Source organism: Crocodylus porosus, unplaced genomic scaffold (assembly GCF_001723895.1).
Source record: "Crocodylus porosus isolate Cpor-Errol unplaced genomic scaffold, CroPor_comp1, whole genome shotgun sequence".
In the NCBI taxonomy this organism is placed as follows: Eukaryota; Metazoa; Chordata; order Crocodylia; family Crocodylidae; genus Crocodylus; species Crocodylus porosus.
In genome coordinates, this window is record NW_017728906.1 from 87,852,832 (window position 1) to 87,924,920 (window position 72,089).

Consider the following 72,089-nt stretch of genomic DNA (forward strand, 5'->3'; position numbering starts at 1 on the left):
GCACTCTCTGGTGTCCGTCTACCCTGTGTTGATCCATCTAGCCCCCCTTTTTTTACCTCTAGTGCCCAACGTTGTTTGCAGACATTATCTCAGACTTGATGCAGTCATTTTAGTGTAAGCACATGATCAGAGCTGTTCACAGGGTGTTTTGGGAATCTCTCTTGGTTTGCACTGAGGACCACTCCAAATTGGTTACATTGCTAAATGTCTGGTCTTTGATACGTATTGAGGGAGAACAAGGGGGCAGAGCATGCTTCTTGGCAGTGGTCATGGGCTCATTATGGTGGCCCTGCAACATCTTAGGGACCAAGATCCCACAGTGCTAGGTACTAAACAAATCCAGAACAATGAATAAAAAACCTGTTGCAAACAATCTGCTTATGACACCAAAGCACCAGTGCAGTTTATTACAACTCAGCATAGTAACTTGCCTGTTTATGTAAAGCCTAAGAACGGCCTAGCAAAACAGATTCAGTTCAGAAGCTAGGCACATCATTTGATAGATGTATGTGAAAAAATGATGTCTAAATAGCTATAATCACAAAATGCCTAGTTCTAGGCAATGTTATTACTCCCTGACTTTCATGAACAACTGAGATAGTTTATTAATTAAAAACAGAAACCATCTGATTTATGAAAGCTAAACTAGAGTGTTTTAAAATATTGCTCCAGGCATATTTCACCCCATGTAAATCTGATTTGTTGACATCCTATATAACATACCAAACTCATGTCTCCCCAGCCCAGTGTTTTGTAGCATGCTAATATAATTGATTTGCAGTAGCATGTGTGCATCCTAGCAAAAAGGAGAGAAGGATCAAAACAAACAGAAGGGTTTTTTTTTGAATATATAGAACTCAGGCAGCCTCTGACAGTAAATTTGAGAAAACCATGCTTCCCCACCACCGTGAGTTCATGAAGGTTAGTAGATTTAGAAGAGGTTAATTAACAGCAAGGGAAACTTTAAAGAGAGGAGAAAGAAACTGACTAGCAAAAACCTTTGTTTCTTAATTATGCTTTGGAATTTCTCTCCCCTGGATTCTCTTTGCCTGCTGACGGACAAACCTTATGCAGTTCAGAGTTTATGTTGTGTTCAAATAAGCTGCCAAGTGTGCAGAAACTTGTTTGAAACTTACCCAAAGTGTCCAAAAGTTCTTATTTGCCTAAAAAGACGCCAGTTTTCCAGTATTTCCAGCTTTTCTTTGGGACAGAAGTTCATAGTTTGGGGGTAACTCAAAATGAAAAATTTTGCAACAAAAAATGTAGTCGAGTGTCAAGCACGAGCCTTCATGCAAGCACACCAGAGAAGACCAACAGTAGCGGTCATGCCTGCATGTCAGGGAAGACCGGCACGAGCTTGGAAGCCAAAATGAGGGAAGTGGCTAGCTGAGAGAGTAAGATTGGCCTGGCATAGGCAGTCTACTCCAGAGAGGGGATAGATGCCAAGCAGTTTAAGTCCAGTCACTTAGAGGAGTGACTGGCCAAAGGGACACCAGAGTGAGACCCAGACTGTGGTTTTCCTGAAAAAGGTCTACGACAAGGAACAGAGATATGGTACTGGACAACATATAATCAATAATCATAAGTCTATTAATAATATAGTTTCCTTTCTAAATTACGATAAGACATTATTGAGCTAACTGAATGATTATAATGATTGACATTAAATCCATGTAAAAGGACTTTAAGCTTTTCCAATTGGTTGGTGAATGGACAGGGTAAATGGGGAGGTAGGAGCCCCGAGGAAGCAGCCATTAATCTTGTGTGAAGACCTTAACTTGAGTGAAGCTTTCCAGTCTAAAAAATAAAATCCAAGTTGTGGTGGGTCAGAACGGAGGCCTAGCACACAGGTGTAGATATTAAAATAAGCATTGGCTGTTGAACCAGGCCCCAGAGGGTGAGAACTAGATTCTGGCATACCTGGTTGCATGCTGCCAAGTGAGCATTGGTTACAATGTTTTATCCCTACTCAAAACTTACCACAGATAAAACCTCTGGGCTACACTTAACTGAGGCATAACAACACCACCTCTGGCCCATGCTGCTAGTGGTGGTTGTCTATCATTATCAAAGATAATAGACTGCAATATCTTTTTCACATTAATTTTGACTATGAGTTCTCATATGGCAGCAGTATCCAATATTCATAAGGACTATTATCTCCTATGTCACAACCTGATTCCGTTGTGAGGGTTTGTGGGGTGTCATGAATGTTTTCTTGTGTTTATTTCAGTGATATGGTATATGTGGTCTTGTTATGCTGCACCCATCGATGTTGCTTTTCTCATTGTATAGTGTATGTTACGCTGCCTGCATATAGCTTTATGATTTTGGACTTGGTTTAGATAAGGAACTTAGGGGTGCATACTCAAGGAAAGAGAGGACATGTAACTCCTGAATACCTCTAGCTACTGTGATTTTAGGGCAAGGACAATTGCTACTCCGAATCACAAACATAAGGGGCGCTGGTGGGATGGCTGCCCAAGTTGTTGCCTGTTTATAATGGGAGAAAAACAGCTGCACAATAGCAAAGACTTTCGAGAGAAATGGCCCATTAGCCAGAGGAATGCCAGGTGTCCAAGGAGAAAAATTTCTGAAGGATTTGGGAGACTTATGAGGAATTGGAACATTACTGTTAAGGTGGGAATGTCTTGGAGATATTATAAGGTCTCATAAGTGGCCAAGGACTTATGGATTTTTCTCAGGCTGGAGAAGGATTCAAGACCCCAACAGCTGGGGCTGGTAGAATCAGCAGGAAGGCTTATCTCTAGAAACACTGACAGGACTCTCAAGGGGCTAAGTGGTAGCTAGAGGAGAGGGTAAGAATTTCTGTCTTTTTTGTTCTGTTTCTAAACCTATGATCAATCTTTCTTGTGTATTTTTCCCCCCTTATATATGAAATCCTTTTGTTGTTTTGTCTACTTATTAGTTGCCTGTCACAGAGTTATCTCTGTGCAAGTGATACTTGAGGCTTGCCCATTCAATAGTAAGAAGGACCTAAAATTTCTTCCACAGCCCAAAGAAGAGGTCACCTGGGCTGGCAGAGATTCCTTTGCTTCATCTGTGAGATCTACTCTAAGGGCAGTAGAGCTTGTTGGGGTTAGGTGTTATCTCAGGGTAAGCTTTGGTCTGTTCCTTGGGACAAGTGGCAGCCCAGTGGGGAAAAAATCAGGACTCTGCTGGTACCCTGTGGATGAGTTTGTGACGTGCCACACAGAACAGTAAATGTCAGAATGACCCAAAGGAGATAGTGCAATGAAGTCTGATATTCTCAGTCCATGCACATTGAACCTAAAATGGATGCAAGTTGGCTGTTTCAGAGCCACTGCATATATAATAGCTATGTGTGTTCATAGGTGTTTCCTTTTATACTTGCTAGCAAACCCAGAAAAGGAAAGGTGGGAGGGTGAATCACCTAGAACTGAGAGAGAGAGAGAGAGAGAGAGAGAGTAATAGTTGCATGTGACCCTAATAACCCTTCTCCACAACAGGCTCAGATTCTGAGCCAAAGCAAAATCCCTGCAGCTCTAATATCATGCTGTTCTTCAGAAAGTGTTAATTTGCTGGACAGTTCCCAAGTGACACTGGACATGGCAGCAACAACAGCAGGAAGAGCAGTAGCAGTTTGCTCCGCACTGCTGATGTTATAGATCCAGCAGAGCCTTGTTGAGAAGATCTATAAAGGAGACTGTGCCCAGCATTTTCCTTTGTGATACCCCTTTTAAATGATCAGTGTCCAAACTGAGTTTCAACATCAAGACACTCCTTTTTGCTTTTTACCTTTTTGAACGTACGGAAACATGCTGAAATCAAGCAAGATATCTCCAAGATTAAAACAAAACATCTAGTGTGTTTCAGATATGTGCTCACCTCAGTCTCTAAACATACACTCACACCATTACATGCATCTCAGATAATAAAAGAACCCAGTCCCAGTCACTGGGATGTACAGTCAGTTCAGTCCTGCAAGGTACAATGTACTCTGGCCCCAAGCCAGCCAAGCATACGCTTCACCTTCAGCATATGATTAGTATCAATGAAACTTTCAAATGCAGCCTATGGGCTTGTCTTCATCCTTCCTGAAGCTAATTCCTGTGGCTTGCTGAAGGCTCCTGGACAAACAATGGAGCAAGGAGGAAGCAACTGGTTCAAAGAGAATCTGTAGGCTAAAATCTGTTTCAAGACAAACAATACTGAATAGTTAACAAATACATAAAAACAACAGGCATCGTGTTGTGAAAAATGGAAAGGGATCTTTGTTGAATAAAACTGTGCATTTGTAAATTATTTACTCACTCATAGTAATGAGGTATGAATGGGATTTTGGGGCTGCCTGCACCCTAGTAAATGCATAGAAAATAAATCCAGATCTACCTGTCTGGTACCTTGAGTCTCAATAGTCTAGAGGTATTCATGTGCTACTTAATAAATGTTCTTGTATTATAGTCACTTATTTGTTTTAGAGATGACTGATTAGTTTTTAGGAAAAAAATATCACTTTGTAGAATGTGTTTTAGCACTGATTTTTTTAAAGGCAGTCCCTATAAAATCTTGATGCCATATTATTTCTCAATGAAATATAATGTTTGAAGTATTTAGTGGATTTTACAGCTGTCTTAAGTTCCTAGGTATCCAAACTGCCATCCTCATGTTGCTGCTTCCTGGGAGGGAGGTAGAAGTTATCTTTGGCTTAGCACCTTAATTAAACATCGTCAATGCTTTCAGGAAAGCAGAACCAAGAAGGCAGCAGAGGTGGGTAGGGAGTTCTGGATTAAAACAGCCCCCACACTTAATTAACAGGATCTGCCAAAGCACCAAGCCCCCATGTCTTACTGCAATGGAATAACAGCATCAGTAGTTTAGGGACCAGGTTAAAATAAGGGAATAGCTAATTCAATATTTAAAACATGTAAAAATGTATTAATTACATTAAAAATAGTTTGAAACAGCTACCTAATGCTATTGTAGACCTCTGAATTGAATGACTGTGGGTTCAGCTATTAGCCCTTCTCTGTTGGGTGCTTTTAACCTAGGAAGACATGTTATTTTTAATATCACTTGCAAATTCCCTGGTGAGCCTGCAGGTGGAGACGGAGGGAAGAAACTCCCCATTAGATGTGCTGGAACCTTCCTTTTTATGCATTTATCTGAGCCTAAAGGAAGAAAAAATAGTTCAAACAAACTCTTCTGCGGCTACTTTATTTCAGCACATATGTGACCTAGATAAGATCATTATCTAACAGCTTGGAGTTAAGTTGAAGTTATATAGTTGTTTTTAATAGGAAAAAATAGTTATAATTTAATGTAATCTGTGTTTGTGAAATTGCTGTGGTATATTTCTCAGGCTGGGAGCTTGAAGGCGTAAAGGGCAGATTCAAACAAATTTTCCAATGGGGTCAGATAAAATGTCTGTTTTAAATTACAAAGCTTAGGGAGTGGTATTGCCAAGAAGTGGCTTTATACTTCCATAAAATGTTTATTTTTAATAGTGAGAGTAATTACCATTGGACCATTTTACTTACCGATGTGGTAGGCTTTCAGCCAACTGAAGTTTTAAAATCAAAGGTGGATGTTTGTTTTGTCACCACCATACTAGAAGATATTCCATAAAGCTGAAGTAAAAGAAAGATTCAGTCATCACTAATAAAAAATGTGAAAATTTTATGTGGGTCAGACTTAATGATCACAGTGGTTCTTTCTGCCATTAAAATCCATTAATCTATGATTTATTAGGAAACGATTCCACGTGCTGAAAGCTTCTTCAGCCAATAGTCACAGATTTCATCCATGAGATAGAATGTCACTCATATCTGCTTACAGAGGAGGACCCAATACTATACTCCTATATGCTGCAAAGTCAGAAATTCTTTCAGCCCGTGCATCACCCAGAGCACCTTCTGCTAGTTATGGTGTCCACAAAAAAGTAGATGGTGGGTAGATCTGAATGTCCCTATTTTTCCCCCTGCCATAGAAAACTTCCTTCATGTAAGATCCTAGCAGAAATATGATTTAATTGGAGTCATGCTTCCCTGAAGCTAGAGGGAGAGCCTGATGGAGCCTGTGTGTGAAAGCAATGGCCTCCCAAGCTCGTGGCCTTCAAGTCAGCTGTTTAAACTCTCTGAGTCGTGGAGTCTAAGCTACGTCTCTTTCCCTCTCTCTGTTTTAGAGGATGGGTTTCACAATCAATCAACTAATAGAATACACGGTATAACTGGTTAAGAAATCTTTGCTTTCCTCACCTATGTACCTCCTGTTTTTATTTTTTTTCTTCACAAAAGAAGGTGTTATGGCCATTGAATATTAGGCCCATGTAGACATTTTTTGGTTTGTTTGTGGGTTTGGTACTTTTGGCCTGTACCACGGGAATCCTACTCCATACAGGGTGCAGGTATAATTAGAATTATATTTGGCAGGGTCCTTATTTCAGGGTTTCCCCTTCCAAACTCCAGTTCTGGAAGAAAGTGCTGCGTGCCCCCTGCTGCCTTTTGGTATGTTCAAATTATTTTCTTCACACTAAAAAATTTAAGAACCAGAGCACTCTCCTTGTCCCTTAATCTGGGCAGGTGCAAAAGAAGGGGATACATCAAGGGATACTGAGTATCAAGGGTGATCAAGTTTACTACTGTAACAGGGCAGTTTGGCTCCTTAAGGGAGGCAGCCAGCCCTAGGGTAGGAACTGAACCGTGCGGCATTAACTACCATTTTAAAGCCCAAGCAGGGAATCTGAGCTGGGAGAAGGAGCAGTTTGTGGGGAGGAAGCAAAGTGAAACCCAGAAGAATTCACCTCTAGGAAAGGTAGGGGGTAAATGGCCCTCACTTGCCACCTAGAGAAAGGCTGAAAGTTTGCTTTGCTCCTTTAGTTGTTTGTTTGGACCCAGGATTATTATTTTATGTTGTAAAGATGGGCTTAGGGGCTCCAAGGGAGCAAAGCCAAACAACGAGGTTGCAAGCACCCAAGCCTGCTTGTGAACTATTATTTGGACTATCCAAAAAATTCATAAGAGGACAAAGCCCACCTACATGGCAGCAACCTGCTTCCAGCTACCCTCAAATCAGCTAGTTCCTAGGGTGGAGGTTCTTCCTTTGTGACGGCCACATGGGGCTTGATTCCTTCCTTCCTTGCATACCTAAATTAGAATTAGTGGAGAAGAGAGAGGTTGGTAAAGTCTTTGGCTCACAAGAAAGTTCACTGAAGTTATTCTGAGTCAGCATGATTACCAGGGATATTTATGGAGCTAGCTAAATGTACAATCTGGCCCTCTTAATTTCAGATGAAGTTAATGAAGTGAGAGTGGTGTAAGACAAGTGCAAGTCAAATCCAGGACATACACTTCATCTGAGCCTTCAAGAGGCCAAGAAGCGGCCTTTGCATCTGGCTAGGAGATGTCCTATCCTGTCTTTTTCATCTGTCTAGGACATAAGGCACCCTTGGAACAACTATTTGTAACAGAAACTAACATGAACACATGGGTAAGCCCAAACCTATGCTAAACCCCACACAAATATCAGCCCACTGCCATGTATTCAGGAGAATCTTTTTACACCGAATCAATGCATTTTTCTCTCCAGGCAAAGGATCAGGAAGGAAATTAAAAAAGAAAAGAAAAAGAAATATGCACATACACCCAATAAAACAAAGCAGGATAAACCCCTAAGTCTGTAGCAGGCACTGTAATACCGAACTGGTGTGTAACTATTTCCCAGCAATATATACTGAACGACCATCACAAATATGAGGACTTAGTCAGTACCAAAAAAAAAAAAGAAAAGAAAAGAAAGAAGAATTTATACAAAAACAGACATAACAAGCCGAAGTTAATTCATCACAACTTTCACATAAGCCTTTGTTGGGCAGTTGGCCAGGCCCATCACATTATCTGTTTGACTCACTGAGTCACTCTAGCTAATAGAATTTTGCCCCATGTTTGTTGTTGCCATGGCGATGGAATATTATCAGGCATGTCATGTTCACAGATCAGTAGCAGCAGCACTGCTGCAGACACACAACAGCTTTCAGCCTTTGACCATAAACAGGAATTCACTCCACAGTCAGTCTGTCAAAAAGGAAGTCGGCTGTGGTGAAGAAGCACTAGTGCCAGAACTACTAGCCTTTTCCTTTTTCCTTTGTCAGGGCATTGCTATTATCATTAAAATAACCTTGAATCGTCATGAATTCATTCATTCACAAACGTTGTCAAAGAAGGTGCAATAGTTCAAGAGAATCCAGAGGGTCAAAGAGAGGACTAGTTTTAAATATGTGCCTATTGAACCTGGAAATGACATAGTCTGTTAGATATAATCTTATTCTTACCATAGCAAATCAAGCTGTGTTGACTGGCACCAATGTCCAAGTCAATTCAGCACCATGAAAGGTTACTAGGAGTAAAGAGGTCATATCCTTTGTGGCATTGCTTTGAGAAATAAACTTAGGCATGTGTGGGAATATTTTACAAAGAATAGCTTTTTTACCAAAAGTGAAAAACAAATCCTGTCAGGAATCTATAGAGACTGCAGGTATTTTCTGCTATAGTTATATTCAATTTTTAAATGAAATGTTTAATTACTTAGCTTTTTCAATATTTAAAATGTTTAATCAAGGCATAGATATTACACGGGACATTATAATTGCTTTCCCAGGAAAATAGTTAAATACATTTTCCAAAAGAAATCAGTTTGAAATTAAGAAGATGCTTGGGCTTGAGATTTGTAAGGATTTTTCATGTGTTTCCAAAGCATATACATCAGAGACACAGGGAATTTTTATGGCCTGTGAGTTTGATTGATTTAAGTTTCTTCATATTTACATGAATTTTACTCCAATATAATTCTCTGGGTTCAAATGAGTTGTTCCTGATTTACACTCCTGTGAACACAGAATAAAAACCTAGAGTTTTAAAATAGAGAATTGGGGAAAAAAAATCTCCATACTTTCCGATTGTATATGGTGTGGAAAGATCTGTTTAAACTTTTGTCAAGACAGATGTTCCAAAATATCGCAGAATAGTTTTATTGGCAGACTAAGGACCTTGTTACATGGTAATTATGGGTGGCTCCTGAAACTCTTAACCCCTGGTTTGGGTTTGTCCACCACTAATACCTTAAAGTGGTTTTAACTACTTGCTATGGAGCCCAAAGTTAAGGTGTGGCCACTCCCCAAAGATGTGCCGCCCAAGTTGAAATCCTCCAGTAGTCCAGGATCTCTCACACCCCCACCCTTAGAGCGGAGATATAAGCTTGTCCTGGCTCACCAGCCTTCTAGTGGCAGGTCACAGCTACCGCTCTCCTGCCCCTACTCCCCAGGCTGCTAGTGGTGAGTCACAGCTGTGCAGGCAGGGGACACTCAGAGAAGGTTTCTAGACTAAGGGTATGACTGCTCTAAAGTCCAAGCTAGCACTGACATCCATCAACATTTGTGCAGCACACGGTGTAAGGTGGGACAAGGTCCTAAAGCCTTTACTATATCTAGAAAAACCATTTACAAAATGTTGCAGCGTAGACATATGGGGTCTGATTCTGCATTAATTGATGCCATTTTTACACTAGGCTATCTCTGCTGATTTTACAGTTACTCTTTTTGTGCAAGAAAAACCAGGCTCATTCTGTTAAACTCTGATTCTCTTTACTCCACTGAAACCTACGAAGTTACTTCACATTCACAGTGCTGTACCTGAGAGAAGCTGTGGATGTTTATACATATACTCTAGGGCTCAGATTCTGAGATGTGGCCATACATTTAGCTTGTGTAAATCAGTTAAGTTACATTAATGTCAGTGGAACTGAGAAGTTGTGTACCAGCTATGAATTTGTCATATGGCTCCATAGTGTAACCTGGACTATCTGCACAAGGAGGCTGTAACTCCCAAAAGGAAATCTGAGGCCTGGCTAGACATTAGACTATGTGACCAGAGTGTTGCTGAGCTGCTAGGCATAGACTGTAGAGGGCCATTACAGCTAAGTTAGAGCAGCCCTAAGGGTGCTTTAATTTATGCTGGGAGTTTACATTAGTCTTTTTAATAAGGGAAGAGCAAAGGTGCTCTAGCTATAGACTTATCACTATGAAGTCCACCCCTTTTCAGATATCTTTGTCAAGCACAGTGCAGGCAAGACTCAAGTATTGGAACCTACATCATTTTTACACTAATTTAAATTTATTTGCTTTGAAGGCATTGAACCTTATCTACTTGAATCTAACTAAGCTCAAAAGCAGGACCTTTATATGTAAAGAGTTCTGAGGAAGAATTTTCATACTAGGGCAGAAAACAATGCTGCTTTTTTATTAATTAATGTGGAGATTTTCAGTGGCACAAATGGAGCTGCCCTTTGTGCATTTCAAAAAGTCCTTCCATATAGCATTTGATGTGAGAGAAAAGGAAAGAGACCAAATGGAAATTTTCTTAATTTATATACTACATTGTAGCAAGCTTACTAAATCAGTTTCCAAACAGATGTAGTTAAATCACTGCACTTCTTTTGTAGAGACACGATTCATTCAATCAAAGGTGCTCAATAACATTTTAGCTTTCAAATTGCTTCTCTTCTGGTTTAAGATAGCTCAAATGGGGGTCTTGATTGACCACAAGATGAACATGAGCTACCAATGTGATGCTGTGGCTGGCAAAGCAAACCAAACTCTGCCATGCGTCCACTGATGGGGGTGCATCAGGATCTTGGAGAACAGTTGTTCACCACGGCCCCCCATGAGATAACTAGTTCTAATGGCCACAAACTTCTAGAAGGCTGATTCAGACTTGGTATAAGGAAAAACTTCTTCACAGTTCAAGTGTCCAAGGTCTGAGACAGACTCCCCACTAGAGGTGGTGCAAGCACCTACTCTAAACTCATTAAAAAGGCATCTGGAAATTTATCTTTCCGGGATTGCTTGATCCCAGCTGACTTCCTGCCTCTGGCGGGGGGGGTGGACTCGATGATCTCAGGAGATCCATTCCAGCTCCTGATGTCTATTAAAACTATGAAATGTATGAAATTTAGACAGCAAAAGGTGGCAACAATTTAATGACATCAGTTTCTAAAGCAACTTAGTTAAATGCTTCAACTTTAATGTGTAGTCAAGGAGAGACAAAAAGGAACTCCACTCTGGAGAAGTCATGGAAAAAGTGGCAGTGGCCTACCTAACTTAACTCTATAGCAGAGGTTGTTTTACCCCACCAGGGGCACAGCAAAGTTGTATCTTGTAGTGGAATTCTCCAGTTGCAGTGTAGCTAGCTACATCAATCCAGAGCTGACTCAACAATTGATTGATTAATCCATCAAATCTACTGGAGTATGGGAATTACTGCACTCCAGCAGCCTCCTGCACCTTGCGTATCAGCATCCCCATGCTTCAAAATGGTGGCAGGGGTGCTTGAATTAAAGTTCATTTAATGAACTTTGGGTCAAGCACCCCCACCACCATTTGGAAGTGTGGGGACACTGATATATGGCATGTTGCAGAGCTTTAATTAAAGCAGCTCTTGGAGCCATTCTAATTAAAGGGCTGCCTGCCCAGCCCCTGGACCACATGTAAAAGTGTCCTCTGTCTCTAGTATACTTGAAAGCTTCAATTAAAAGAGCCCAAAACATTGCTTTAGTGCTTCATTTCTGGGTGTAGTATGTGCAAATTTGGAGCAGGTAGGGGGAGGAGTACTTGAGAGTAAGGCCCCGAGGGATTGAGGGAAGTAGTATGTACCGTAATAAATGTTTTTTATTAACAAAACAAATTTGCAGGAAATTCTTTGTTTTGGTTTATGACAAAGTAGGCTAATGACATTGGATCAGAAATTAGTGTTGAAGAATGGGAGATCATTTGGAACAATGGTCCTTACACATCTATCTTCACCATAGTAAAGGAAAAATATTTTGAAATCCTATATTGATAGTATCTCACCTCACTTAAAATTAATTTATGGTATAGGAACAGGCAAATGTTAGAGGGAACATGGCCAATTGGAAGGATTCTACTACATGTGGTGGATGTATCTCAGTATTAAACTATTTGGAAGAAGGTTGGAGACATAGTGAGGGAAATAACAGGATGCCAATTATCAGACAACTCTTTAGCATAAAGGAATTGTCAGAGACTGAAAGGGAAAAAAAAGCCTCATTTTGACACAAAGTGGAGCTGAGTAGTTCTGTTCTATTTGTGGATATATATTCCCTGGAAAGGGAACTCTTTTGTGTAAGCATTATGTGAAACTTTCGTGAATAGAACCTTAAAGGAAAGAATATGTAATATTGTCTGTATTCTAGAATCTGAAGGTAGCAATTAAATAATGGAGTTAAATAAGTATGATGTATCTGTACTGTATGGAGAATGAGGTACAGTTTGGTTTGGTTTGAAGGTGAATAACTTAGGAACTTCTGGTATTTCTAAATGAAACATTTTTCACTCCTTATTTGAGAAGAACAGTTTAATTTTGGAATTTGCCTATATTTAACTATAACAAGTTTAAAAGCCAGAATGTTTCATTTTGGTTTGAACAAAATATTTCAGTATGTTAAAAGAGTGATTTTTTTTCCCCTAGTTTTTTATTTCACTGGAAAAATTTTGTTTCAGGTCAACCTTAAACTTTTTTTTATTTTATTTTTTTCAGTTGAGCCAGTGAACTGAAAAATCAATTATTCACACAGCTCGAGTTGTATGCTACACTTTCTATCCTGCCCCTCAATTTCCTTTTTGCTTCATCTTGACAGAAAATTATTTTGCAGTCCCTAAAGACTGAAAACTGTGAAATATATTTTAGTTCTTGCCACAGAATCTGATCTTTTGCATAATATCTTGTGTTAACAAAGGAAAAACAGATTGATAAAAGTTGCCTTAAAGCAAGTGAACATTTTTGTGTTTTTGCTATTAAGCTTATTACTAATATTTTATATAAATTACTGGAAACTGTAAAATGTAAGGAGCCTTCTATAACTGAAATTGTAACAAAGTATTATTTATTTATAGGCTTTCCCATGGCACTCAACACTGTGTGTGTTTGAGTACTGTCAGTAAGGTCACCTCTTAATTAGCGACTTAAATTTAAAAACCAGGGAGTGAAACCCTCACAACATTCTTAGGTAAATCCAGGAAACTTCAGATCCAATTACTTTAAAAAGGGAAAGCAATATTTAAGGAATCGTTAGTTAAATATAAAAGTTCACCTCTAAAGCTTACTTAAAGTTAAATAATGAAACACTTACCTGATTAACTGTTACTTTGAATCATTTCCCCCCTATCTCTTGAGGTAGAGGTCATTATGAAAGTATCCTGGAGAGGGAGAACAGAAATCTGAGGTTAGCTGCACTTTCATTCCTAGAAATCTGATTATACTTTGATATTCAAGTGGCTGGCATTAAGAATTATCACCTAATATAACAGAAAATGGTTGGGTATGACCCAAACTGCATGGGCAAGCAAGGTCAAACTAATTAGTGCATGGGGTAAAATCCTGCCACTTGAAATCAGTGACACAGCTCGGGTTCACTCCAGTAGGACCAGCTTCCCGTCTATGGTGTGCAACTGAAAGAGTCAGTACAGTGCCACCTCATGCCGTAAGCATAGACACATGTTCCTCAGTCATCCAGGTGAGCAGTTTGTCTTGTCAAACAGAAACACTACAAGTTTCCATTAGATAGAAAGGAGAAACTTTTTATGAGGGAAAGAGAGCAGAGGAAAGCATGAAAATGTTTAGAAGCCAAGGACTTTGGAAAAAGTATATGATGTTAGGAACTGGAGGCAGATAAAGAAATGAAGAAGAAGAAAAGTGAGACTCATAGAAAAATATAGCTGGTATGAACCTCAAGAGGTCATCTAAATCAACCCACTGCTTCAAACAGGATTATCCCCATCTAAACCATCCAAAACCAGTATTTGTACATCCTGCTCTTAAAGCTTACAAGGATGGAAATTCTAAATCCTAGCTTGGTAATATCTTCCATTGCTTAACTGTCTTCATAGTTAAAAATATTTCCTAATATCCACTTTGATTTCTTTTTTTGCAATTTAAGATCATTACTTTGAGTCCTGTCCCCTGCAGTCACAGAGAATAATTCTATCACCATCTTCTTTATAACAACCTTCAGGTTTTTGAAAACTGTTATCAAATCCCTCCCTCAATCATTTCTTCTCTAGAATAAATATATTTTAAGATTAGTGGTCTCCAATTTTGACCAAAAATTAAAATAATTATTTTAGAAAGCATTTATTCTAAATATTGGAATGAAAATATAATAGTCTCAACCTTTTAAAATGCTAACAAGAGAGATCCTGCAGCATATCATCCCATTAGTTGTATGTGTATTCCAGCCAGAATATTTGGGAGAGACTTTTTCATCTACAAACATGTATCACTGAAAACAATGTTCTCTGACAAGAGCAGGCTGGTTTCAGAGAAGACATTTCTCATTTGGACCACTGCTTATTATCTGGCATCAAATATGTGAAAAGGCAAAATCATTTATATGTAGCTTTTGTAGATTTTAAGGGAGCCTTTGATTCCACAGAACTATTAAAATTGTGGAAGGAACTGGCAGTAACTTCAATGAACAAAGCTCTTCTACAGCTAATCATTGCTTATTATCAAATAGTGTTCAAATAGTAGCTTCACTACCTTCTCTAATGATCTAAAACATGGGCTAGCAGGATATCAATTCCATGAAATCACAATTGTTTCTGATTCTATCCATGCCTTGCTTTATGCAGATGATTCACTATTAACGTCACTAAATAATTCCAGTTCTTCCAACTTTTTCTCATAGGTGATGTTTACTAAACCTCTAAACTTTCTTACTCTTCCTCTGAACTTTTTCCAGTGGATCTATGTCTTTCCTAATGTGTGGTGCCCAAACTGGATAGTGATCTCACTACTGCTGAACAGAGCGGAGGAATCACTTTCCCTGGCCTGCTATTGGCATTTTTTTGCGATAAGAGCACACTGATAGTTTATGTGCACCTTGCAATCCACTACACCCCCCAATCCTTTTCTGTAGTACTGTAACCTAGCTGTCCATTTGCAAATCTGTATTTGTTTATGGGATTGTTCTAAGTGTAAGGTTTGCACTCCTCTTTAATTAATCTCGTTAGATTGAGTTTTGGACAATTTGTCCAGTATGTCAAGTTCTGAAACTTTCTGAAACCTGTGGAAAGACAAAGGAATATAAGAGAGGCTTGTTATCATTCTAGGTGTAAGTTTACTGTTGGAAATGTCAAGCACTTTATCAGGTGCATAATCAAATGCTTTAGTAAAGTTTTTGCTGAACTGTTGTGAACTGTTTTTTTTAACATTTGCAGTGGCACATCTAAACAAATCATCAGACTTCTAATGGAAATTACCATCATGTCAATCTATGCTTTGTTTTGAATGTTCACATTAGTTCCTCAATCAATAAACAAGGACAATGTTTTCAAACGCATTGTTAGGAATAGGATCCAACAAATTTCTATCCAAATTCTCTAAACGGGTCAATACAGTGACATTTTAAAAACCAGATGTATCAATGTTAATATTAAGGAGTATCTCTACTCTGTGCATAGTATTTTCATGCAAATACAGTATACAGTTTAGAGTTCAAACTGATCATGAGGACTGTGGTTTCTGTACACAACTGCTGCTGAAGGTTGGAAATAGCCATCCCACATCAAGTCCCTACACAACTACAGTTTTATATGGAAACAGACATCAAACTGGAATGATTTGGCTAAAGAAGATTTTGAGTATCAACTATGAGAAACTAGAACAAAGAACTAGCCCACCTTGGAAGCTATTTGAAATCACTTATTTTGTGCTTAATTCACCTCTGAGATAGGTTCCTAAAATATGTACCCAAACTATGCTTATGAGGGAAAAGACATAACAAGATGGGAAGCACACATTTGCAAAAACATTCCCAATCACAGTGGAGGCTTCACCATAAAATGCCAAGCATTTTCAATGAAAATGAAAGCTGATTGCTAGGGAAATCATGCTTTTAAACTTATTTGAGGTTTGGTGCAACCTGAGGCTTCCATAAAAAAAACAGTTGTCATAATTCTTATATTTCATTCCTTGGCATCTATTTCATGCCTTCCATGGACTCATTTTAGGGAGGGGATTTAGGAATGCCTGAAATGGTGACCTCTTGGTCAGACAGAAGAAAATGGGTATAGGTAGTCTCCAGCTTGGAGGAAGGGCAGACAGTAGCAGAGTCCTCATTTCAATTCTCATATCACTTTCAGCGTACCAGTTGTACAGCATACTCTAAGGAAAGCCTTGTCTATCTTATAAGTCCTCAATGCCCCTTGGCTATCAGCCAGAACTACACTTTGCACAAGCAGGAAGGAATGAAATTTCAGAAGCATTAGGTTCCCGATGGGTGCCTTGTGATGCATAGTAGTAGGAGCAACAGTGGCTAACAATGGATACTATCTTTGCTAAAGGTAGAAGTAGCTTGAGGAAGGGTGGCCTGTTTGCATTCCCAGTTCATTAATATGTAGCTATATCCACAGTTAGTAGAGCATCATACTCCAGTCAATAGAAGTCCCAGATAAACATCATCATCTCTTGGTGTAATACAGACCTGCATCACAACCAGCCTGGCCTATATTTGGACTAGTGACCAAGAGGTGAAAAGCCATTTATTCCATTACTATTCTCTTGAGTCATCCAGTCTCCAACCAAAACATGCATTCAAAAACAGTACTTACTCAACTTCTTTTTACCTTCATAAATGCTCTGACCTTTTTCTATTTTGTAAAATATCCCCAAGTGTAACTTACTGTACATTGATTTTAATAAGCATTCTCTACAGACCAATATGTATAATGTTGGAAATTGTAATACAATTTTCCACTACTAAAATGCTATAGAAAATTGCACATTTTATACTGACATGTGCCACATCAATAATACAGTTTTTATATCTTATTTGTAGATATTGATTTCAACAACATAATGAAAAATTGATTGCAATGAAGTTCACCACTTCTTAAGTGTAAATTTCAGTGTCAAATTATTTTTATCTATGCTTCCCAATTATGGATGAAACTTATGCATTTATATATGTTTGCTTTTACAAAACTCTGCTTCAGTAAATTAGATATGACAAGAATCCAGTGGGTCAATAGAAACCTTGTTGCTTTTGCTAAAATATGATTCCAAAATTAAATACACTAGTTCCACTTCTTCATTATAAAGAGAATTAAAGTCCCTATATGTGGTATCACCTTCCTGGGCAATTTAACAATTTGAAATAGGGTCTTAAATCTTAAGGGGATATGGGCACACAAAGTATTTTATTGTACAGGAAACCACTGAAATTCATACACTCATTCTGGAACCTACATGACAATGTAAACAAGGAACAGCCTATTCTTTGTTATCTCTTGAGACCTTATTATTTTAGTAGGAAAAAAATCTCTGCTGGGGAAAACCTGTTATTAGAACCGACAAAGTATGAGAATGGCTTCCATATTTACTCAGCAATGGGTTGCGTCAAGCCCAGTTTTTCCTATTCCTATAAGTAAAGATGAGCTGACTAAATTTCTGTATCTCCTATACTGCCTGGCTAGCCACCTACATACAGTGTTTGGCAGTTCAGATGACTTTCCCACAGATGAAATATAAGACATGGAGACTGCATGAGGGGAGACAGAGCCCCCCTCATTATATTTTATTTTTGGTAAGCTATGAACATGGAAATGCTTGCTTTTGAACTACTTATGAAGCTTATGTTAAAAAAATGAAGAGAAATACTGAGGACCTAACCAATCCATGGATTTAATAATCAACGCAAAAATGTGTACTTCCCACCACTTCTCAGTAAAGATCAATGGGTGAAATCTCATTAAAGTGATAGGCACTTTGCCATTATTTTCATTCAGGCCAGAATTTCACTTCATATTACTAAAGCTTCATTACTGGTACAAACTATGTTACATGAACTTGATTAACACAATGTGACATGTTACTTTAATAATTAAACTTGACCCTAACTGTTCACATACACATGGCTAAAATATAACTCAGTGCCATTTGACTCCCAGCTGCTCATTTGCAAAATCTGTAATTTGTCCCACTGTCATTAGTGTGAATTTTGCAAACTTCTGCTAAATGTAACAGATGTATGTGTGCTTATTGAGATGACTGTGAAGTAGGTGGTTTCGTTTGTGGATGTTCTATACAATCCACTTGGATATTTGACAACTAAATCCCCTATCCTCAGTTTCTGGACAGAAAAAGAAAATTACGATCTTCTCTGAGCCCTTTGGCAAGTCATTTATCTTGTCTCTCAGTCTTCATCTGTAAAACAATAATAATAATATTAATCTACTACGTAGAAGTGTTGCAAGGGTTATTTCACTAGATTGTTACTTTCCTCTGTGCAGGTATGGGAAGAGAAGAATGAACAAACAATGGCATGAACACCAACAGGCAGGCACAGGTATACTTATGGAGTACAACTACAGCTTATTGTTCAGAGTGGGGGCCGGCTTATCTGCTGATATTCAAGTAGGGATCAGGCTCTCCCTTGGTTGTATCAGCAAAGATGGGCAGGTGCCTAGGGAAGCACACACTGAATGTTGTAATGAGATTGCTGTAACTAACAAGTTTTGCACCTGGGGCAAAACCCTGCCAGAAAGCAAGGTGGGGGCAAGGGCACAGATTCCCTAGGGGACAGCCATTCTGAAGCCCCCTTTAAGTTAGCTAGTGCCACAGTCACCTACCCTTTGTTACATTACTTCTAAGGGTTCAAATCTGCCTCTAAGGTAATAACTACTTGGGAACATGGTGAAAGGGCATCACCCTTACCCCTTCCAAAGCAGCTACTCCAGAAAACCTAAGTATAATACTTCTTTTCATTCTGTTCATGTCATCTTGTTACAACATTCAGCATGTGCTCCCCAGGCATATATCTGTATCTATAGAGAGAGATATAGATATATCTACATATTAGTGGCATTTCATTTTAATCACGGAAAAATGTGGATTTGAAGCCACTTTTTTAACCCCCAAAATTGGGGATTTTTAAATCAGAGAAAACCAGGATCCCTGATTACTATTTTTTGTAGAAATCAGTAAGGGTCAGCACATGCACTGAGCTGCCTGGACACAAAGCAGATAAATAGGATTGCTTCCCCAAACACTGACTAGATCTAGATGCAGAGGAATAAACAAGCACAGTGTACCTAGGGCTCTTTTTTTCCCCAGGCCGCCTTGAACTGAATGCTGTTTAACTTTGCTTCTACTAACTCTCATGCCAAGTAAAAGAGCTAAGCCAGTGTAAAGGTGAAAAGTAAAACCGAACCCTCAATGACTAAGCAGTGAAATACAAAATTATTTCTTTGTGCATCTTTGAAACCAAAGCGCATTTCATTAAGACCATGGCTGAATTACTCTTTGGCCACCCCAATTTGTTTATTAAGGTGTTGAAGCCATGAATGCTTCAACACAAATCTATGGTGAGATGTGCATAAATGAATTGTATGATGAAATGTAAAATATTAAAAGCAAGGAATGCTAGGTGGACACTGAAATGCTAGAGAAGATGCATATCAGAAAACTAGCAAATTTGAATGGATAAGTATTATTTGCAACATGTTTCTATTGACAGATGGAGGTCCAGAAGGTAACTCAAAGTAAAAATGGAACACAAAGCACTGAAATAACTGCTGAAATAATAGATGTGATGAAATTATGTTTTTAAAAAGGTAATTACTGAAATAGATGCCCCTCAATTAAGGAAGGTTAAGAACAGCAATTGCATTTAACAATATGGTTAACTTGTACACTAAGCTTTGAGAGAGAGACAGTGTCAATGTTCTCAACGTTAGTAGTCCAGCTGAGAACAACAAAAACAACCATAGTAGCATGAAACTGTTCCTGAGAATGATTGTCTATTATGTGAAAGGTGAGAAGATGAAGAGGAGGTAATTATTGACATCCTGGAGCCGTTGAACTTATAGGGTGCAGAGTACATTGTCAGAACCCGCAAATACTGGGATTGGATTATAATCAGTTAGAGAAAGGAACTACAGATTTGTGCTTCTAGGAGAAAAAGGCATTTCTTTGATTCTCTTCTAACAGAAGACAGTATTCCCCTGGCTCTTACAATGTAACTGCTTATCACATGTCTCTTACTATAACCCCAAAACTTCTGGTTTATGCTAACAGTTTTCACAGAGCTGTCAGAAGCAGGTGGGGAAACTTTAACCAGCTCATCTCCAACTTATATAAAATATATTGGTGCATTTATTCTCTTTTCATTGATTGTTAACACCAAAAGTATGTCATAAAACTACCAATGGGCAAAATACAACAGTTTCAGGGGGCTGTGACATGCATTAGGGTGGCAAGTATAATATTTGAAAAGTTTGCAGCATAATTTGTTGAATTGTGACAAAGGCAAAGTGTGTAAATTTAGGGGCTGGCAAAAGAGAAGTAGTAGGCTAACATTTTCACATCAGGACCTAGTTCAAAAAGGTTTCTGGGTTGTAGTGTTTATCTGCATTTTTCTACAAGATTTCTACTATTCCATAAGGAAAATTCTATCATTTCCATTTAAAATTATAAGATTAAGCATTAGTATCATAGAAGTACCACAGAATTTATCATCAGGTCAGACTACAAGCAGGTCAACTACTAGACTACAGGTTTGAATACTGTAATGTTATGTTGGACATTGTTAATTTCTGTCCTAAAGGCAATTTTTGATTTGTGAACGATCACAGATATTGGTATGTAAACACCCTTCATTCTGGATAAATGGCAGGAGTAATTAAGTATTTTGTGGAATTATAAAGTTGGAGCTATAGAAACAATTACCTGAAGCACTGGGTCACAGGGTAGGACCAATATAAGGTCATTCCTATGGACTGAGGGGTTTCCTTATGAAATGATTACAGGTGCAGAGGCCTGGGGATTGATTAGTTACTCTGTGGCTGCGTCTATGCATGCAGTTAATATGACTGAACAATCTCTGGTGCAGTATGTATCAGAGTACACTAATCCGAGTGTTACTGTCTACACGTCCATTTAATTGCACTAGTCTACTCTGCCATCAAATTGTACTTGTGTCTGATAGGAATATCCTATGGTGGAGTAAATTAGTCTACTGTGGCCTAATGGTGGTGCAGACAGTGGCCATGTCTACACAAGATGCTGATTATGCAGTCGTTATCGCACAGTCATTTAATACATGTATAAACAAGAAATAAATGGCTTTTTCATGATGCTGACTGTGCAATAGTCTGAGAATACTGTGCAATAGCATCCTGTGATGGTTTCTGCTATGCAGTGCTACTGGGCAGTAGTCACAGGCTATTGTGCAGTCAATGTCTTGTGTAGACATGGTCAGTGATGCTTTCCTGCACAAAAAATTAGTCTACTCCACAGTAAAACACATGTAGACGTGCCCTGTGTGTGTGTTTGTGTGTGGGCATGTGTGGGTATATGTGAGAGAGAGAGTGTGTGTGTGGGCGGGAGAGAGAGAGAGAGAGAGAGAGAGAGAGAGTCCTCAGCTCTAGGAAGAAGCTGAGAGATGGAGCTGCAGTACAGAGCACAGTACTCCATGTAAAAGCAGACTTGGATATTTGATCAAACAAACTTCTAGTTTTGTGTTTCTGCTTTGTTTAAGGAAATAGGACTTTCTGTCCTAATTTTTTTTATAAATCTTAATGAGAACACCAAAGAAACACCTGACTAATAACAATTTCTCCAAATGATAGTAGTAGAAAGTCATGCCTGATCAAGCTGATTTCTTTCTATGACAAGGTGACAGGCCCTGAGGACAGGGAGAGAGAAGTGGATATGATATAAGTGGAATTTAGCAAGACTTTTGACACTGTTTCCCATGATCTTTTCATTAATAAGCAAAGGAAATACAGATTTGATGAAAGTACTATGAGGTGAATAAATAACTGGTTGGATCATTGTGTTTAATGGGCTAATGCCTGGTTGGGAGGAGGCATCAAGCTGGGTTCCCCAGGGGTCTGTCTTGGGTCTGATATCATTCATCATCTTTGTTAAGGTTTTGGATGGTAGGATTGAGTGCATGCTGAACAAATATGTGGATGACACTGAGTTAGGTGGAGTTGCAGGAATGCACACATTTCAAATATTGTACTTGTCACCCTAATACATCTGGGTAAGGGGAGGATCCAGAATGACCTGGGTAGTCTGAAAAATGATCCACAATCAACCAGATGAACAATGGTCTTAAAATGCAGCATAAGAAATTTAGGTTGAAAATTAGGAGGAATTTCTGACTATAAGGCTGGTCAAGTATTGGAACAGGTTACCAACAGAAGTTGTGGGAATCTCCATCCCTGGAAATTTTGAAGGTCAGGTTGAACAGACAGTTGACTGGGATGGTTTAATTATGGATGATCCTGCCTTGAGCATGAGGCTGGACTAGAAGACCTTTGGAGATCCCTTCCGGCCCTACTTTTTTGTGGTCTTAGGATAGAAACAACATAGTAAGGCAATAAATATGGGCAAAATACTTGCATCTGAGAGGGAAGAATAGCTTGTTCCTTCTGGCCTGTGTTGTAGCTGGTCATAACCACCTTCAATTGAAAGTATGGAGAAAGCACTGAACAATACTGAACCCATCGTTTAGTGGTTAGAGTATTCTGCTGGGAAGCTAAATTCAAGAATACACTAGATGAAGATCATAGGACTTAGTACCCTAACCACTCAGGTAGTGGACCTAAATTAAGAGGGGCTGGGGCTGCTCTGAGTTCTTGCCAGCCAGAATTGTGTGAGTTATGTACAACCTGGCATGAACCACATACCTGCCTGGCCAGTGCATAGCCTACCCAGAAGCCACATGGATACTTACACAACTACATTACATGAGTAATAGAATCATGAACTGTGTGCAGGTGCCAAAAATGCTTCTTACATGACAAGAAGCCTGCTACTTCTGCTCATACAATGAATTAGAATTCTGTTGCATGTATGGTCTCTTGCCTAAAGAGGCCATAGAATTTTACTTAGCAAAATTTGCTTTGAGCCATTATTTTTGTGTAAATTGTATCTTCCTGTAAAACATTCACCTTGATTTGAAGAAATGAAGAGATGGGGAATCCAGCATTTCCCTTGGCAGTTTGAATTCTTACTGCATCTACTCCTGGAAGAAGAGGGCCAGCCTCTATTGTGCTGGGGCGATGGAGTGAAAAAGCCAAAAAAGAGAGTGGCCCAATTGTGTAAGGACAATAGAATCTTAAGGAAAAAACCCTCCTACCCTGTTCCTTTTCTGGAAGTATGTTCTAAGAAAAGCTACTTGTTCATGTAACACCACTCATCTCTCCTTAAACAAGTAAAAGTATCACTCCGCTGACATTGTGGAATAGAACAGAACTCAGAATTAGCCCTGATCAAGATTTAAGAAAACAGTTTTCAGGCAACTCTGCATTGTAATTTCATTCAATTTGTTTTGCATGTCATACAAACCCTTATAACTATTCTTCATGGGATATTTGAACCATCTGAACAAAATGTGAAAATCCATTCCTTTTCCCCACTTTAAATAAAAAGATGTGGCTTGACAAAATGGCAGCAACACGCTCCTTCAGGCTCCATACACAATGAAACTACTCCAAGATCTTTCCCGGTGAATGTTCTTAAGTAGGCCAAAACTGAGATCTCAAGAATGGCTCTAGAGGGACACCACAGAGATGCCTCACTGGCACACTTTGGAGTTTGGATGATGCGGGCAAGCTGTAGTGGGAATGTCCTGACCAGAACACCCTGCTGTTATAGAGCAGACATGCCAAGAAAGGATGCCCTCTTGCTGGTTTTCATCCTTTGTTTTAGTGCAACGTAGGATCAATGCTATCTTAATCCCCATTATAATAACAGGACATCTCAGGATGCCACCTCCATCTCAGCAGCATAAAGACTTAACCGTGACATGGCATTCCTAGATTGTTAAATGGGAAATGTGCCATTGCATACACTGACCTTGCATTACCACTTGCTTCTGCTCTATTGTAAATTAGTAAATGTTGACTGTACTGCCTGATACATCACTGGTGCCTAGTTAAAACTTCTGCTGGCTGTTGTAATGCTGAAGAACTTTGTTTTATGCTGACTTTTTATTTAAATCAGGCAGCAGTGACTCAAAGATATATACCTGTATCTCTGCTGCATTATCTTCCCACATCCCCAAAGATAGCAAGTTGGCAGGTTTGGGAAAATATATAATCTAGTGATCTGAGATCAGACTGCGGAGGCTGGACCTCCTGAGTTCTTGCATTAACTTGCAGTGTTGCTTTTTACCAATCTCTTAGCCTTTTTTGCCGTATTTTCTTCAATTGTAAAATGGGAGATGATAATATTACATTTCTTAAAGTCTTGTTATGAAGATTAATTCATATTTTACAGTGCTTTTTGCCAAAGTCTTAGTTTCACTACTACAACTATCATATAATTAGCTGTATATTATTATCTTTGTCTTGTAGAACAAATATATGGCCAAAACCAACAGCACTTTACAAGCTGTGTTGCTGCAGAATGTTTTAGGTCTCTTTTAACTTAAGAGTCTCATGTATTTCAATGTAGTAAGTCTCATGTAAATAACAGAAAATGTGCCTTTCATGCAGATTATCCAAGGGTATGATTGGCTACTTACTGGAGCCGCACCTGGGATTTTCAAAAACCTCCAGGAACTCAAAACCCACTTTTCTCCCTTTGGGAATCCTCTTTAGCACCATTTTGTTTAATTTGTATAAGTTTAAGTTCCATCAAAGTACTATTTATTTATGTAAAACTATACACCAGATGTTCACAACCATGAAGTCTATACACTTTTTTCTTGCCAATGTGACCCTGGTGGTTTCAACAATTATAAACTGAAAGCAGGGCTGTTTATGTAAGGCTTTAATGTTAAACTGTATGCAAACATGAGTATATGGACTCATGGGTCCAAAAGATAGACACATTCAATTTCACAAATATCCCAGCAATAGAAATTTTAGAACTTGTAAATTGCTAAGTATAGTACAAAGAACATGAAAAACACAATGCAATAGTACTTAGCACTTATATATATAGCATTTTACATCTTCAAAGCACTGTGCTAACAATATCTAATTAATCCTCCTTAACTAATTAATCTTTTTCAGATCAGGAAGCTGAGCCACATTAATCACTATTATTATTTATGTACTTATGTAGCACCATAGGTGTTCATGGCACTTTACAGACTTACAGACTGGTCTCTCCTCATTATAATCAGTTGAAATTTGTCATTATCTTCAATAAGATCAGGCTCCATAATATGTGAAGAAACGGTACCTGCACTGAAGAATTTACAACTGAGCCCCAGATTCTGCTTTGTCTGTATGTAAATGCATGGGAGGGGTAAGGGAGTTTCCCTTTTTCATATATATAAACAATAGATTCATTATGTGTAGCTGTACACTGTTTTGCTTCAGTGTTTGGCCTGGACCATCGGAACAAGCCTCTAAGCACATGGGCTAAGGGAGCAACACTACTACAAGATGGTGGGCATAGGCTGATCCCTCCTGTGAATCAGACACTGGGGAAAAAGCAAAATAAACTGAAGTAATAAGTAGCACCATCCTGCAGCTGGCATAGACAGGGGGTTATTTTTGGCAGATTCTTTCTGACACAGTGTTGCTAGGTAGCTGCTTTAGGTCTGTTTTATTAGAGACCTTCCTTCTTCTCCCAATGTGTCCCGCTGAATATGAGCTCTTTTCACTTCCCCCATAACATACATGACATGTTTTGGGTTCAGGCTTCAAGGCTGTACTTAACCCTTCTTTCTGAAGATCCTCACATCAGGAACATGGGATACAATTCTGTTGTCCTAACTCTTTTTTTTTCTGGTTTCTGGAAGGCTGGAAAGGGTAAATGACAATGAGGGAAAAAAATTATAGGAAAGGCATAATTTTAAAAATGTGTCCTTTTCAGTTTGTGACTTGTCTGTGAACAGCTTATGATTTCCTTATATGTATTCAATACTCTAAATTATTCACTACAATTCTTGGCCTGTCGACTATTCATAGACAATTTATTGCAAGTATGTGATATCTGACACTCATCATTTGAGCCATCTTGGTTATCTCTGAATGGGTGACTTGGGTCCTGCATAACAGTTTAGGACCAGAAGTGAAGAATTCTTTTTTCCCCAGCTGAAACTTTAGGAGTTATTTAGGTAGGCAGGATATAATGTCCTGAGTTGGCATGTTTCCAGGATATGTGGTTTCACCACCTTCTAATGGAGATCTGTTCATTTAAAGTAGCAGGTCACAATCAAAGAGCAAGTGTATTTTCAGGGAAGGAAAGGAGGAAGTTAAATCAGGGAGTATTGGTAAAGAATTCTAATCAGGAATGAAACACCTCAAAAGTGTACTGAAACAGTGGTCTATAGTACTTTGATTAATCCCAGTCTACTTTAAGTTGTGCAACTTGTACTTACATAAGAAATAACATGAGGTGATTTCAACCAGTCTCATATCTTCCTTAGGATAAATTATAATTCCACAGTACTTAAGATGCATTCATTGCCATTAAGGTACATTCAGTGCCATTAAATTCCCCTTTTCACCCTCCCAAGAAGTCAATTCTGTGTTTCTGCCCACCAGTTTCCAAACTGCAGCCTCAAGATCCTTGAATGAAAACTATTTTCATACAAGCAAGAGGGGCTGGTCCGTTCCTCTTTCACAAACCAGTAACAAACACTTTGACAAAAATTAAATTTCTGAATAGACAAAGCAGACATTGCAGAACAATGAAGGAGTGGACCACCAGATGCATTTACCTTCATCACCAGAAATCAATGACTGTAATTTCTATTTTCTTAATTGTAAAAATATATTTGCTGCTCACAAGAATATCACATTTTCCATGAATATGGACATCATTTCTATCATGCACTGATATGCAGCTATGTGTGAATGCAGGAACTTATTTTCTACCAGTCCTAATCACAGAGGAGAAAAATCAGGCCACAGAGTTACTCTTTGTTTGACTTCTAACACTTCGGGGAAAAATAATTCATTGTAATAATGGGTTCCATTTTTAAAACATTAACAGAGGAAAGGCTGATGATGAGTCAGAAGTATGGAGCTAGGGTAGCATCTCCTATGCTTTGTCTGGCTTCAACCAACTGTCTTTCATGGGTTTGGTGTGTGGTGTGAAGTTAGAATGTGCAAAAGGGAAGGGTGCTATTAAGCATGGCACTGTAAAGTCAGTTGCTGTTCAGAGTTTTTAGGAAGACTTGGATTACAAAAAGGGAATTTTGGGGTGAACTATGTAACTGAAAATTATATGAGGGAGCCACTGGGGAGGCTAACGAATATCTTCAAGGTGATATGGGCTAGATGGAACTCTTACGTATGAGTGAAGGGGAAGGGAATATTCAAGAGTGCTTCTGGCACTACAGGAGGGCCATGTGCAAGAAGGTGATGAATACATATTAGATGACTGGGTTAAATGATGGGACAAATATAAAAAATGGAGGAGAAATATCTAGGTATGTAGAGTACAATCTCTTCAGGGCAAGAAGCAACTATAAGAGAATTGTGTCTCTGTGGTGGATATTAGTTGGGGGCTTTAGGTTGGCTTTCCTTTGCTTCTGGCACGGGGAAAGAGTGTGGGTGTACAGGAGAGGGATTCTCAGCTATTGCGAATATGGGCAGGAACCTTAATAGGAAGCCTGTTTGCGGGCCAGATCCTTTTGCAAAGGGAGATGTAAGGAAGAGTGATGTTGAGGAAGAGGTAACAAACATGAAAAAGAAATGAATCCTAAGTTACAGTTGGCCTTTTTCTCTAATTTGGTTTGTATTCTTAGTCACCCATTTTCATGTATTTTGAAAGCCTGTGTCACATTTAAACCTCAACAGATTCTGAGTTGTTAGTTTGTGGGTTTTCATTTATTTATTTTATTTTTATACTTTGGGCTCTCAGTATGGAGTTACTCAAGTAGAGTGATGACACATAATCAAAAGCAGCAGCACCTGAGATGATGTGGAAGTCATTCCCCCACACTCCCCAACCTGTTCAACAAAACTAACCATTTTTGGGCTACTTGTTGACAGAAGCTAGACCATTGTTGATAAGTAAGAGTCAGTATATATAATCAGATCAGAAAAGGTTACTCCTTGACATGATCAAAAGAAAGAGATTCTCTCTGCCTTCATTTGTAAAACATACCAAAGTACTCAGCAAACCCACCTTTTTAAATAATCTTCCATTTGTTATGTTTCTGGGGATTTTTTTCCTGGATAAAAACTGTAGCCATTGGCTCCTATATGACTTCATTCAGGAACTAAGTAAAAAAGAAGAAACTCATTCTGCATATTTTGAATACTAATGAATACTAAGGCCTAAAATACCCTTTCATATTTTAAAAAACATTCATCGTCCACATTTAAATCGAGATTAGCTCCATCAAGAAGCAGTAAATTCAGCAATAAGATTTAATCTCTGTAGCACTCAAAAGAGAAGATTCAATTATATTCTGTGATCTTAATTGAATTACAACCCCCCCCCCCTAAAATAATGATATTATTTTAGATTTTTCCCAAGCCCAGCTTACTTGGATTGAAAAGAATTAAACAAACCATGGTTTGAGAAAAATGTGTTTGTTTTTGCTGCCTAATAATTTACAGCTTTGTGGAGAAGCTAATATCCTTTAAGTAAAGACTAATATCTATCTATGGAAGTGCTTTTTTTGACCCATCTGGTTTGTCAAAAAAGTCTCCTACCTCTGATATTTATACAATATCATGCAAATGTCAAAATCTGAATGTCATCTTCAAAGACCCTTTTATGTCAGGCAACCCCTTTATAGGGAAAAAATAAACAATTTTATGTATGCATGCTTGATGCCAGTCCAATTAATAAAAGCCTTTTTTGCTATGCTTGGCTACAAGCAAGTTTCTCTTTTGAAAATGAACAGAGGGAGAATGAGATAAAAGGTCTGTATTGTTTCCTTGCAAATTTTACAGTTTCATTTTTAATTTGTGTTTGGATGTGAGGATCTTGGTGCAGATGGTGTGATAGTCCACAGTATGTTCTGAGAACCTGAAATGATAACAAAGATATGCAAATTGAGAGGGTGCTTTGGATGAAAGCCAGGATATCCAATTTCACAATAGCTGAAAACAAATTGATGTGCCCAGCAAACTACTCAGAGTAGCACTAGGAAATGTAACTGTGCCAAAACAAATTATATTAATGACCTGAACAGTTTGTTGAATTCTATTGGCTAACTTAATGTTGGTTACATTTGTCTGCTTTGGCACTTCATTTACCGCACAAAACAACTTTTCTAAATGAAAAAAAAACACTTAATGAAAAATCAATCTTCGTAATTGCAAAATAAAGTTATACAAGAATTATTCGTGCACCTGAGAAATGTCCAGTATATTTCACTTGAAACAAATTGAAAAATGTATTCCATTGAAATTCAGAAATGAGTTGAAATTATTGTGCAGAGGAAACTGAAACCTAAGCCTCCCTTTAATGTTTCAATCTACTTGAGCATTGCATTTAATATTAACAAAACAAGTGATGACATTTCTATTACTTCCTAAAGAAATCTGGAAAACTTAAGGGCAAAGCCATCCTCTGAGATAATTCCAAATCAATGATGCTAGTCACATTTACACCACTCTTGGAGAGAGAAGAATTTGACCCACTGACTATTATTTCTTCCTTTGTAGGAAAGTTTCCTGTCTTGGGCTGAATCACTTAGAACAGATTCATTGTACTGTTCCTTTCCTAAACTGTATTCACATGACTGAGGGAAAGAAAAAAGACAAAGATCCACAAATAATATTTGTAGTTTAAGAATCCTTTTAACATTTTAGATAGTTTTACATGAATAGCTTCTTTTGATTTAGAATGAGAAAATAAGAGACACTTCCATTTTTTACAAAATCATAGCAACAATGTTGTACCATTCAAATGTTTAAAATATCTAACACCTCATACTGGAGTACACAATATAAAACTACAAGATCTGTAGTTTTAACCTATTGAGGAAATGATCTTAAAGTTATAGAAAAAAATCCCAGTGACTGAGGGCATTGTTACACAATAATTTTGGGCAGCTCCTGGAGCTCTCAACACCTGCATTGTCTACACATTAACACCTGTAACTAGTTTTAAGCACTTGTTAGGCAGCTCAAAGTTACACCCATCTAAGGTAGGATTATTTCTGATCTGTTACCCAGCTCATGTTACAGTAAGGTGCAGCCTAGAGTAGCTAAGTACCCAAGTGGCCCCACCCTCACCCCAACCCCACTCCTGCTGACCTGATTTAGGCCCACTGAACCACCCCCTACCCCACCCCCCAAATCCCCACTCACTGCATAGTTGTGGCTGCTATGCTGTCTTGCAGTGGGGGAAAAGAAGACAAGAGTTAATCTGTTAACTTGTCTGTTTGGCCCCCACTGCTGCTGCAGCAGTGTGGGAAGCCACAAGTAAGCAGTGGCAGGAGTCCTAGGGGTGGGGGGAAACTGAGAATTGGAAGGGTGATTTCTTACCTTTCAGTCCTCTAAGCCCCTGTTGGCCTGAGTATGTGACTGCTCCATACTCTAGCACTAACATGGCAGCTCACAGTATAGCATGTAGGTAGGCCCTGAAACTGTCAAGATTGGACCCAACCAGCAGAGACAATAAATAGAGATTTGATCTTGTTCTCAGAGAGAAATGAGCCAGATTCTCACTTGGGTCTTCCTTGCTTCCCTGACTTCAGTGGAGTTACACCATTTAAATTAATGCAGGATCTGTTCAAATGCGATGCTTACCATAGTTCATTGTTATGGAAGTGCATTTAAGTCTTTTCTGATTTTAAAAAAAGCAAGCAAACAAGAAAATGTGACTGGACTAAACAACAAAGAAAGAAACAACCCCCTCCCGCACATACTGTGCAATGATTATCAGCAAAAAAATTAAAATAATGTAAGGCTATATTTTTAGATGCCTAAGGTTTTGTATCTTGGTCACAAGAATCAAAACATGTTAGTTGTAAAATTATTTTAATATGTCCTAATGAAAGCTGATACAATCAGTTGTTCAGTATTGAAACAGTTTCCATAAATAAACTGGGGGGGTTTTTGGTTGGTTTTTTTTTGTTGTTTTACATCCTTTATGGTTCATCTAAATGATTATTGTGAAAAAAATTACCCGCTTTGGGCAGAATTTTATTTCTCTTTATGTGTCTGAAGTTTTCTAGCTGTCTACTTGACTGTTTTCAGACCAAAAAACTGTTCATAGGGGGTTTCTCTCTGGCTACATTTTCACAACTGAGACACTTACACACAGCTGCACATGTGCCTGACCAATGAATAACCTACTGTGCGTGCTCAGTCTAAAAGCTAACACTTACACATCCACACTGCAGGGGAAGTAGAATCACTACGTGTTCATAGGTTGCTAAAATGCCACTTATTCAGCTACAAATCAGTCATTTGGACACACAAAGGGAAAGAGAATTCTCCCCTTATTTCCATACTTTGTGGGAATTAACCTGCTTGGTGTAAGATATGCAATAAAAATACCACACAAATATATGTGTACAAGACAATACTGCTCAACTAATTGTAGCCAGTATAATTTTGTATACATTTAAGGTAGTTTTGCAAAAATGACAGAAAAATTACTAACCTATGTACATGTCAGTTTTTCATCATATTGGGTTGACAACCTTCTGGTGGGTTTGCATGTAGAGGAGATGTCCTCTATGGATTAAGTGTGCTCAGCCTGTACCAAACAAAATCTCAACTATCTCTGGAGCACCATCGCATAAAAATCCATGGAGAAAGTGAACCATGATAGGGAAGCCTGGTCAAGGGAAGAGGGTGGAGACTAAAAGCTTCTCTATACTGTGGCAGTGGCAGGTCTTAAAAAGATGGAACTGAGCACAGTCTATCCGCACCTTGCCCACACAGCTCCACTGATGTGATGGAAAGTCACAAACTCACCAGTGGGGCTGCTTCAGCCTCATACCAGAGCTCATTCTAAGAACAACTAGAGACTTAAGTCTCAAGAAAAAGTGCTGGGAACAAGTCTAGAGCAGCTTTGAAGATGGGCCTCTACATCAGGAGAGTATCAGCAGACTGAGGCAGGAAGGGCATGAGTTGGGCATGTTCAGCCCCATCCTCCTGAGACCAGTGACAGATGCAGTATAGAACAGCCTTATGCAACTCAACAAGAGTCACATAAGATAGATTTCATATAGGAGAGGAACAGATATTCTTCTGGCACTATTTGTGCACATGCATTCAGAGTGCCGCTCTAATTAAAGTGCCACAGTGTCTCATATATCAGCATCCCTGTGCTTCAAAATGGTGGTGGGGCCACTTGAACTAAAGCTTATTGAATGGACTTTAGTTCAAGTGCCCCCACCACCATTTTGAACTGCAGGGACACTGATACACGAAATGCAGGAGGCTGCTGGAGCACGGTAATTTTGAGGTTATACTTACAGTAAGCACATTGCTCATGTATAGGGATGCTCCATTGTGAGGTACTAGGAAAATGCCCATTAGCCTGTCTTAGACTGCATTAACTAAAGAGCATGTTTTTTTTAGTGACGCTTTAACGTGCATTAAAATAGGCTAATGTGCATTAAAGCACACATATAGACACGGCTTATTTACATGTACTTTGGTTAGTCTATCGGGTGAAAATCCAACCTCCCTTCTGCTATGGAGCATATCTGTAAAAAGACAACACAGGTTTTGTAGCTTCTGCTTTTGGAGCTGTTCTGCAAGGGAGCCAAAGGCTGGTGCAAACACCCAGGGTCTCTGGGCAAATCGCCTGAAACTCATGCAAATCCCTGATAATTCTTGTGGGCTGCATGACTTTTCCTCGGGATAAATGCCAACCCTCTGGCAGGACAATGCTGAGACTCTCCCTAAAAAGACTGCTAAGGGTTTCCTCACTTCAACCCTGAAAATACTCCTGTGGCTGTAGTAGCAGGAGGAGGGGATCTAGCCCTATGATTTTAAATTCACTCAACAAACAAAATGATTCATCCCAGTCAAAAAAGTGAGTAGGTTCTTGCAAAGTAAAAGTTTTGAGTGTTCATTTTTCTGGTATTTCTTTAAAAGGGATTTGAGTACTGAAAAGGCATAGCAAGTTAGACAATGTTACAGGAGGAAGGCAAGTCAGGGTGCCACCTTGTAGGCTAGTTCATTCAGAAATGCATGAGCTTTCATTGGTAGCTGCCTATTTCATCAGATGCTATTAATGGTACAGAAAGAAAAACACTAGTCAGATGAGAAGCTCCCTTAAGTTAATGCTTTTCATAGATATCTTTTAGTATTTAAAAAAAGATGGGAATACAAATATATGCTAGTCTGGCCTTTGGGGTGACTTTTTTCTTTAAGATCAGCTCCTCCATTTATGCTGCTTTCTCTTCTTATTGTATTAAATCCTGGTTCCCTCCTGGGTGCATCAGTCCAAGGAAAGCAGTAGAATAAAGTGAATGCAGAGATAAGAAACTTGTGCAGTTTACAAGGTTTTACATTCTCCGCTTTTCAGGCAAAGTCCAGTTTTTTATAGTGCCTCATATTTTAATCAAATAGGCCCTAAATGGTAAATCCATTGCTTCCTATTTGAACCAAGACGGTTCCATGGCAGTGGACCCCAGTATTTCATTGCAAAAGTGATGGGAGGATTTGCAAGGAGTTACACAAGGAATGTGTGTATTGCCCAGAGATTTGAACTGAGATGACTTCCTGTATTTGAGGCCATCCATCTGGGGTCACAAGAAGCCTCACCTCCTGTGGAAGGTGCATGTTGGGGCCTAAATACCACTAATTAGATGTAGTAGGCATTCAATTAGATCTTGGGGCAACAAGAGCAACCATGAAGTAGCTTTGTGGAGGAACCTTTTTTCCCACACTACTGAGCCAAGCTCTTTAAGACGGGTGTCAGGAGCGACTTTCCCTCTAAAATGATTGAGAATTTGGTATGAAATTCCTTGATGTCCTTTTTAGCCCAAATGTACAGAACCTGGTTTTCTACATATCTTTTCCAAGATGCTGACCGCTCTCATCTCCCACTGATTTAATCATTATATGTTAATACCAGACTATCATCACTAGGTTTGTGGTGTGATAGCATTTATATGTTGCATACAGTGCAGCTGGGAGCCAAAGTATATCTTATTTAATTAGGCACTATGCTATTTTAAAAATCCTTTTATACTAAGAATACAGGTATAGCTGTAAACTTGGTGTACATTTATCAAATAGAAAACCCTTCACAAAACAATGAATAATAGCATTTTTTAGCCAGTGCATCTAGGTAACACCAAAATATAGGTTTTAGATAAACCCAGAAAATGACCCCTGGTAAAAAATCTTGCTAAAAGGAATACCTTGGAGCTGTCCATCAGTTGCACATACACACACAAATCCTGAGCAGTGAGGCAATGTACTCTCTGTCTTCATGCATAATACATACAAAATAGGTGAAGTAGTATGTAAAGTGAATTTTAATTGGTTATAATTGTCATTTCATTTAGTAAAGTATTGTCTGGAGACCAGGATATCAATTAGCACTCTATGGACTCTGTTACTTATGAAAATATGCATATATAGAGATGATGTGCTCTAGCAGTAGATATACTTTAATTAAGAAAGTGGTACAGTAAATTAAAGACCTTTAAAGTATTAATTAATTGCTGTATAGATCAGTTTGGAGTATCAACTTAGTAAAGTTAAAATCACTGTATCTGATTTTAATGAGATAAGAAAATACATGTTCTGTGTTGCCACTAGATTCTCATAAGTGTTCCCTGTTAAAGCAACATTAGCTTATGAATAAAAGAATCTATTTTCTGTGCATAGCCAAAGTTTTATTTCAGGTTGGAACAGTTTAAAGTCACCATTTGCTCTTACTTAAATATGAAACAAAAATGCTTTGTCAGTATCTTTTATGTTGCTCTTTTTATATATGTCCTTCATTTTCTCTGGTATTAATAAATATGCAGGCATGAATAAGGTTAAAAAGAAAGATTGATATATTCCACTTTATTACTGAATTGTTGGTAACCAAGACATTTTTCTCGTTTCCCCCCTTTTTTCCGTGGGGGATGAAGAGGGACCTGTCCCTTTTTAACCACTTGCTCTGAATGACTTTTATGCCCAATATATGTGAGAGAAGAGGATGAATGTCACCTCTCTTCTCTTCCTCCTCCTGCCATGCATACTCCTTCCTTTGATTGACAGCTACTAATAACCTTCCTGCCCTAAGTGCCATGGAGACACTTTATTAGGACAAACAGCCAAGGAAATCTAGGAATGAAGCCAAGTCTGCAGTGAGTTATTATCGGGCTTGTATTTATCTCAGCTTTGTAATTTTTTTCAGTGATATGCAAATCCTGAAATAGATCTTCTTCTGTTGAAGGACAGGTCCCTCTGTTAATTGATCCACTGAGATTCAGTCTAACCTCTTTTAGCTATCAGCCAGGGAAACATGCTACATAAAAGAGTCTCAGTGCTGTATACAGTTCACATAAATTCTCTGTGCATTCTACAAGAGGAGATTCCACACAGAAAATGCATTTTTGGTTCCTGGACGTATTTTACACAGCAGTATTATCTGCATATCAGATCAAACTGATTTGTTTGTTTATTTGCCATGTATAAAAGTATACTCTTACAGTCAAATGGAGCTCTCTTTTTTTTTTCTGGAATGATATACCAAAAACATGTATTGTAAAAACATATTAAATGGAATTCAGGCATAATGAAAATGGATTTGTGCAAGAAATCCTTGAACAATATGATACATTACAGAAACCGGTTTATTACTGAGCAATTTGACTATTTTGGAATCGGAAATACAGGTGCATTTTCTACACTTACATGCCTTGAGATTATGCAAGTATAGCTTTTTTCCTTGTTGCCTTATGCAAATATGCTTCAGACAAGTAACATTATTGTACATAGATCCTTTAATTATATATTAATAAGATGAGCAGAAATGATTTGGCTTTGCATTGCCAGGCTATGCTAAGTGGTCTGTTTAACAAACAATTTACTTGAAATCAAGCAGGATTGCCAACACACGGAAATAGGCAAATTCAGATAAAAATAATATTTCACAATGGAAAGGAATTTTACAAAATTACATTTGTAACATTTAACATTCATATAGCATCTTTCAGGGAGGCCCCAACGTGCTTCATTGACTATGTGGGTGTGTGTGCACACGCATGCGTATCAGGGCCATTGAAATGCAACCGTGTTTGGAGCAGAAATATTCAGCAGTGAGGAAAGTGGATGAGAAGTCCAGTACCAAATCTTTAAGTATCTCAGTTTGAAAGTCATAATGGTGATGAGGTGTGAGACAGGAAAGTGTGAGTTGTAATCCCAGTTCTGCCCACTAAATGCCTGTATGGCTTTGGGCAAGTCATTTCACTTTTGCTTCTGGAAAATAAGGATGATGATCCTTACTGGCTCAGCCTCCGATTATTAGTGAACATCTGTGTAATGCTTCTAATATGTAAAGCATTAATAAACAGGTATTAGTATTATTAACAAGATCAATTTACTAACAATAGAAAAATGAATGGGAGAATCCTTGAAAGGAGGAATTCAATCAATTCTGGAAGGAAACAAGGACACCTGCATTTCTGTCTAGATCTGAACCTCTCTCTTCCCAGGCTCTGGTGATGGCCAAAGTTATATTCCTGTGGTGTAACTGGTGTCTAACCCTATAATAGTGATAGGAAAGTGAAGCTAAACACTACTAAATTGGGGATAAGCTAAGATCCCAAACTCAGGTCCAAATCAGGACACCATCTCATATGCTTAAGTATTGTCAGTTCTGATTTCTGTAATAATGTTGCAAGTTATGGACAGTTGAGCTCCTAAATCTCTTGGATGCATTTTGAAAATTAGAACACATTCTTAAATCACTCCACTGCTGTTGAAAATTTCATTTACCCAGACTGCAGATATTTTCCCAAGTCAGGGTCTTGATTTCATGCTGAACTTAATAACATGAGTACATCTCCACTCCAACTTTTTAATCTATCCATATTTTTCATGATTTTTTTTTTTATGATTTTTTTATGCATGGTAAGGTGTATTCAAACCATTACTTTAAAGAGTTCAGTATTGTGTAATTTATAGCCAACATTCAGTGGCATCTCTAGGTAAATATTTTAAGGCATGGCATCTTGATGGGGACAATGTTAACTGTATTGCAGTGAAAGTGGCTTTCATCTACTTTTTCTTTCTTCTTCATTTGATAGCTTATGGAGAAGTAATGCATGAGCGATGATACTGAAAAAAGTCACCACTTCCGTTCCCCCTGAACTCTTTCCCCTACTTTTTTCTTCTTTTCAGTTTGTCACTTTTATTCTCCTTCCAACTCTTCTTAAGTTATTGGCATACTACCATACTGGCTGAAAAGAAATAGCCAACAAATGACATAATGTCAGAAACTAGGACATTGAACAGGTAGTGAGTAAGTCAACATAAAATTTCTAGACCTTTACTGAAATGACAGGCTTGTCTTTTTTTCTTTTTTTTCCATCAAAAGATGACATTTTGCATATATCATTGTTAAAGCTGATCTTGGTTATAAAATAATTTTGAAATTGAATATGTCAGATCTTTAGAGATTTTTCACTTGCAAGTAGGACCATTTTAAAATTGCACTGTATAAAACTACAAAATGCACTGCATGGCAAAGACAATAGGAAGATTATAGAGTGCTCATTTTGTGTTGGCCATTAGCATGTGTAGTGGGTCCAGTTTCAGTCAAAAAAGGTCAAGTTTTCAAGTAAAAAAACACACTGAAACTTCACATGGATTTTGGGGGGGGGGGAAGATTTTTTTTGAAACAGAAATGAAATGCAAACCTTACATTCTGATGATTTTTTAATGATATTAAAATTACTTTTGGATAGATACAATAGAACAAGCCGTCAAGTTAGTTATCTGTTAATTATGGCTTTTTCAGTCCATCTGTACTTCAACTGAACAGAACAAATAGCAAGAGAAGATGTCCCCAATAAATTACTAGAATTCAGTTCTTATTTTACTAGAATTCAGTTCTTATTTTACATAGATACTACAACAGAACTCAAAGGCAACCTTGTGTGCTGGATGCTGTGCAGACATTGAGGTAATCATAGTTTGTGCCCCACAGAACTTGCTGCCTGAGAAGATGAAGAAGATACAAAAGGCAGGAGGAGCAAGAGGCAAATATATAGAGTTCTCCAAACATGTTAGAACTAGGCAAGGCCTCCCAGGTCAAAATGCGTAAGAGGGAACCTATGCAAGGTTTTAATTATACCAGGTTCTCTATTATCATTCAGTAGAGGGAGATTTACTTGCTTCCTGACCCTATGAAAAAGATTGGGGCATTTTTTCATCCTTCTCAATCTGTAAGTAACTACTAACAGCCTGTATAATCTGTGCAATCTCCAAAGCTATAGGCAAGTATCTACTTCTTTCGTGTCTCATACATATAAAACATAACACATTTTCAGCTCCATGTCTGCTTCTACTGAATTTAATTTACAACTCCCACTAATATCAAAAGAACAGAGGAGAGGGCTTCTTGTATAGTTAAACAGGCAAAATGCATTTATTGTGTGTATGTGTGTATAATTTACTTTTTCTTTATACAGCATGTATCACAAATGAGCCCAAGTCTTTGTGAGGCTGCTAGTATTACCCCAGTGTCAATGCTAATGTCGAATCAAATCTCCTTTTTGAGGTAGGAGTTTTGAAAGCGCTTGGCAAAGTGCTTATGACTTCAGTAGGATCAGAATTAGGCCAAAACTAAGTGCTTTTGAAATTTGTACCTTTAACTAATTAAAAACTGAAGGAACGATATGGAGAATTGGCATTGCCTTTAGAAAGGTACATAGGAAATGTTAATAAATGAGATGTGCTAATTTTAATTAATCAGATACGCCAGAGGTTATAAACATCCAAAAACTTTCAGAAGTTATAAATATCTGACCCTCTCCCCCTACACACACATCTTCTAGAAGCAATAAACACTAGTGATTTCATATTTACGTTGCTTGGTATTTGAAGAGATAGAGAGGAACATGTTGTAATACTTGCATAGTTGGTCTGCAGGGGAAAATAGTTTTATTACTGTTGATTTCAAACCTAAGGCACTGCGGATGAAACAGGTATGGCAATTTAATCCTAGCGAAGCAAACTAAATTGCAGTGTTTTTATTGATGCAGTCTTTTATTTTGTATCTATCCACCCTAATGTAAGAACAAAGAAAATTGTCAGAAAAGTCTCTTCTAAAAGCAGGGACATCAGAATAAGGCTAGTCAGCTTTCCTTAGTGGACAAAGTGAGAGCAAACTGTTCAGATCCTTAAAGAGAAAGGGAGTAAAGGTTTCTCAAAGTCAGGGCAATACAGCAGGTGACAGAGAGCACATAGCCTAGGGGCACTTCTACAGGCCATTGCAGGTTTTCTCACACATACTGTTAAAAGGATGGTTTTATCCTGAGGCAAAGCTACATTGAAGGAGTTAAAAACCACTTTAGAACATCAGATGACATGTCATAATGCTTCAGACACACTGCTGCAGTGTTGCAACGCATATAATCATTTTTCTTCTCTTCATTTACTTTACCTAAAATTCGCATTCAGGGCCTGATCCAAAAGCCCATTAAAATCCCTGGCCATTTATTTTCTGGTAAAATTAATGAATGTTTGATTAAGCCCTCAAACTGACCTATGTTAAAAATATTATAATAGCCTTACAGGTTACAAAAAAATAAGGCTGGTTCTTCAGCTGGTAGAAACTGGCATGGGTCCACAGAAATCAATGAGCTACTATGATTTATACCACTAGACAGCTGGGTCCCTTGTTTTCAAAATATATTTTAAAGAAATAATGGAGTCAACAAAATAAAATCAAGTGATGGCCAACTTTTTTGTAAAACTCGAGTAAATAAAAATGAATGTAGCACCGCTTAACAGGATCCACAATAGATGTTAACTAATAAACATCAGTTTAAGAGTTGAAGTGACACAATTGAGGATGGTGCCAACTTTAAAAAGTGAATGAAAAATGTTTGCATATTTCAAGGTCATATGGCCTAAGACATTTAATTGTCCTTGGAGACTATCCTTTTGTCATAGCCAGTTGGGGAACAGGTTAAGAGAGGAAGTAATGAACAGGCTGGTAATGTAGACCAATCCATGACGTTCACAGATAGGCAGGAAGAATTTAGGTCTATAAAGTAAAATACAGTCACTTTGAAGAAAAGTGAGCTTATTCATTGTGTACACAACCAGTTTCCATTTTCTTAAGGGTTAACAGAAAATAGGGAAAAGCAATGTTTATAATTGTATTAGTCTAAGAACAGAGTAGAGCAGGGGTATCAAAGCCATGTTATCAAACCTGTGTGGGTCCTTCAAGGGCTACAAATTCAGGAATGGAGCCCAATACCAAATTCCATGATATGAAGACCTCATGGTCTCCATGCTATTTTCTATTTGATCACATTAAAATCAATCATTCCTACACCTGCATTTTAGTTGCGTGTTAATTCTGCTATTTATACAAACCAGCCATTTTGGAAAATGGCATATTTATAGAGGATATTATAGGGGTAAGTCCTTCAATCCTTTTAATATTTCCATTTCACAGTTTGCGTTGAAGACTTTGGCAGTAAAGTCCTCTAGTTACCCAGAGAAAGTGATGTAACCTGAACAGTGCCATCTTCAGAAGTTTTTCCACCCTGACACCTATCCAGGAATCACCAAATGTACTGTTAGAGGCTGTTTCATTTGATATGCAAATTCATTAATTGTACTCTGTGTTGAGATTGCCATCAATGTTGCTAGTTAATGCCAGGTGTGTTGGTGGTTCCATTTAAGGTGAACACTTTTCTACTAGGACGGGTTACTAAAGTAAGACCATCACGAACAGCACTCACAAACTGCTGATCAGCTATCAATGTTTCATCTCAACTCTTCCCAGGTTGCTTTTAAACTGGTGTTCTACTCAGATATCCAGCCCTTTCAGCCTATCTGGTTCCCAAGAGTATGCCTTCTACATATGACATGCCTTGTTTGCTTTCTACCCTTCAAACGTATGTAGCTCTATCATTTACTGCTACACCCCCCACATTCATCTCAGAGGCTGGGAAGAGCACAAACTGAAATACAAGACTGTTTCTACAAAAAGGCTAGAAGCCCTCTGGATAATCTGAAACATTCCATGTTGGATCATCCTAGACATCATATACCCAACCCTGTCAGAAATCATAATAAGGCCAAATGTGTATAGTAGCAGCTCTTTTGCTGGACCCCCCATCAAGCTATGATTACTGTCACCAAGTGGATGAGTTGTACAAGAAAGTAAGGGTTGTTGGCTTTTGTTGCAGATAACATGCTGTCAGTAAAGTAAAAGGCATGCCACATCCAAAAAGTGTTATATGACATGCCTTTCACTTCACTGGGGAAAACAACAACAATACATATTCCTCAAATGCAGCATCATTCCTGTATATTTTGCATGATCAGGTGCCTTTCTATCATCACACATGTAGTATTCTGACTAGCAAAGGACGGGTATTGAACTTGGATTATATTTTAAATAAAATACATTATGAATAGTTTGACTGCCACATATGAAAAGGATGTGTGGAGGGATATAATCTGATCATATTTCTTATGGGTCCAGAGCCCAATAATGAAGACCACAGCTCTTCATGATGTCTCTGGGCTAGATTCTTGGATGCCCCGTGGTCCCCCATCAACAGAAGTGTTGGAAGGTCTTCCTACATAATCTATTCTGTAGCCTAGGAAGTGGGTTATATGGTTAGAATCCCCTCAGGTTGAGGACAGTGTAGAAATAAGGTCTCTCACTTCCTGAGCAAATATAACCCCTAGGCTATAGCATTAATAGTATGCAATGGGGCTACTACCATCGTGATTTCAATGCCTAAATTCTGCTGGAGTCCTATTGAGGCACCTATGAGAATGATTTGGACCTGGACTTTGTGTCAAAATTTCTGAACTTATAAAATGAAAATAAAAATAATACTTACCTGGCAGATGTACCTCAGAAGGGGAGCTGCCAAGGGTGTAGGGGTAATTTGTGCAGCTGTCCCGGGTGCCAACTAGAGGGATGTGGAGGAAAAAATGGCTATTGTTGAAGCTGCACTATTGCACTGGTGGAGGTGGAAGCAACCAGACATCACCACTGCCCCTGTGGGTGGCAGCTGCTCCAGGCACCCAGCTGCATCATTATGCCTCTGGGAGATGCAGACTTTTTTCACCGTAGCCCAGGATATGCTTGTAAGAAATAACAAGTTAATGTTTTGAAAATGTTTTATAAGCAGAAAATTTCCCCAGAATTCCCCAGAACACCAACTATGGGGTTACCCACCTTTTTTTTCAAGTAAAATGTTCATTTACGATCTAGGCATGCTCCAGGGTATCATTTCAACTAATCTTTCCCCAAGTAATCAAGCTGCATTCATAGTAGGGACACCTACATATGCCCCTATGATGACGTTGTTACTGTGCCGTCATTTACTACTTCCTTTGGGAAGTTAACAGCACTGTACTGCACCATGCCAGGGACACATGTTTATTTTTAGCTGCCACACTGCTGTAGCACTGTGCTATAATGAGGGAGCATGCTGCTACAGTGACAGCTGCAGCATCATGGTTTTTGCCTGCTGATGCTGCAGTGCTGTAGCATGTTGCTACAGCAATGTTGCATCATGTATATAGGTGCCTAGTGTTTACATAGTTCCAGAAGCTAGTTTTATTTGTAGGTAATAACAACAAATACCTTGTTTTTGTGCTTTCTCAGAAATGCTAATTCTGGCTGTAGGTAAGAAACTACAATGCAGTAGATGAGGGAGCAGGGTTCAGGTCTCACGTTCATATATTCTCCTTGGTAATTGTATTGCTTGCTTGTTTTGGCAGTGGATTAATTCAGCAAGTGATATAGTGGTTTCAAGTTAAAGGAAGTTATAAAATGAGCTGCAATATGCAACCACTTCATAATAAATGGTGCAAGTTGGTTCCATTATAAGCCACTCTTCCTATGACTTTGAACAGGAAAAGGATCTTGTGATTACTTTCAGGATACAAGGAAAACAAAGATTTTGGAAATATACAGGACATTTGTCAAACAATATTTAGGTTATGAATGCTCAAAAAATATGGCAGAAAGGTAGGCTCATAAGGTTCTGAATACTGCTAAGAAAGTTTTTCCTGATTTTTCAGAGCACATTTTAACTGATTTTCAAGTGGAATTGTTTTAAAGCATATCAACCACCAGGAAATTTCTTATAGCATTATAAATGTTCAATGTACAGAAAATGCAAGTGCTATACATTGACTTTTATTTTAATCTCCCAGATAACAGGATACACTCAAGTTTAGTAGCTATTAAAATAAAACAACTTATGAGGTACAGGAAAGATGTCCATCTTCATCAGAGTAGTGTTCACTGTACCTATTCAGGGTGGGGAACACAGATATCTTTAGACCAAGGGTATCAAGCTGCAAGGGAGCAGTCTGCAGGCTGGATCAGGCCCATGGACCTCCCTCGTTCCCCCTGTCCAGCCAGGTCAGGTGCCACATGTAGCAGAATGCAAATCCCAGAGTGCCCATAATGGGTGCCACATGCAACACATGTTCCAGGCCCTGCCCTTGAGGCTAGGCTGGCATGTGTGGATCAACTTGTACCTGAGGCCAGCACCAGCAGCTGGACAATGAGGCTGTGGGAGCGGGATGGGACCCACGGGCTATTTGTTTGACACCCCGGCATTAGATTAACTGTTCACCCTTCTGGCCCAATTTTTCAGGCTGCTGGGGACCAAACTGATTGCAGTTGGCAAACTAGAGCAGCTTTATGATTGAGATATTCTGACTTACACAGGTGGGTTCAAAATCATTGCCCTACCAGATACAATAAGCCTACTACACTATACTCTGTTTCTGCTAACTCTACCACTAAGAAGTACACACACCATGCCAAACCATCTGTGCCAAAGACCGTGGACAATTCTCTATGTGAAAGAGAACCAGGGACATCTGGTATAGGTTTGTGGGTTTACAATAGAAACTACTGCTGCTGTTGCTTGTTCTTTTTTCTTTTTTCTTTCTTCTTTGTGTCCTTGTCATAGACTAGATGTTTTTCCAGAATCAAGTCTAAGAGATGGCTCTTTTCACTGCTGCAGTCAGGTCCTCTTTTGTACAGGTCACACCACAATGTTGGCAAACAAGCAGGTGCTCTATAGTCTGCACTTCAGCACGCTCACGTGTATTTATGTCATTTGAGTAGCCCCATTTGATCATTTTTGCTTTTGATCTTCCAGTTTGCATGTGCAGGCACTTCAGGCATCACTATGTTGACCAGTCTGTATCAACCCCTCTAGGAAGGTCCTCCTGGGGTTCCAGGTCTATTAAAGGGCACCAATTGTGCATAATCTTTCCTTCTATAACCTCAGTTGCACCCTGTCAACCACTGTGTCCAATGGTGCAACACTGGTCACAAAACTCTTTCACACTTTAAGCCATTTGCTTACTTCTTTGTGACCACAGAGTGGATGCATGGTCTTCTGTCTGCTGTGATCTTTCTTGCTGGCTCACTACCTTTCCTCTGATATCAAGTAGTGCAACGCCAGCCAGTAAGTACAGGCTATCCTTTGATGTTGGCTTTAGATATCCTATTATTTCACTATAGCTGTCATTTAGAACTGGGTCTAGTTTCTTGGCATGAACTGATTGTTCCCATATTGGACATACATACTCTGAAAAGATGTGACAAGCACAAGGTAATAGCAGTGGTTTGTAATGTAGCTGGATTCTCTCCCCACTTTGAGGTGACCAACTTTTGAAGCATGTTGTTACAGGCACTGATTTTCCCTTTCATTTTCTCTACATGTGCTTTGAAGGAAAGTGTTTGGTCCAATGTAACTCTCAGGTACACAGGGTTCAAGTGATTAGTCAGTGGCATTCCATCCCAGGTGATGTTTAATTTCCACTTGGCTTCTCTATGGCATAAATCAAAGGCTGTGACCTGCATCTTGGGTAGGTGCAAAGCTGGTTCTTATTGTAATCTGAGAGATTGCTCAGTGAATGTGAGTCTGTTCTTGACAGTGGCAAAGTTCTTCTCTTGCAATGTGATGCATAGATCATCAGCATATATGAAGCTCCTCATATTGTTCTGTATGGGCTGATATATTGGTATATATGGTAAAGAGGATTAGTGCTAACACACTGCCCTGTGGAAGATCATTTTGTTGTTGTCTCCAGATGCTCCATTTCTGGTGTAGTTCTACATAAAATTGTCTGTTCTCCAAAAAAGATTGGATGAACTGCTCTAAGTGGTATTTGTTCATCATATCATAGACTCTGGCAAGTAGGTTTCAGTAGCTGACTGTATCATATGGTGCTGCTAGGTCTACAAACACAGATCCCATTACCATCTCTTTCGCAAATCCATCTTCTATATACTGGGTGCTGATTAGTATTTGGCCAGTGCAATACTTGCCTAATCTGAATCTGGCTTGTTCTGCTATTTGATATTGTTCTATATGTGGCAAGAAGTGACTGAGAATAAGGCATTTGCACAGCTTATAAAGATGGTACACTGAAGTTCTCTGGGCCAGAGGCGCATCATTCCCTGGTAGCAAAATAGGGACTTAATGAGGAGCCAAGGATTGAGTCCTTTGTTTCTGTTCTCTTTTACCATGGCAAGATTTTAACAGCCCTACAGAATTTAGGAATTCCCAGAAGATGCTATACCAGGATAGCTAAAAATTACTTGTGTTCCCCTGCCAGAGGGATAATAAGTTACTGGTGTAACTCTGATGCCACTCTTAAAAACTGCTGACTGTTTAATGGTGATCTCAGTATTTAAATTTGAATTTCTACTGTGTGCACAGTCTATCCCATTCTAGTGTTTATAAGTGATAATGGTTTGAGAATGAAGTGACAGTTTTCTTTCTGAAATCAATGAGAGTTATGCTTATGCATGAAAGGAAGAGGAAGGTGTACTTTAAGCCTTAATTATTAATAAAGGCTAGAAGCCAGATGCTCAGATGGTGTAATCTGTATTTTTATCTCTTCTAAGATTTTGTCCACGATGTCACGATTTTTGTGGAAAATGTGAATTTTGTAAGTCTGTCTTGGAAATTCCTGGTCCCCATGAAAAAGCCCCTGGGGACTGCGAAAAAGCTGGAAAACAGCTAGCAAGTTGTGGGGGGGAGAGGGAGTTGCAAAGAGAGGCAGGAAGCCCTAGCATCCTGAAGCACAGGGGGCAAAGGAAAAGGGGAGGGGAGCAGCCAGTGGAGTGCGGAGCCACCCCCCGCCACACACACTTCTGATTGTCCAAGGGGCCCTTGAAGTCCCTCCCCTCCTTGGAAATTGACAGGTGGCCATCTCTCACTTTCCAGGGAGGAACAGGAGGGCCTCTCATGCCTCTGACTGTCTAAGAAAAAACAAGGGCAAAAGGAGAGACAAATGCAATATTTTAATTTGCTGATTTAAAGTGAATTTTCATATTCATTTTTGCATTATAATTTTAAATGTTATTTAATCAAACTAGGTATTACATACATTATCTATGTCAAAATCTTTTATATCTTTTGGGTGTGTTCCAGCACAAAAAATTACAAAATATGCAGGGTTTCTTCCTATATCAAGGTCATATTTGCATACCTTCATATCCTTTGCCAAATGGCACTTCCCTGTCTCACAGTTCTAGCAACAATACAACATAAGATACAGTGCTGGGATTTCCTTCATATGCCACTGCCATAAAAATCAGTATTAGTGCAGAAGAGACAGAAACACTAGTACAGAATATCACTAGCCTTGTGCTATATGGGAAAGAAATCCAAAGGAAAAAATGACTGCAAAAGATCACAGTGGGCGCATCTCTATGTGCTATTAATGTACTTTAAGCCAACTGCGCAGTAAAATAAGGCAAAGTATGCTTGCCCTGGAAATGCTTTTACATGTGCACCAGGGAACACATCTACAATATCAGGCTCAGATTGTCTCTCAATAATAGGCAGATCCAAGCCTACTCCTGCCCTGCTGTACCCCCCCACAGCAGCCAGGGGGCAGATGCAGACTCCAGTTACACCTGGCCAAGTGCCAGGGGGCTCTAGAGGAAGGCTGAGCCTGGGACAGGGAGCTGGGGGCAGGCTCATCCTGGCAGGGTGAGGTGCGGGTGCTCCCCACACTACCCACTGGCAGTGGCAGATAGGGCACTGTGTCCATAAGGCACTTGCAGACCACCTCTTTCTCCACACCCTCCCCTCCCTCCTTTCCTCCTCAACAGCACGTTCCCTCCCTCCCTCTCTCCCAGCAACACACTCCTCCCTAACTCCAATGTGCACCAACAATAAAGGTCCTGCTTCCCATGCAGCTATGTACAATGCACTTTCTGAACTGTAAGGGAAGTATAGGGGGATGAAGGTGAATATGGCATGGATCCCAAGGAGAGTTACCTAGGAAGCCAGGCAGGCCGGAGGCTCATACTGGGGTGGAGATGGGAGCTGTCCAGCATGTTTGGCTTGCTTCCGCTCCTTCACCACAGGCCAGGACCAGTAAGGCCTGTGTTTTGTAGTTGGCTCAGCTGGGGGCAGCTGCTGCCCAGGGGCTGCATGGTGGCTGGGCAAGTGGCCCAGGTGACACAGGTGGGGGACTGGGTCACTGGGGGACCTAATTCAGAAGCAGGGCAGGTGGTGCTGGACCTTGTCCAAGGCTCACTGAGGGTTTGGGACTGGGTCATGGGTGGCAGGCAAGGACAGAGCTGGGGGCTGGGCTGCCAGGGGCCAGGTGGGATCAAGGCTGAGGGCTGGTCACTGTGCAGCATGAAGCCGACCACCAAGGCAAGGATGGTGTCCAACACCCAGTGGTCCTCCTCCACTGCATCTACAGCTCAGGCCACAATGGCAGCCTGCTGCTCCTGGGCCTCAAGCACCCTCTCGAGGAGGGTGATGTGCCTCTCCTGGAGGGTGAGGAGCCTGTCCTGGAAGGCATGGTCCTCCCAGCTCCACTCCTGTGTCTGCTCTGGGTTCTGGGCTCACCAGGCCCATGAGTCCACAAGCCTCTCCTCAGCCACTGTAACCAGCCTCTCCAGCAGGGTAGTGTGGTCCTGTGTGTGCTGCTGGTGGAGGTGGTGCATGTGAAGGGTGCTGGCCAACAATGGTGGAGTGCTTGCAGGTGCTTCCCCACCGGTGGCTGGTGTTTCTCCCCTGAGTGCAGCTGCTGGACCTGCAGAGCAAGGATAGAGAAGCTCTTTGTGAGAGTTTGAAACATTTCAGAGATAACATTCACTGCACCGAGGGGTTGTGCACAGTCGAGGGGTCATGTGTGCACAGGTGCCCAGGGGCCTTGGTAAATTGGTTGGATGGGCCATGCCACAGGTGGCTGCTGGCTCAACCCTTTGTCCCCAATCCCACCCCAGCAGCAGGTGGGCTGCTAGCTGCCTGCAGCAGGCAGCTTGCTTTTCCTATCCTCTACCAAGGCTGGGCTAGGGCTCTCTCCTGCCAGCAGGTGTCATGGCAGCTGTTCCCCTGCTTCTCCTCCCTACAGGCCAGGCAGTTTTCTCCTGTGCCACCAGGCCTGTGGTCAGGGGCTAAGAGGCTCCTACCCAGCTGGGATGTGGAGCTGGTGATACCCACCTCATCTCTGTAATGGCCCTTTCTGGAGAGGCATCCTGGGCCAGGGACCCTACTCTGTGTGGCCTGTGCCCCAAGCATACCATTGCTGAAAGTCTGCTGGGCACACAACAATGAGCCATTTGAGCGCATAGAGGGGTGCCCAATCCACTATGCCCTACTGCTGTGGATCACCATTGTGCCATGGGAGCAGCTGAGAACTTGGTGTGGGGCCCTGATCTTTGATGGCACCCCAGGCAAGTTTGTGCTTCCCTGCAACGTGTGCCTCTGCCTGGAGAGGTATCTCTGCTTATACTAAGTCCCTGACACCTGTGCACAAGGTGATCACTGCTGCCATCAATGAGTTCCTCTCCATGTCCCTGGCTGCCTAGCTGGTAGGCTGCTGCTTGCTCAATAACGTTTGAGCTGCTTCCTGCTTCTCTTCATGATGGGGTGGGATGCTCTGGGAGGCAAGGGGGAGGTTGGTCAGGCAAGGTGAGGAAAGGAGAGGATGGGTGGAAAGGGGAGGGGGAAAAGGAGGCCCAACCTCCCCACTCCCCATGGGGCCCATGGGTCCATGTGTGCAGCCCAAGGACACATGGGTGAGCTGGCCCAGGCACAGGTGGCTATGATGGTGTCCCTCCCCTCCCCCCAATCTTCCTTCCTGTGCAGGGTTTACTGGATGTGTGTGGCAGACAGTCCCAGTGGTCTGACTGTCCCTGGCAGTAGGGAGGTGGCCTGGCTGCCTGCAGTGTCCTAGGGTGTAGTGGCACAGTGTCTGCCCACCCAAGCATGTGGCCCCTTCCAGGGAGAACCTGGAGCTGCTTGTCACAGGGGCCATCCCCAGTCTAGCCTCCCCCTTAGGGTGTGTGGCTGGAGTTGGTGGGGCACATGTCAGCCTGGGTGCCTGTGCTGCTAGCTGAGGTCAAGGGCAGGAAGCCTGCTAGATCCTGCCACTGGTGCCCTAAGAAGCCCTCCCCTGGTGAATCTTCATCAGCACTGGCCCACAGTGCAGGCTCTGGCAGCTCACCTGTCCTGGAGTACACAAGGAGGCCCTTGCCAGGGTCCCTCATGGCCAGGATGCAGTCCAGCTGCTGCATGAAGGGCACGGTCCTGCAGGCAGCCCCAGACTGTTGGTTATGGTCCATGATGCAGACCCACTGGGCCTGTAGGACCTTGATCTTGATGCAACACTACCATCCAGACTGGTTGTGACTGCACTGCTGTATGTAGGCCACCATGGCCTCATAGATATGGGTGTTTGCCTGGGTTTCCCCAGGCAAACTGCCACTGCATGTCTTCCTTACCCCAGACCACTATGAGCTTGTTGGCCTCTTGCTCTGTCCAGCTGGGGCCTCGGACATTATGGATGATACCATCCCAGGTGCTGCCAGAGGCTTCAGGGGCTCAGGCAAGGACTCTGGGTGCCATTGGGGCTTGCCACATGCCACAGCAGCAGGTACATACATAACCCAGTGGCAGGCAGCCGCTGGCACAGGCCCTGGAGGTCAGGGGTCTGAAGGCCAGCCTGGCCCAGCTACAGGGGCATTCCTGCCATAGGGCTAAAGGAACTCCCAGCCACATGGCTCTGCCCCAGGCAGGAGGCTGACCCCTTGCTGGTGTGGCTGACTGGGAGTAGATTTGATCTTGGTCAGCATTTATGTGTTTGCTACTGCACAGTAGCTACTGGCCACATCTACATGGGATGCTGACTGCACAGTCATTTAGTACTTGCATATACAAGTACTAAATAACTACACAGTACTGGAGTTACTGCACAGTAGTGTCCCTGAATGGCTCTTTGGTCATGCTGACTGCACAGTAGCTCATTACTACTGCGCGGTAGCATCACATCATGCTCCATGCCACGCAACACTACTGCACAGTAGTAACAAGCTCCTGCACACTAGTAATGAGTTACTGCACTGTTGTGACTCATATCAATGCAGACACTGTGAGGTTAATCTAGTATTTGTATCTACAGGTACCAGCTAACCGTGCATTAGACTAATTCACTGTGAAGAAAATGCTGTATACATGTAGACTATGACTTTTTATTGTGCATTAGATTAGACTAATGCTCAGTACAGCATCTCATTTATACCTGCTCAGTGTGGAGGATAAATGCCTTAGAATAGCAAGTCCTTTTGAGTATCAAAAGGAAGCAGAGGATTCCTAAGTGCTCCACTGGTCCATGTAGTATGTTCTCAGTAAAAATATAGGTGCAATGAAAACCTGCTCTTAATCAAAATATAACCACCTAATCTCACTGAAGTTAGCATCAGTTTGGTTTAACACATTAGCTGGTTGGAAAAGTTAATCCAACATGGGCACATCAAGTTTTCAAAAAAAGTTGAATGGGAGTATTTTTTGAAAATTCTGAATTGTTAACTGTTTCTCATTTGTGCCATTTTCATGTATTATTTCATTTATAGCTCTTTCCTCGTCTGCATTCTCTGTCTTCCCTGCAACAGAGGAGTTTTTCTTTTACTGGCTGACACCTGTGGTTTTGAATAGCACCTTTTAATATAAGTTATATGAATGAGATGTGCCGCATGATTTTTCAGTGTATCTGATACAATAATTGACCTCAGATAGACTATCAGTTATTCATGGCCCCTTGCCTCAAAGAGGATCCTAAACAGCCAATCACAATTTAAAGGCATATTATCTTGCCTTAAACACATTTATTCACAGTACCTTTCACAAGTTATTGGCCATTTTCTTTCCCAGAATTACGGATTATTGAAGCTTGTGCAACAAGAACTTTGTTCTTCATAACTCATCCCCTGTTACTTGCTTATGCAATGAAGCATTATAATTTGCAGAGAGTTGCTTCAGAGGACTTATGACTTCACTGCCTGTACAAAGAAGAGGACAAAGACAAGTCAAGAGGAAGGAAAACATTTACAACTTAATGAGAAGGTAAATCAACTTACATTTATTGGAAATAGGTTGATAGAAAATACTGCTAATGTTCCCTTTTAACTTGGAAGATGAGGCATCTCTCCAAGTTTCTTTTAAATTATGGAGCAGTATTTTATCCAGCCTTTTATTTAAGATGGAATAACTGAGGAGGTACATACATAACCCTTAAATCTGAAATTTGGACTAAGGATAGAGGCTCAAGGATATAAAGTGGCAAGTGGATTAAATCAGAGCAACTCAGCCTTCTTGATAACTTTTAGAGTGGCAGGATAGTCTAATGAAGAGAACTGTGGACTAGGGGCTAGACCAGCTCAGTCATTTGCTGCGTGACCAAAGGCTAGTCAGTGCAATGCTCTATGCCTTATCAGCTGGGGAAATCAGATTTATGTCTTGCAAAGGGCTCTGAAATATACAGAAGGAAAACAGCAAGAGTGGATGACTTGTCTTATAGAACAGATCCAAATATCACTGAAGTCAATGGAAATTTCAAATTGCCTGAACAAGCTTCCAGCTCTGAAGTTATCAAAATATTTGTTCCCTCTGTTTACCGCACTGAGGACATGTGCATTTAAAAACAAAACAGCAATGACAGAGGTATCAAAACAAACCTGAACAAAACATCAGCCTCTCTGGTTTCTGATTTTCACTTTCTTGCTTGTTTTTGTTTAACTGACCCTTGTGTGGTAGGATCAGAAAGAATAATATATGATTAATTTCTATTCTGAAGCCTTGTTTGAAAGGTGCTTTATTTGCATTAGCATTCATAATTACTTAATGACAAATCAGATATGGTTCATTGCTAGTAAGTGTAGAAACATGTTGTCTGAAGGATGTAGTTTAATTAGTATACTTCTAAAAACACGTCCCTCATGACCATTGGATGTAATCATTATTTTATGTATTTAACTGTGAAATTTATATTTACTCAGCAGGCTACAGAACATCTTTTTTTTTTCCAAAGCTATTTTATGCAGCACATTTAGACTTTAGAGAAACCCACAAAATTTTCTAAACAGCAGGTACTAAATAAAAAAAAATTAAAACAACTATTATTGCAATGAGGCAAATGTACTTTAAAAAAATATATATATAACCAACATGATATTGCAGCCATAAAACACAGAGGGAGGAATAAATATGTACGGAAGCTCATTTTAATTCCTCAGTTAATAACTTAGATGTAGGAGATGCACAGTCTCCTAGATCAATGAGACAATTTGGGTATTCTTTTATTGTTGATTAGTGAATCTGAAGATGACCTTATTTCAAGGGCATCCTGTGATTTCTCTTTTCTTTATGCTGGTATAATTTATGCTTACTTGTGAACACTTTTTACCAGTGCTGCAATGGAATCCATTCTGCCCTTTCCTCCCTCACACAGTACACATTGAAAGGAATGAAAAATCACCATGACTTCTTGAGGATGATCTCTGCGATGCTACATGTTCAGAGGTGCATTTTCCAGAGTTTAATGTGGCAAGTCCATCCTTGTTTAAAACTTCTCTCAGATTAAGAGTCCCTTGCTGATTGAGTGTTCCCAGCGAAATCAGTAGAGCTATTTGTGGATAAGATGCTGTTCAACCTGTGTAATGGGTGTTAGACCTAATGCTTAATTCCACTGACCTGTTACAAGTTTCCTACACAGAGAAAAAAAGTGATGTGTCAGGATTTCTCTTCTATATTTATTCAATTCACTTTTCTTAAGAACATAAGAGCAAAAGGACTGCAATTAGTGAGTCAAACCACAGGGCCATCTAGCCCAACATTTTGTCTCACACAGGGTGCATCTACAGAAGACATTTACTGCATAGTTGACCAACTAACTGTGCAGTAAACATCTGGTGTCTACACATGCTCCCCTATCAGGGCCCATAAAACTAATAAACTCAGCAGCAGAGTAGTATAGCACTTGTATTTACTATTTACAAGTACTACCATGCTGAGCAGTTTTTTTGTGCACAGAAGAACATGTAGGTGCTGCCCTGGGTGGGCAGCACCTACATGAGCTTCTGTGTTACTGGAGTTCATCACTACAGTGATGTAGTGGTCATGAACTGTGATGCTGCTGCTCCTGTGCAGTAGCTCATTGCTACTGTGTAGCAGGGTCGGAAATGACCCATGCAGTCCTGGGACTGTGCAGTACCGGTGGTTACTGTGCAGTTAGGCACATGTGTAGACATGTCCACTGTGGAGTAATTTGCTCCTGAGTTTTCTGCTGCTGGGTACATGTTCTAATGGAGCAAAAAATTCTGGAGCAAATTGCTCCACAGTTTACTAACGCACAGTTTGCTCATGCACAATTTACTTATGCATCCACAAATGCATCATGAGCAGGTTCAAGGAGGTGATCCTCCCCCTCTATGCAACACTGGTCAGGCTGCAGCTGGAGTACTGCATCCAGTTCTGGGCACCACACTTCAGGAGGGATGTGGACAGCATTGAGAGGGCCCAGTGAAAAGGCACTCACATGATCAGGAGTCTACAAGGAGAGGCTACAAGACCTGAACCTGTTCAGCCTCCACAAGAGAAGGCTGAGAGGGGATCTGGTGGCTGTCTATAAACTGGCCAAGGGAGACCAGCAGGCAATGAAAAAGTCCCTGTTCCCCCGAGCACTACTGGTAGTAACAAGGAATAACAGCCATAAATTGACCAAGAGTAGATTCAGGGTAGACATCAGGAGGCGCCACTACACGGTCAGGGAGGCTAGGATCTGGAACCAACTTTCAAGGGAAGTGGTGCTCGCTCCTACCCTGGGGGTCTTCAAAATGAGGCTAGATAGACACCTTGCTTGGGGTCATTTGACCCCAGCATTCTTTCCTGCCCATGGCAGGGGGTTGGATTTGATGATCTGCTCAGGTCCCTTCCGACCCTACCAACTATGAAACTATGAAACATTCATTGCACATGTAGATGTGCTCACAGGGTGCATTCCCATGAGCAGGAATATACATTTCCTGGAGGACAAACAGCAGCAGTGCAATGTATGCCTCTGCTACTTATTCAGGGAATGCCTGTAACACGCATGTTCTGGCACATGACACATTGCCAGAGTGGGGTAAGGGATGCTGGGGGGCTCCATGAGCTGTAGCCACTGCAATCCTGCAGCAGGGAGCCTGGTTGGCTGCTGGAGTCTCTGGATTGGGGCAGTGTGTAGTGGCACCATGTGCGCCACCCTGCTTTTTAGGTGTAGGGATCTCCCAGGGTGAAAAAAAACTCCCCACATTGCTAATTAGCAGTGCAGGGAATGCTTGCATGTGCGGAGTGTGTGGCATGTGCGGCACTGCAGGTGGGTCTAGAGCACCGTATACCATACATCTGCACTCATCTGGATGGATCCACAGTGGCAGAAAGTAGATGTTGAGGAGGAGAATAAACAGGACATGTCCAGAATATTCCACCCACTGCTCCTTTCCCACTGCAGCATTCAAGCTTGCTATAACTGGAATAGGAAGTAAGGTATAATATGCTTGAGAGATTTTTTTTTTATTTGATATTTCCTTCTCTTTATTCTGCATGTATCTCTGACTTTAGTTATAGGAATTCAGAATGGGTTCTCAGTACCTGTCAGGATCAGGAGCTTAGATTTTAAAATCGTTTTTTTATAATGAATATAGCTGTAAGTATACTGTAATGTGTATTCATGGTACCATAAAATCATCATCATTTAGATTAATTATACAAATACTTAAGCATTTAAACTCTTGATACTGATGATGATGATGATGATATCTGTTGTTATTTTGATTTTGTGTGGTGACTGAAGATAAATTTCAACTTCTAAACCCATCATTTCACATGGAAATGACTGGATATCATTTAGTACTGGGTTGTGCAGTTATGATCTAATTCTTTTCTAGAAAATGCTGAATGACTTCTATTTTTACTTGCTGAGTGAGTCTTGTGTGATAGTTCTGTGTGATAATTCTAGAGATTATTTTGCTTCAAAAAGTAAACCGACACAATAAATGAAATATAAATTAAAGCTAACACTGCATGTTGAATCAGGTCACTCCTCAAACGATAACCATTTACTGTACCCTTAACCATGCATGGTTATATAATCTTCATAATCCAAGTAAAGATGTCAATTTATTTCCATAAACATGCAGAATATATATTCCATCACATCCCTTACAATTTACTTCTGAGGAACTGTGTATCAAAATATATACATGGGATAGAAAGAAGATTGCAAGTTGTTCTTACACAGATATCCCCAAGAAACCTCTTCAGGGAACAAGCATTAAGGATACTATATCTGGGATCTGTCTTTTTGTTAATACTATAATTATGAATAGACGATAACAGAAGTTACTATATTATGGGTATGCAAAAAATGACATTCACCTAACTGAAAACAGATTTCTCAGGAGCAGGAGTGTACGGATGAAGAAATTAGCGAGAGAAAGACTCAGAAATACAGAGAGCCTGTTGCAGGGGTGGAGGGCAGGTGGTAAGGCTTGGCAAGCTTGTTGGGTGTGGGTTGTTAGAAACCTGTACTGGGAATAGTTATGGGGAAAAGAGGAAGTGTTCATGCCACAAAGAATTTGTTGAGGCAGATACTGGGAATGAAGAAGGAGGAACATCTTAAGGGCTCAGAGGAACATCCTGCATCAAAACTTTTGGTGTTTATCTAAATGGAATCAAACATCAGGATATTTGGGTGTTCATTCACCCTCATGTCATGATTTTAAACTGTTCTGTCCATTGCAGAGAACAAGAAATAGGACATGGAACAGCACTGAATGCATCTAACCTTGTTTTGCTGTTACATTCTTCCTTATACTGAATGAAAGAGTACGGATCCCTCCCATAATTGCAGGAAATATGCACTGAAACTAAAATGTGTATGTATGCCAGATGAGTTCATTGGATCTAAACTTGTAATTGGAAAGGTCAGCTTCCTCACCACAGACAGTTTCAGGTTGGTAGAGCTACAGATTTTATGTTGTTAATGAAAAAAAGGATTGCTTTTCCAGCTTCAAGTACACCACTTAGAACAAAGAAAATATCTAAAACACATAGACCAACACCATTTTGATCATTATAGCCTAATTTATAAATATATATTAAATGTGTGTGTATACATGTATGCATGTGTACATATGCACAAACTCTCTCATGTGCTGACTCAGAGAGAGAGAGAGAGAGAGAGAGAGATATTTTTTCCAAAGAAAGAATGTAACACTTGTTAAAAATTTGTTGACTATTTGAGAGCTGTGATTATACTATCTAAAATGTTCTCTATAAAATAAGTACTATAGTTAGGATTATAATTAATATTAAAGGAAAAATGCCTAAAATTAGGGCTGTGTGAAGCTTCTGGTGGTGATTCGATTTGGAGGAGATTCGGCCCAATTCGGTGTCTGAATCTGTAAATCCAAATTGAATTAGGGGACCAGTTTAAAGGTCCAAATCGATTCAAAGCTCTCCAAATCTTTGGAAAATATCCAAAGAGTTTTGATGATTTGGACAGTCCTTGGTGGCTGCATCAGGGAGCTGCAGCTGACTCTGAACTGGTAAGTAGTAAGAGCAGCAGAGGGGGGACTGGGGGAGGGGACAGAGGACTATGGGGAAACCCCTGCCAGCCCCCCAGCCCCTCTGCTCCCCCAGCCCCCCAACTTCTCCCTGCTTCCCCAGCACCTCCCCCCCCATGGCTGCCTCACCTGCCCAAGCTCTTTAAAAAAGCCCCATGCTGCTGGGTGGTGGGGAGGGGGCAATCACCACTGCCCCACATGGGCCCACGCTGTATAGGGGGCTCTGCAGAAGCCCCCCCAACCTCCCCCTGGCTCCTTCAGCCCCCACACAGGCGCCCCGCATGGGCCAGCTCCGGCCCTTTAAGGAAAAAAAAAAGCAAAGAAAAGCCCTGGGACTCACCACTTTTGCAGCAGCCTCAGGGCTTTGGGGGCTCATGCAGAGCTCCCACATGGCGTGAGGCAATGGAGGGCAGTGGGAATTGCCTCCCACTGGCAGGAGCAGTGAGTCCTGGGGTTTTCTTGTTCTTTATTTTTCTTGAAGGGCCGGACCTGGCCTGAGTGAGGCACCCATGTGGGGGCTGGGGGGAGTGAGGAGGGAGGTTGGGGGGGCTCATGCAGAGCCCCCCATGCAGCGTGGGGCAGTGGGGGACAGCAGGGATTGCCCCCCCAGGCAGTACCCGGTGAGCACCGGGGCTTTTTTTTTAACAAGCCCTGGGAGTTGGGGTAGCCACTGTTGGGCTGGGAGAGGGGCAGAAATGGGCTTGACTGATTCAGAGATTCAGCCAAATCGAATCAGGACAGTGATTCAAATCACCGAATTGAATCACTGTCCCCCAAACTGGCCGAATCTGAATCCGAAGCAAATACTAGCCGCTTCGCATAGGCCTTCCTGAAATTAAACTGCCAGATAGAGAAGACTTCACACAAATTAAACATTTGTACCAATATTATTGACCACTGAATATCCTTTCCAATTAAACCAAGACTTTCATTAGATAGTTAACAGCTGTAAAGGAAGCTGCATAATGATGTACAATATACCTTTCATTTATGCAGATAAAGAGCCAGATATTCATCATCTTAAGCTGAGAGAGCTATACTGATTTACATGAATACTGAATCTAGTCTACTGTAGGCACATCTATGCATGCTATTAATATGCAGCAGTAAACTATGGAGCATAATGCTCTGCAGTTTATTGCTCCTGAGAAGCTATCGGGCATGTGGTTTACACATGCACATTGAGCTGTGTCACAGCAGCCTTGGCTGGCAGAGGGCCTGGGGGGGTTAGCCTGCCAGCCCGGGGCTCCTCTGACTGGACTCAATGGCTAGGGATAGGCATTACACATAAACCAGTTAAAGTGACCAGAAACTGGTTTAAACCTGGAACAGAACATAAATTCAGTGCACATAAACTAGTTTCAAAATGGCTGAAACTGGTTTAAGAGAAACCTGATTGAATGTAGTATCAGACTTAACTGATTTGGATCAAACCAGCTTATACAATGTCTGTCCCAGACCCCTTCCTAGTTTAAGTTAAACCAGAGTCCCCTAGCATCCCAGATGCTTTGTATCCCTGGGCTGGGCTTGGCTGTGTTCCCTGCTCCAGAAAACAGGGCTGACCCTACCCCTCTGCTGCCTAGCTGGAGCTCCGGTGGAGACTGCAGGCACAGGACGTTCTGCCTAGATCCCTCCCCCCCCACCTTGTTGCTCAAAATCCCTTTACCTCCCCTTTCCCACAGCCTGGATCCCAGCCCTACAGATGTGGTATGCTAACTAATACAGGGAAGTATCTGTGTGTCTCCAATTTCACTGGAACAGGCAGACAGAACTGCTTAGGGCTTTTTGGAGCTAATAAACAGGTCAGCTGGTAATGTCCCTCTGTTCCTTCCTTGGAAAAAGCTGTTTAAGAAAAGCTTAAACTAATGAGATAGGCTTTTGTTTTGTTGATGGGCTGATAAATGCTATGTTATCAACTTCCTGCTGGCTCCTTTGCCTGTCAGGTTTGCAGACAGCATGAAGAAGCAGGGAGAGGGAGATTGAAATGCTCAGTATCGTCAACAGATGCATTCACTCCACACCCACCACCCCTCTTTGGCTCAGAGTGCTAACTAGGGGCTGGGTTCTGGCAACACTTGTGCAGCCAGCAGGAAAAACCTGGGACTGCAGGCAGGGTGGAGGGTTACAGCCCTCCCTAATCAGAGGTCCTGCTGTGGCTTGGCTATGCCCTAGCTCAGCATTGTAGAAGGGAAGGGAGGGCTGCTTTAACTCCACCCCCCCCGGCTTCTAGCCTGAGCCACCGCAGGCATGTGCTGCATTTCTTCAGTTCTGAGGGAATGTCTGTACAGTTACAAATTTATTTAATCTAGCCAGGTTAGACTAACTTGCAAAGATTGAACCAATTCAGGCTCAGGCTTTTTGAATTTATGTCCCTAGCTAATGTATTGCAGAGAAGCTGACTGGGACATGAGGGTGCTTCAGTGCAAGGCTAGCCAGCAGGCAGTGCCCACACTGAAGCACCCTCATGCCCCAGGCAGCTGGAACAACATCTACACATGAAAAACTCTGCAGCAGGGTAGTACTTGTAGTTATAAATACTACTTTGTTGAGAGTTTATAAATTTTATGCACCCTAATAGGGAGACACATGTAGATGCTGAGATGTTAACTGTGCAGCTAATTAGACAACTGTAGATGTACCCTGTGGGTATTATATTGTTCCCCTGAACTTAAGCAGTTTTCCATTGCTTGGAATGGAGCTACTTTGTCAGAGACCTATTTTACTTTCTGTGCCCAAATAGCAAGTATCTAGCTATGAAATTGCCATGTTTTAAACAGTTTACAATGTTACTCCCCATTCAATGCGGACATATATGTGTCCATGTGGATAAAGAAAATGCAAAGGAGGATTCTAAACATTAAATGTATAATAAAAAATGAAAATGTTGGCCAACACTTGTTGCACAAAATGGATAGTGGTAGTCATTCTTATCAGTAGCTCTGTTGCCCTGGGTATACAAAGTCAGTATTCTTAAAAACATACATTTTCTGCCAGCACTGCTAGTGTTAACTCATGTAAATTATAAAGTCTTTTATACTACCTATCACATACTTATTAAGAAAATAGCACACTATGCTATTGATCATCTAGAGTAACCTGTGTTATTTATTGTTGCAGTCCTTGATCATGCATTTGTGGGTGCACATCATATGGAACTTCACTCACTTCTGTGGAGCTTCACATGGACAGAAGAATATATAAGTATGGGTTTTTTTGCAGTCAGGGCCTCATATGGTAGACTGTAAGGCTTTTCGTACAGTAATAAATACTCATCTGGTGCCTAATAACAATAAACAACAATACCCTTCCCTACTCATGATCATTTTATGCTCCTAAGGATAAATACTGATATCCATTACAGTCTTATCCTACCTACTGTAACTATAGAGTCCCCTCTTATTCATATAATTACCTACTCCTTTTTTGAAATTTCTTAAGCAGTTCTCAATTATTATTCAATAATAACATGCAGCAGTTGGTTCAACAGGTTAATTACATGATACATTGCAATAAAAAGAATTTCATTTTTATCACTTCTACATTTGTTGCCTTTTCCTTTCATCATATGCTCTCTGAGTCTTCTTGTAGAACAGGCTAAATAGGAGTGCCCACATAGCCTTCTCTGTACCAGTCATTATTACATATATGTCATCTCTTATTCTTTTTCCTTCATACTAAATAATCTGAATCTTTTTAGTTTCTTTTCATGCAATTGTTTCCCACCCAACTAATAAGTTGTGTTGCCCTTCCTTGGACCTTTCTGCTTCTGCTATATCTTTCTGAAATGTGACTGAAACAGAATGCAGTATTCAACATGAGGATGTAACCTACATTTATAGAACGGCATTCTAATAATTCCTGTATTATTCTCTATACCCTTCTTAATACAGCCTAACATCTGAGAACCTTATCAAGAAGTGAAATGTAAAGCAATTAAATTTACAGTATATAAATCTGAACCTGACAGTGAGGCTGATAAGAATGATATTCATTAGGTACAAAAAAACCCCAAACCCACTCAGAATTAAGGGAGCAAACAAAAGATGATGCATGTGAAATGATAAAGAGGATTAATAACAAGAAACAGCAGCAGGACCTTCATCGTAAAATTCCACGAGCCAAATACTACTCTTGATTATACTTGCTCAGCCCTGACGGATATCATAAGCAACAGTAACCTACAATTATGTGGCATAAAGGCTGCCCTGTTGTGTTGCAATTAATGTCTTTCAGAGTGACCACAGTAATTTTAAAAGTTACTATTAAGTGTGTTGTTTGGATGGAAGTGGAAGGTGTTAAATATTTATAGTCACGTTGAAGCTCCTATGCTTTTTTATTTTTATTTTTGCACACCATATTGTGCTAGGCAGGACACCATGAAAAGTTGTTTTCCCCCAGGAATTTTTAGTCAGTTACAACTTTATTATTATCCACACTGCGTTCTCCAGACTTGAGCAGAAATCTACACCTCCCTTGAATTTTAATTAGTTAGGAGTTTACTAGTTTCCACATTTTTGTGTTGTCTCTGGAAATGTGTGACAATTTTTAACTAAAATTATAGTGACACATAACCATACTAGTTTTTTGTTTGCAACCCCCCCAAAACACATAATTAATACAAAATAAAATTGCTAGGCAGCTAGTGGGGACAAGGTTTCATTCCTACTAGCTTTTATGCCCAAATGGGCAGTGATAATAACTTGCATTTATATAATTCTCTTCTGATAACAATGCCAATGCATGCTTTGCCAAACTCTCATGAAAGAAAACTAAGCGACAAGTGTCTATTCTCCTCTCTGCTCTCCCTCAAGTAACCCAGAAGCTTTTGATTCAGTATTTGTTGATCTGCTTATTCTGTTTTCCTCTTTTCCTTCCTTTACTTGCAATCTCTTTCGTTTTCTGTATAGACAGGACCTGTGCTTGAACCTTATTGCTTGCTTGTGTGTTCTTTTTAGGTAAATGCATCCATGAACTTTGTGAAAACCAGCGAGAAGCAAAGGTTTTTTGTGATATTTTTTATCAGACCAACTATATAGTTTGGGAAACTATGGGACCACTTTTGTACATGTGTACCCAAGTATCAGGCCCTTGGAAGACCTTAAAATAATGGCATGATGGGACCTGATTTTCCAGTCTCAGCAATCACATCTCCTGTCATGCCACTGATACATGCAAGATGTGTGGTAGTTGGAATCAGGGACAAACCCTAATCAAATAATTTGGGGTTAGCAAGGTTCCCATTCAGGGGAGTCCAGGGGCTTCCCCCACTGGGGAATTTAACCTTCCCCTGCAACTCAGCCCACCTGGACACAGCTGCTTGGTTGCCTGGCTCCACAGCTCACTCAGAGCTGCAGAGCAAGGCATGTTCAGGTGCTAGGTCAAGGTAAGCCCAATGGCTCACTCCAACCCAGCACAGTTGGGTTGCCTGGCAGCTTCTTCAGGAGCTGGAGAGTAAGGTACATTTAGGTGTTGGGTTGGGATGAATGCTCTAAATTGCCACAACCCAGCACCCAGGCCCAGCTGATGTGCTCCCCACACCTTGGCACTCTGAAAATTGTGGGTGCAGGGCTGCACCATGAGGCTGCTAGCTTGCCAACACTGAGTGAGCCCATCAGCTGATGGGCTCCCAGCTCCACTCCTAAAGCCACGAGGTGCAGCTCCACGCAAGGCTATACCACATGGATGTAAACCAGGCCCCATGGTGCAGTGGTCATCTTGCCACACATTCAATTTACGGTGTGATAGAAACCAACACCAAAAATGTTCTGCAGATTTTGTGGGACATTTATTGTGTCTGGCTTCTCATTTTGCCATTCCATTAATTCCCTGAACATGTGACAACATTGCTATTTATAGTGTGATTAACAGGCTAATCACGTCCTAAGTGTAATATCAGCCCTCAGAGGTGTAAGTGGGATTTTGGTACCCTAGAAAGCTTGCTGCTACAACATAGGCTCCCTAAGAGTTGGAATTGTGGCACCCTCTTAATTGTTGCCACTTGTCCACACCTAGTTATGCTACTGCTGTACAAAAGTTCTGGAGACGTGATAGGCATTCACCTATATTTTAGTCCCATTATCTGAGTGATACTATTCCCAAAAGCAGTATACCCAGGTTATAGAGCCCCTTTAACCAGAGGAACTGTGAACCCGCATACTTTTGACTTTATAGTATATGGAACTAATCATCATGCCATAGACCACACATTACTCAGACTCTCTAGCATTCCTTTTGAAGCTGAGCCATGACTCCTTGGATTGAATAGTTATTGGCTAAAAAGCAGCGGTGTGGGGAACTTTCTCCCCAGTGTAAGCAAGACAGCCAGCTCAAATCCAGAGCTTGCTCCTAGCCTAGTCAGCAGCTATATCACTGAGCTCAACACCTTTAGGCTTGTGCTCTTTCTTTTGACTTTGCATATCTCAAGCAGGGCCAAGGAGGTGATCCTCCCCCTCTATGTGACACTGGTCAGGCCACAGCTGGAGTACTGCATCCAGTTTTGTGTGCCCCACTTCAGGAGGGATGTGGACAACATTGAGAGGGTCCAGAGGAGGGCCACCCACATGATTCGGGGACAGCAGGGCAGACCCTACAGTGAGAAACTGAAGGACCTGAACCTGTTCAGCCTTCACAAGAGAAGGCTGAGGGGGGACCTGGTGACCACCTATAAACTCACTAGGGGGAACAGAAGGGTTTGGGAGAGACCTTGTTTCCCTTAGTGCCCCCTGGCATAACAAGGAATAACGGCCACAAGTTGCTGGAGAGCAGGTTTAGATTAGACATCTGTAAGAACTACTTCACAGTTAGGGCAGCTAGGAGCTGGAACTAACTTCCAAGGGAAGTGGTGCTGGTTCCTACCTTGGGGATCTTTAAGAGAAGGCTTGATGCCTACCTGGCCGGAGTCATTTGAGCCCAATTTTTCTCCTGCTCAGGCCAGGGGTCAGACTTGAAGATCTACAAGGTCCCTTCCAACCCGACTTCTATGATTCTATGATATCTCCCAGATGGAAAGGGGGAATACTGAAGATGTGTCAAGCTAATGTCTGACCTGTGGAGGGGTGGTGGTTAGAACACTATGTGGGAATGTTAAAATTATACACATTTAAAACCCTCTGGACTAGAGGCACCTAGAACCTGGGTATCTGGCTTTCTAGATTAGTGTCATAACCAGTCAGATATTGGGGTTAAAGCAACGGTGGAGCCCTAGATGCATAATAGTGAATTGGGGAGGTACTGACCATTTCTATGCCTAATATACAACAGGTCAGAAAGTGAGTACTGTAAAAGGTAGATGAATTGTAGGAAAACAGAATGTAGCTTTCTAAATTGCATTTGGCATGGATACATGGTCTGGTGTTCCAAAGCTTGGAAAAAATACCACTGGACCTTTAACATACTCAGATAGTCAGGAGAACGTTTCAACTTTTGACCCAAACATGAAGCCTTTGTCTAGTTCATTGGCCAGATGAAGATGAAATTAGGCCACAAAGCACTTACATGTGTGCTCAGCTCTAAGTAACCCCACTGAAAAAGAAACTACTCATAAACCAGTAATCCCAGGCTACAATACTTTTCGAATTTGGGCTCTGATTCTGAGTAACTCTCGTGCTTTCCTTCCCAGGTATTTGAAATGATAGGCACACACACACACCACCACCACCAACACAGGCACAATTAGTTCTTCCCATTAAAAGAAATAGGATTACTTGTTTATGAACCAAAAGGTTTGTTTACTGCAATGGCATGAGAATGAATCTTTTAGTTTCAAATGAAGGCATAATGCCTTATAGCATTTGAATAAAACTGCTGACATTTTGGATTGATAATGCTTTAAATTAATGATACATTAAATAAATAGCTAAATTGCAGTGGAATTCCATGTTACATCTACATTAATAATTCCAAATGAATTAGTCACGATTAATGTTATGAAGAATACCAAATGAATTAATAATGATTGGCTACTTTATTGCAAAATGGGCAACACTTTATAATAAGTGGCAAATCATTCTTACTTCCTTTGGTATTTCTTGCAATAATTTTAATCGTGATGAATTCTTTTGGTATTCAGGTGCATGTAATACATGATTCCATAGGAACTCCAGTGTAATTTAACATACTATTACTGAAATGATTCTCATTTAAAGCCTACCAATAGATGTGACATCCATTTCTAAAAACAGGACAGTGGACTGAGAGAAACAAAAAAAAAGACAGTTAGACCTTAAACTAAAACTCTCATGGCAACAATTTTTTCATTTGTTTTTTTAATTTGAAAGTTGTAATGCAGTGTTCACATAGTGCCTGGTGTATACTTATAGTGTAAATGTGTCCTTCCATTATGAAATCCTATTTTATAGGGTCCCTGCTTCTTGCAATAAAAATATGCCCTAGGCTGAAAGCTGGCCTTTGCAGCCATATCATTAGCAGAACATTTTAATACATTTAAAGAATACATGTATAGCCATTAGGACTTGATCCTGTGGTGTACCCCATAGCATAAAATAGGGTGAAAGTGGGACTTAATATCTGGGCCTTCTACACATGGGTGAATTTTACTCAATTCAAGAAGTATAAAGTAAACTATGTCAATTATATGCTATATTTTTCTCAATACTACTCAGTACAACTGTATTGGAGTGAATATCTCCTATACAGGTGATCCCAGCAAAGAGCCAAACCAACACATGACAAGAGCCTTAAATTACAGATTTTGCATTTTGTCAGTTCATTCAGTGAGAAATACATCTGTTCCAGGTTTTATAATACACTCCACCTCATGGTCTCCACGAATCAAAATATACATGCAGAAAAAAATAGTTAACAGGTACCATCAGCATATGAATTTTCATCCATTTAAAATGCTTTCAGTCATTCCTGGCAGGGGGCATAGCTTATATAAAACGTAACAGAAGAAGTAAGAAAATTATGCTGGAATTCATACATGCTTGCAAGATCCTTAGCATTGTAATAAGACATTTTTGGTTAAATTAACTTCCTGTAGTTAAAATATAAAAAGAAAAACACCTATGATTTTTAATTTAAACTTTTTGAACCTGGAAGTTTTTCAGAGCTTTAATTGAACTTTATGGTTTTTATAAATATTTTCAGAATGGGTTTCACAGTCACATGACAAAAAACCCAAAGAGAATTAAAATTGAATCATTTGAAATTACAGAAGTATATCACAGAGGGAAAATACTGATTCTAGGTCAGCCTCTGTTTATTCAGGGTTTGCAGTAAACCAAAAATTATCTCCATAGTTGCTGGCCCACCTATTTAAATAATGTTGCAACCACGACAGGATACCCTACTTCAAGAGATATATCCTCCTCCTAAATAGCATTTTAATACTGATTTTGGCTTTCCGTTGCTAATTCTCCCTGCCTCTTTCACAGATTCTTCCTAGTCCAACTGGCACGGATGATTTTTTAATGAACTCCTCACCTCTTGCACAGTTTTATAACTTCCTGCTGCTAGATGTAATTTTTCTTTGGACCTTTGCTTTCACAAGAACTTGTCTAAGTCTATCCTCACTAGGTAGTTGGTCCAATAAAAGATATTACCCATGAAAAATCCTTGACTTTTGCAGACTTATTTCTCCTTACTCTGACTTTTCACAGCCAGCTGAACTTGCTTCAGCATAGGCAGTCTCATTGCATCAATGAGCTAAGTTAACTTAGCTAAGTTAGGGGTTTCCTTGCCTTAAAAGGTCACACTTTTTCCATCTGGATCAGAACATAAATGACCACATCCCACATCCTGGTTGGTTGTCAAGAATTTCCTCCAGTCATCTGCTTCTTTATGGAATCCTTTAAAGAGAAGGAGAAGACAAAAACTCAAGTAGATGGCTCATATTTAATACCGGATAAGATGAAACCTTTTGAGACTGTTTCAAACAGAGAGTCTATAATTTCCTTAAAGGCATTTTGATCTCTTTACTTTCCCAAGAGACAAATTTCCTATAAACTCTATCATAAGATCTTGGAGTTGCAGGTTTAATACATTTTGAAAGTCAGTCAATAGTTTGTTCTTAAAAACCTCATGAAGGAAAAAGGGAAAAAAAGAAGAAAAAGAAAAAAGCAGCAGCAGATTTACCTTCCTGACACTGATACTATAATCAGGTTTACATTTGCTGTGGAGTAGTTCCCATATCAGGGTTTCAAGAATTGCTCTTTGGGGAGAAAAAAATCAGTTTATTTTTTCAAATTTGACTCTGCCAGTGATATAACTAGAATGCAACTGTTCTAATCAGCTAATGGAGTTTCCTAATTATATACAGAAGCCTCCAAAGTTTGTATGTTGGATCTACATTAAAAATGCAAGCATTACCTTCTTGAGGGTGTTTCTTAAGCTGAGGAATCAAAGAAGTAATAACAGATCATTAGCAGGTTATGTGTTATTTTATCTTTTTCTTAAGGACATGGTAATCATTTAACCTAAATAAAATTGACATTCTTAATGCTTCTACTCTTCATACATGCAGGCTATTATTAATTTTTAAAAGTCATTGATTAAAATGAGGCCCTTAAAATAACCTAACTGGCTCTTTGTATAACAGCACTCTGACAAAATACGTGTGGTTCATATGCACATCTGTGTCAAAGTTTCGGTAGCAGAAGTGGCAGAAACTGGTCATCTGGATTTGAGAACAATGGTTTATTTAGGCACATAACCATCCCAGAAGAATTCTGTCTGCTAAACACAGTCTGCATGAGCTAGGTGTGGGCAAGCAGGGCACTAGCCCCAAGGCTGACTCTGATTGGTGGGACCCTGGAGAGTCCATGCTATGGCACCTATAGTAGCCAGGCACAGGGACCCCATGCAACTGTAGAAGCAACATCAGCATCAGCCAAAGGCTGACAGACCATGCCACAGCAGCAATAGTTGAAGTAGGTAGGACTTGCACACACACACTCCCTGCACTTTCTAACAGGGTTTTGCCTAGGATAACACTTGCTAGTTATTCCTTTGGGTTCTATACATCCATGTGGGCTCACCTGGTGCAGCAAGAACAAGCCAGGCATGTCAAAGATTTGTAATTTAAAACAGGTCTGTTCATCTTCTAGGCAGCTGGGGGCCATACCATCAAGGACAGCATGCCTTGTAGGCTGCAATAGTGCAAGCCGTGGGGTCTACTACTGCCCTGTGCTTTGCAAGCACTTCCCCGCTGCACCCACAAGCACTCCTCACCCCCACTGCACTGCACTCTGTGGGTGCCTCTGTGCTGCAACACCATCCCCACTCTCAGTTCTCCAACTGCAGGCTTCACTAGCCTTGCAGGTTGCACCATGCTGCACCACCCTGCTTCTTAGGGCAGAGGAAGGCAGTGGAGGGGAAGCCCAAGACCCTGGCAGCCAGAGCAACTGGGGAGAGCAGTGGCCAGTATTGTAGGGACACAGTTGCGCAGTTGGAGTAGCTGCCACCAGAAATGCAATCACTTTTTTTCCAGCCCTGCAAAGCTGGTGCTCAGGGCACCCTTTCCCCCAGTTACACCACTGGGAGCTGCAAATGAACCCTTTATGGGCTAGCAGTTGGACAGCCCTCATCTAAAAGGAAGCTGCTGGGTTAAAAATGAAACCATAGGCAGACTTCAAATGCAAATACCTATGCATTCAATAGCTTATGCCAATATACATGTTGGCTGGGGTGACATTCTCTTATCTAAATATATGACAGTTGCTTCTGCCTCCTCAGATTATGAAAGTTTTATTCTGATTACATTATAGTCTATGGCAATGTTCCTGTTAACTTCAATGGTGCAGGATAAAACCCTAACCTTTCCTCTTAATTTTTTACCATGTTTTCTTCTGATAGTCTAGTTATATTCTGAATATCAACCCTCTTTTGTCAAATTGAATCCTGCTTATCCCCTCCTGTAGCCAACACATGGGATTATGGCATTTAAAACTCTTGCCTTCTTATGAGAGATCCTTATAGCATTGTAACACGGAGTCATTATTTTCTAGTAATAACTGTCATATTCAGCCATTTTAAGGCACTCAGTCATTCATTATTCATAAAAATACAGTGATTTAAAACACATGGCATTGACTGAGACAGTGTTCATCAAATGCAAGTTCAACAGATTCTATTTCTTTTTCCAGATCATAAAATGTTTTGGGTGACATCTTGGCTTCCCAGAAGCCATTACATCTTTCTGTTGACTTTCATTCTCTTCCTCCAAAGAAACCATTCTTTGGGAAAGGATATAGAAAAGCAGAAACATAAATACTTGCATCTTTAGGAATCAAGTGACTAAACGGTAACCAATTATATTTGATTAAGCTGAATGTAAGCTGTCATTTGAAATGTGGTCAGGACACAAGGTTGATATTCATAAATTAACAAAAAATGCAAGTAGATTTTTAAAATTAACAAAGAATCAGAACTTGGAATTTATATTTAATCTAGAAAAATGGCACCCCCAAACTCACAGCATCATTAACAATATGCTGAGCTTTGGGGATAGAACTGGTTCAGTTGAAACAATGAGACACTATCACTACTTTTTGTGGCCAGCTACATAATACCACTTTGATTTCTTGGAGGTTTTCACACTTAATGATTTTGTTACATAAAACAGCTTTATGAATTTGTGAAAAAGCCATCATCTCTTCAGAATTTTTTGAAGATAAAGTTTTTGCGTATGTAAAATGAAGATGGGCAGATTTACAAAGCCAAATGTATGAAGTGCTTGTTTTGCAAGGCAAAGCAACTACTTTGTTGGTACTGCTTTTTAATTCAGGGTGTTTTTCTTTTATACTTACGCTCAACAAAAAATATATTTTTTGCCATTTTACAAAGTCCAATTCAAGGCTAAAGATGAGAAATTGTTCTTCTGCATCACTTAAGCAAAAGAGGGTTCAGCTTCAATGGAACTTATGTGACCTGGCAGGGGCAGCAGAATAATTTAGAATGCAGGTTTTAGAGAGGACTTCTTAAAGGGAATATACCTAGGAACTCTAAAAATGTTAATGACAAGTTCTTCATTCCAAACCACTAGTGACATTGTGAGGCAAAACCTCTGCATTTTGATCCAGCAAGGTCAGTATATACAGTCTCTTTGTGCCATGCATTTTTCCCCCTTTTTGGAAGCAGAGTCTGAGAAATTATTATGCTCTTATGGATATAGCTTTTAAAAAAATTCTTATTGCAGTTCTTATGTAAAAAAGAATCTTCCCTAATAATTCAGTCCAGTTCTGAGAAACCAACTATTAATATCTAGTTATTGTTCTGCAGTCTGCAAACTTTTCAGTCTGTATGCCTTTATATTTATTGTCCAAGAGTGATTAGGGCTATTCATTAAGAGAAGTGTCTATATTACTTTGACAAAAAGGTGATAACCTTGCCTTCCTGTGGCCCAGCTATTTATTAATGACTCCCAGATACCATTTTCCAGCTCTATGCACTGCAGTATTTTAATTTGATGATACAAATTAGATGATACAAGTGTCCTCACTCCATGCTCACACCTCTCATTGATATCAATGTCAGCCTGAATCATGCATATGATCTCAGGGTCTATACTATCACTAGCCTCTTCCATTATAATATTTGCAGTTCAACAGAATGGCAAGCTCTTTGAGGGTTGCTGGTAGAGGGATAACCTTTGGGTCTGAATCCAAAAATTGCTGACTGTCTCATGTAAGATGCTCAGCTTTGGACGTTCAGTAATTTCTAGGAATTGCTTAATAGCCTCTTCAGTGAGACCCTCTGTTTTATGTGTTCTAAGCCTGGGGCTTTCAGCCCTCTGGGAATGAAGTTCTGTGGAATTAACCTTGTCTTCATCTGCGTTGGAGATATGCAGAGGAAAACACCATCACCTAAGGCAATTTTAAAAAATAATTACAGATGGTCAAAGATGTTCATTTGAAAGTATGATTGGACAGAAAACTGGGTTTAAAACTGAACAACATTTTTCATAAAAAGTGTCTGATTCCCATAGTAAATTTCTGAATTTTATTAAAATACCAAATGCCTGAACACTGCAATTTTTTCTGGTTTGGGAGGAGAAACAGCATATTTCCAATGAGAACAAAATTGTTGCCGTAAGAGACCATAACTAAAAATTTTGTCACGGTCTCCTATGCTCCCATGCTCATATATGGGGTAGGCTCTGTGGACAAACTGCATCTCCTATGATATATCATGGACAGGGACTCCTAAGGTATAATGCTTTTCCTTACTGAGAGGGCAGAGAGCTTTGTATAGTGGGAGATGTTCTGGTCAGAGTGCATTGGAGCATGTATAAAGTGCCCTCTGGCCAAAATATTCTGGAAAATGTGAGCAGAGGGAACTGAACTGCAATGATTACAGTAACATTTTAAAGAAAAATATTCTATTTTTGTCTTAATATTTTGGTTTTCAGATAGATACATAGATATAGATCTGGCCTAAGTATAGATCTCTCTCTGTCTCTGTCTCTATATATGTATATATAGATATCTATAGAGAGTATATAGATATCTATCTATCTATCTATCCAGAGAGACTGTTATTAGGCCAGATCTATATCTGTAGATATCAATATATAGTTATAGATATAGATAAATATAGATCTAGATAGATAGATATCTAGATCTAAATGTCTAGAACTAGATATCTATCTATATATCTCTCTCACATTTTCAATGAAGGATTTACATAAATATGAAAAAAATATTTTTTGCTTAAATAATCTTCAGGAATAAATGTTTATCTAAATTAATAGACTTACATGTAAATGATTAAACAAAATATGCTTCATTAATGCTGTGCGTAGATGAAAGTGATATTTTACCGTAACTTTGTTCTGCCATCATGTGTGCCAATAATATTGATCTGCCCCTGTCTGGCTTAACAATTAGTAAAATTCTAGAACAACTTCAGAATCATGCCCTATCACTGCTCAAAGTCTTTCTGGTTTTTTTGCTTTGAAGAAAACTTTATTTTTTTGTCTGAGGAACCTAAAAGCCATGGGAGCATACACTAAGTATAGGTAAGCTGGGCAGTGTCAGCTGCAGTGAATGAAGTAATTTCTTCCCACACTTTACCAAGGCC

General features: G+C 40.1%; 1 long non-coding RNA gene across 2 annotated transcripts; it reads left to right on the top strand.

The window, feature by feature from the left end:
• Window positions 1–18,322: 18,322 nt before the first annotated feature.
• LOC109306242 lies at window positions 18,323–51,507 on the top strand. Of its 2 annotated transcripts, none has more exons than XR_002099900.1 (3): window positions 18,323–18,399; window positions 19,570–19,666; window positions 51,414–51,507. It is a non-coding gene; the product is annotated as an uncharacterized LOC109306242 (long non-coding RNA). The 2 variants fall into 2 exon arrangements; XR_002099901.1 differs by lacking the exon at window positions 51,414–51,507 and adding an exon at window positions 40,593–41,565.
• The last annotated feature ends 20,582 nt before the right edge of the window (window positions 51,508–72,089 follow it).